The sequence below is a fragment of the Mesocricetus auratus genome, unplaced genomic scaffold, assembly GCF_017639785.1.
Source record: "Mesocricetus auratus isolate SY011 unplaced genomic scaffold, BCM_Maur_2.0 Super-Scaffold_100011, whole genome shotgun sequence".
In the NCBI taxonomy this organism is placed as follows: Eukaryota; Metazoa; Chordata; class Mammalia; order Rodentia; family Cricetidae; genus Mesocricetus; species Mesocricetus auratus.
The window spans coordinates 5,030,360-5,102,448 of NW_024429195.1; the positions used below are offsets into that span (position 1 = coordinate 5,030,360).

At 42.8% G+C, this 72,089-nt stretch overlaps 2 long non-coding RNA genes across 3 annotated transcripts; one reads left to right on the top strand and one right to left on the bottom strand.

Annotated features, from left to right (window-relative positions):
• Nucleotides 1–40,779: 40,779 nt before the first annotated feature.
• Nucleotides 40,780–44,650, top strand: LOC110342397. The gene is made up of 3 exons (XR_002384453.2): nucleotides 40,780–41,014; nucleotides 42,879–43,159; nucleotides 44,167–44,650. It is a non-coding gene; the product is annotated as an uncharacterized LOC110342397 (long non-coding RNA).
• On the bottom strand, nucleotides 43,063–56,425 carry LOC121143164. Of its 2 annotated transcripts, none has more exons than XR_005880301.1 (3): nucleotides 56,253–56,425; nucleotides 44,634–44,769; nucleotides 43,063–43,150 (listed from the first exon to the last, which is right to left on the bottom strand). It is a non-coding gene; the product is annotated as an uncharacterized LOC121143164 (long non-coding RNA). The 2 variants fall into 2 exon arrangements; XR_005880302.1 differs by having other exon boundaries at nucleotides 56,237–56,425.
• Nucleotides 56,426–72,089: the final 15,664 nt, after the last annotated feature.

A 72,089-nucleotide genomic window follows, 5' to 3' on the forward strand; every position in this document is an offset into this window, starting at 1 on the left:
ACACAAATTATCTCATTCTGAAGAGTCCCAATAGAGCACATCCAAAGAGCAGTCTGTGATAATTTTATTTTGAGCTGAATGTCAATTCCCATTCTTTGTTTGTATGGGGCTAAAAGAGTCCACAGATTTGATCTGCGTTATGACGTTGCTCTTGCCATTCTCCTCATCCTTAAAAGTCTCAAGGCCACATATTGTTTTCAAGATTAAATACCTTTTCATTGGCAACATCACAGACAAACTGAATTGGAGCACTCGGTCAGCATGAATGTGTCCTTAACTTCTAAACAACAACAACAAAAAAGAATCTGACACTGTTAAAAAGGAGTTCAATACAGTGTGTCTATACTACCTAGATGTTTCTCCTATGTTACATTTTCTAGCTTATTGCATTAGCTATCAAATTCAAGATTTACAAATGATGCTAGTAATTCTGAGATGAACATTTCTTTGCAAAGCAGGAGAATGAAATCCCTCCTAATAACAGACTTACTGCACTTTCTGCACTCCCCCTGTCTGGTATCTGCCCAACCCAGATAATAAAGCTTTATTTCCTGGCTGTACTAACGTAGATGATGGAATCTGGGTTGAGAGGACCCAGTGTTGAAAGGTTCTAGCCACTGGCTCAGATCGGTCCTCAGAACCCTTAAGACAGTTCTCACACCTGGGGCACTATTCCATATTGTTTTGAAATACAGTGTGATCTTGGTTGACCTCTGTTCCTGGGACTGTGATTAACTTGCATGTCAACTTAGCTTGTCATTAGGTGAGTGGACAGATATTATTCTTGATGTTATAGTGAGGACAGTTTTGATGAGATGAACCTTCTGACAGGTAAGCTTAACTACTAAGAGTAGGAAAATTTGCCTTTCCTTGTGTGACTGGGTCATACCAATCAGTCTGAAAATAACTCATTTCCTCAAAAGGAGGGAATTGGACCAACACACAGCCTTCAGGATGATTTAGCTGCAACCTGGGTGTTCCCTTGTCTTCAGCCTGCTGGCCCACCTGTCAGAGTGGCTGGACAGCCTCTGTCACCACGTGAGCCAACTCCTTCCAGGAAATCTCTTCATTTGTGTTTCTACCTATTTCTCTTCTGCATACCATCTGTGCTGGTCAGATGTCTAGTATGATGGCTAAATATATCAGATAAATTAACTTACGAAGAGAGAAAGTCAATTTTCTCTCACACTTTTGGAGGTGAAAGACTGGATTCATTGCTTTGGACCTCTGGTGGGCAGGAAATCGCAGTGATCGGGATCCTCATGATCTGGAGGCAAATAGTGAGAAGAAAACAGTCACGCTTCCATGATCCTGTCCTGCGACACGTCTCCAGTAACTGGCAGGTGGGGGGGGGGCAGTCTGCAACTGTCACAGAAGTATGGTAACTTCTCTACTCATTCTTAGTCTTTTTGTTTGTTTGTGCTTGTTTTTGTTTGTTTGTTTGTTTTTCCAGACAGATTTTCTATGTAGCTTTGGAGCCTGTCCTGGACCTCACTCTGTAGACCAGGCTGGCCTAGAACTCACAGAGATCCGCCTGTCTCTGCCTCCCGAGTGCCGGGATTAAAGGCGTGAGCCACCACCACCCAGCTTCACTCTTAGTCTTATACCATATAAATTAATCTGGTCAAATATTAAAAACCCAATCTGTCGGCCACAGTTAGGTGGCCAGCAGTGTTTCATGCAGTTTAACAAGTTTATATTGCATGATGGCATATATTTTAACGTACGACAAAAATCTCATATATAAGCAGGAGGTGTGTCACTGGAGGGGGTCTGCGGAACTCGCAGTGGGTAAGTGGAGGGACAGAAGTGGCCGGGTTGACTGGAGACCTCCAGCTGGAATACTAACGCGGGCTTCAGAGCAGAAGCTCCAATCCCAGCCATGTTCCCCAGCTCCCAGCTAGCTTTTTGTAAGTATATTGAACGATAGCACATGGGGAATTTAGTTTACTCCGAGGAAAGAATTTGGCAAAAGCGCATCCCTATTAAGCCATGAACTGCAGCCATGAACTCAGGGCTTGTTTATGTGATTCTATCCACTTATCACAGTGTCTGTCCTAAGTAGTTTCCTGATAAACACAAGTTGCTGCAGGAAGAGTTCAGCCATGAGAAACATAGTCAACCCGTGTCAGTGTGAAAGACTTTGCTGGTCTGGAAGAATAGAAAGGGGATCATAGGAAAGGTGCAGAAATAACTGAGGAGCCTTGGGTCCAACAGTGTGCCGGATCCTGGCTCCAAAGCGTCCCTGGCTAGGAACTCTATGTACACTGTCACTGTGTTGTCCAGACTGGTCTGGAATTCCGGAGGTCATGTGATCTTCTTGCCTAGGCTTCCCAGGTTGCCAGGCCTACAGGCCTGTACCAGCAGCGCTTGGCTTTACTTTCTTACAATATTCCAAATTTCCCTGGAGATTCCATTTAACTATGGCATGCCTTTCCAGACCAAAAAGCCCCAGGAGTACAGTGTCGGCCAAGCACACAGAAAGACTTGGGTTTGATCCCTAGAGGTTAAAATTAAATCATTACAGAATTGTTAGGGCTAGTATGACATTAGTCACATGAAGATGAAATAATAGATTACTTCTTTTTTCTCCTAAAGCTAGCTGAAAACAGCATTCGTGGGGGCTTTGTGATTAGTTTGAGCTTAGGAAACTTAAAGGGAAGGAGAGGTGACAGGTTGTTATAGAAAATGTAGGGAGTGGGGGTCTGCGGGGACTGAGATTGTGTGACTAGTTAATCTTCTCAGCAAATTGCAATCTGAGGACCAGTGCATGGCATTCCCAGGGAGCTTGCTAAAATGCTGTTGGAGGTAGAGTTCCATGCTAAATCCGTACTTTAACAAACCCTCAGATGACTTCTATACTCACTGAAATTTGAGAAGATTTGCTTTAAAAACCCACTTTTCATTTCCAAGCACCACTAAGTTCAGGCTCTGTAGGTGGGGTTAGGAAATACTGTAGCTTGCTCTTTCTGTACTGAATGACTTCTTGCATTTAGGACAGGGGTTTAGACCTGTGCCATTTCTAAAACCCTTTAATTTTCTGATAGGCTAAGCAGGCTGTGGAAGTGGCATAAGAGCCAAACAAATGTCAGCAGTAGCACCCACAGGGAAATCTGATCTGATTTAAACAGCTCTGAGAACACAGTTCCTATAAATTTGGATTTCCTGCAGTCATGCACAGAAAAGAACTATTCTTAGCCCAGAAAACAAAAGTGAATTTTGGTGCACCAATATATAAATAGCAGAGTTAATAATATTAGAGTTCCAATATTTAAATGTCTGTGTGGTGGTGAAGAAAGAAAAAAATCAAGCTCTAAGAAGAAAATAACCTTCAGGAATATAACAAAATCATGCTCTTAAAACCCCATGCAAAATTTCTGTTGAAGAGAGCACTCAAAAACTAGCCAATTGACAGAAGAAAATATGTTTAATATTTTTTGTGGCCTAAAGGCAGTCACACCTCATCCATCAATCTCTAACATCCAGAAATATGATTTTAATAAAGAGTCTAATGAGGCTATGGATGATTAATGAATGAGTAAATCAAAGGCTTGCATAAAGTCATGTACACAGTGGATTCCAAGAGAACATAAAGTATATAACAAACCAACAAGAAAATATAAAGGTTATCAAATCAAGAGGCTTGGGTAATACAAGAGGGAGATTAAGGGTGATGCCCATAGGAATGCTAAAGGAAGAGGGCATTCATTACATTGTTGGTGACAGAATTTTTGTATGACATTTGATAACTGCACAGTTTAGATATAGCAACCTAGTCTATGAGCAAAAGAGGGAAAGTTACCAAAATTTTCTTTGCAAACATGTAAATCTAGAAAATAACATATGTGCGGTATATTGTCATTTATACTTATTTCTATTTTAACCTCTAAGACTATAAGGGACAATTGATGGATTGATACGAATTTTGAATGTTTCCTATTAAGCCATACCCTCCTGGTGCAAGCATAGAATGAATTTAGGGCAATGTTAAACTCAAGACTTTTGTGTCACTTAAAGAGTGGGCTAATCTTCCGTGGCAAGTCAACTAAATCTGTGAAGTGTGAATAGTTCTTTTTTTTTCTAGTTAAAGCCAACTTAAAAAACTCTGAGGTAGGAAGATTTTATGAACAAAGTGAGGTTTACTACTCTGTGACTATCCCCAGTGCCCAGGAACTGGAGACTTCCCTTCCTAAGGCTGAGTTCTGGTCTCTGTCCCTGAGCATTCATTTGCATTAAAGAGTCTAGCATGTAAATAGCTCTGATGTTTACTTACAGTGGCAGAACTTGTTTACCGTGGAATATTAGTTTAAGGTGTGCTGCATTCGTTTATTCTGTGGAATATTTGTTTAATGATGCAAAAATGCGTTAGATTCTTTTATGTTGCATTTGCATAACTCTGTGATGCTGTGTTACTTTGCCTGCCTAAAAGACCTGAAGGGCCAATAGTGAGGCAGGAGCAAGGATAGGCGGGGCTGTCGGACAGAGAGAATAAATAGGAGGAGCGATCTAGGGAAGGAATCTAGGAGAGAGAAAAGGAGGAGGAGAGGAGGATGAGGTGGGCCAGCCATCCAGCCACACAGTGAGCCACAGAGTAAGAAGGAAAGTAAGATGCACAGAATAAAGAGAGGTTAAAAAAAAAACCCAGAGGCAAAATGTAGTTAAAGAGAAATGGGCTGGCTGAAGTTAGAAAAGCTGTCTAGAAACAAGCCAAGCTAAGGCTGGACATTCATAAAAGAATAGTCTCCATGTATTCATTTAAGAGCTGGGTGGCAGGCCCCCAAAAAATAAAAACAAAAGCAAACAAACAAAAATCCCTCCCCTTTTTCATTCCAAAGAGCATAAGCCCTCTGAACCTGGCTGTGCAGTTGCTTTCTGAGTAGAAAACAGTTGGTTCTTTTGATCAGATGTTATTTTTATTCTCTTAAGGCTGCCACTTTTAAAAAGTGCATCTCTTAACCTCATACACTAGCACTGTGTGACCAGCAACTTCACAGTGCGTATTCTCTGGAAGGACAGATAAAATATGAGCTGTTGAGGGACTAGGGTATAGCTAGCTGGTAGAATGCTTGCTTTGACTGTGTAAGGCCCTGGATTTGGTCCCTAGCTCTGCCAAAACAAAATGAATCAGAAACAGAAAAGAAAAAAAGAAAGAAATATTCTGACTTCTTTCAGTTCTAGTTTGTGGAGTTTTCTAGAAACAGCCTCTGCAGAGTCTTCAGCCTGCATTTCCTCAGCCCTCTGGGAAAGAGAAAACTCAGAAGTCGTCTCCACTCTGAGCAGCCCCCAGGTCCTATGTCAGGAAGGGCATGGTCTGTAATTCATCACTCATCCCCTTCAACCACACCTGAGTTTATGCCATTGGGTCCCAAAGGGTGGGCACAAGCATGAAATCAAAGGGATCAAACTCACCCCCTCCCCCTAAGTCAGGTGACAGCTGAGAAGGAGAGGTGAGGGTACGGTAGGCAATTAGTAAAGGCATTGCAATGGGACTGCTCTACAACCTTAAATAATGGCAGCTTAGAGAGCTTCCTGGTTGGTTAAAACGTGGAGTTACAACTAGGAGGGCCGTATGTATCGAGAAGGGACAGGTGTCCCATGCATGCCCTGTTGCCACACAAGGGACATGCCATTTCTCCATACATATGCACATCTTCCTTTTGTCATGTTCAACTTGTATCAACACAGTAAACTGATAACAGTAGGTAAACCCTCTCCTCTCACCCTGTGAGTAGTTACAGAAAGTTAGTAAGCCTGAGAGGCGGGTCCTAGGAGCCCTGGTTTATAGCCAAGTCTGCAGCCGTGTAAGGAACCCTGTAAGGAACCTGGGGAACTCACAACTTCCGTTTGTTGAAGTGGGAGGTAGATTTGTGGGGCCCAGTATCAAACTCTACAATGCCCGGTTTGCTTTCCCAGAGAGCTAATAGATGATTTGATGTAGAAAAGCCACATGTTTCAGCATCTGAAAATTTATAGATGTTGGGATGCAACGTATGTAGCTCACAGTAGAGCACCTACCGAATCTGTGAGAACCTTCGGGCAATATTAATATATTCAAAGGAAATAAAGTGAAATTATGAAAAAAATGTTTTTTTGGCTAATCATTAACACACACACACATACACACACAGAGAAAGAGAGAGAGAGAGAGAGAGAGAGAGAGAGATGGAGAGAGAGAGAGAGAGAGAGAGAGAGAGAGAGAGAGAGAGAGAGAGAGAGAGAGAGAGAATTTGGCATATTATCAGGCTCAACTGGGAATTCCTTAAGGATTGATTTCACAACAGCACACTACTGCCTTCCCTAATGAGATTATTTTGAATATATTTAGTATAATAGCGAATATAAGTTACCTGGCACAGTGCCTAACCCATAACGACTCAACAAATGTTAGTTGACTTCCCTGAACACTGCAAGCTTCAAAGACAATTAAGTTTCTGTAGCCCCTGGCTGCCTCTCCTGGGCTTTTCTGGAATGTCAGTAGGGAATACACTTATTTAGAAGATTGGCCATAATGGTTATTTCTCTTGACTCAGTGTCAAATCCTGTTCACTGTTTCAGGATCTGCCTCTGTGTGCTTATGAATTCATAAGAGCAAGATAATGAAAATGCTTTTTAAATTTAAAAATAGTTTTCACAATTCTAATGCTTAGCAACTAACATTAAAAGGGGAAAGAAAGCAGAGTGGCATTTTGTTCTTTTAAACCTCCTCTGTCCCTGTAACCGTTTCCATCTCGAGTCTTTCAAATCAACAGACCTCAAATGAATGTGAATTAACCAAGATTTCCACCGCAAACAGTGTTTACCTGCTTATCCTGATGAGGTCACATGAGCCGGATGTGGTGAAGGGAATACTGACCTCCGGAAAGATGCACACAAATACTACAAATGAAGTCAGGGAGGCCTTGCTTTTTGCTGTGGCACAGATTATTGCTATGAATGTTGTCTCAAAAATGCTTAATAGTAATAATAATAACTAAGCTTAGGTTGTGAAGTTGGGAAATGTTCCAGCAGAACAGCATCATCAGAGACTTGGATGCAAAGTTCAGTTTCGAGTCAACGCCAGGCAAGGCCCCTTTGTGGAAACTGAGGAGACGGGCCTCAAGCAGTCAGAAAAATGCCACTTTCTGGAAGGTAACTAATACAAGGGTTTCAGCTCTCAGCATCTCACACCTGAGGCTTGACTAATTAGCATACTAAATGTCAGAAGTGGTTTTTATGTGGGGAAATTCATGGTTTATTTATAGGCATGATGAATGTTCAAAATGGGCCATCATTGGTGACTGTAAATGTATTCACCATTTGCTGAGGCATTTTAGAGACTTCTATCTTTACAGAAATCCAGTGAGGGACTAAGTTGTGTAGCACAAGGGTACTCCAGTCTGGGCTTCTCAACAGCCTTGCATTTCTTTGCTGATTGTGTGTTTATTGGCTGTTCATGGGAAAGGATGGAACTGAGGACCCTGCCGGTGGATTATTGCTTTGTTCATCTTTGGTAGACATCTACGCAGAACACTTTATTTAACACAGCAAGTTGCAAGAGCAATTTGTGAACCTGGTTTTCAATACTTGTTTGCTAAGTATGTAAGGCAACAGAGAAAAGCCAACACTTTCCCACCCAAGGGCTTTCAGGGTTCCCTGGAGTTCAAGAGTTATGTCAAATCCCAGGAGCTTAGGTCAGTCATAGCAACATTCAGGGCATTCTTTCCTTTGATTTCCTCCACCATGTTCCATGGGAATGCTAAGATGAGTCACAGATCAAGAAAATATGTGAATCTTATTCATCAAATAGGGCTAAGCAAACACTTAACAACAACTGTGAAATTAATAATTGTGAATTTTTAAATTAATTTGCTTGCCTGATTTATTAGTTTTCTGCTAACATCCTATCCCGTAGTTTTATAGCACAGAAGAAAAACTACAAAAAGCATGTTTTAAAAAAATCTAAAATTATGAGAATATTTTCTCACAGAGAGAAAATCAGGGACCGGAGCTTCAGCTTTAGTTAAATTTCAAAATCCATTTTGCCTGGAACACTGGGTTTGGCAGAACAGAAAGTACTTTCGCCAAATCTCCCCAACCCTATTATTTAAAGCCACATATTCTACCAAGGGGATCTCATACATATGTTTCACATTTGTGTGCTTGCTTTCTAAAATGCATTTTTACTTGTAGATTTTTCTAGGCTGAAGGGGCCCAGACTGAATGTCCTCCCTTTGTAAGGCAGCTACAGGATCGTTTAAATTAATCAGTACCTTTCCCAAGTATGATAGAGTAGAATTTACCCAGAGGAAATGGATTTTGATTGAAACAGGAGGAATGGGATTGAATGTTTTTATCATCGGTGAGATTTATTAAGCATGGAATACAGGGAAGTCTAAAGGACGGAGCGCACGTTCACTGGGCAGATTTGGAGATGGGAAGATTGCGTTCTGCAAAGTGAGACCTCATTTCAGGCTCAGTTTCTGCTTCCATAGGGTTCTGTCGTCACGGGTTCTACGTTTCAAAGCGTTTTTCTAACCAAGCTGCATGGAATGACTCAGGTCTTCACAGACGCAGCAAAGCAGTTGCTGCCCCTTAGCGCTGTGAAATGCCTAGGTTTGCCACAGTGGATGTTGGCTAATGCTGTGGGAATCTTTCGCGTCAACCTAGGCAAGCTGATTGGTCCAGCTTAGTATCTCCATCAGGCACTAAAAAAATCTAGGCAGTGCCAGTTAGTTACAGGAGGGTTACCGTTTTTTTGTTTTTTGTTTTGTTTTGTTTTGTTTTTAAAGAAAGACCTTTTAAAGGAACCCCATGTGAAATACAGATTGCAGCCTCGAAAGCTGGCATCTAAAAATATGAAAATAAGTCCATTTTTTAAAAACTACACTCGAAGATATGGCAGTATGAACAGAAAGATGCCGCTGCGTGACAAAGAGTGACAGATTAGTTCAGCTTTTCTGGGGAAATATTTCTTCATGTAAATCCTTACCTTATTACATTCCATGTTTGTGGAAATTCTGAGGAAGGGCACTGTGAAGGTTGGGCAGGCCAGAAGGCTTCCTCAGCCCAGTGGCATTCAAGCCTTTTCCTCACGTGACCTCGTGATCCTGACCCATGATTCTCCAGACTTGTTGTTTCCTGCTATATATGTGTGTTGCTGAGAGCTCCGACCCCAAGCGCCATCAAAGAGGATGAAGACAGGGATGACAAAGTAACACGAAAATGGTAAGGCTGCTTTCCACATGGTCCAGGTTCATGACTGACACATTGTTTTTCTTTTATACTACAATGACTCTCTTCCCTCTGCAATGCTGTAACTTAATGCTTTTTTAAAGGGTCGCAGAAAGGACTCATAGTAAGCTGTGAGGCAGTTCCAGAAGGGGAATAAATTAGCTGGTTGTCTGTTATGAGTTGAAAAAAAAATCCATTTTCACAGAGACTCATTGGGAACCATCAATGTTTATTATAACCCTTCAGCATTTCGTAGTTTTTCATTTTGTTACCCATTCTTTTTTCTTTTGAATTTTAAAATTCCTGTCTGAAAATTGAGTACATGTTGAAAAGTCTTGAGTTCGGGGCTCGGGGGGGGGGGGTCATTGAGGGTGGCTGTCCTTTTAAGTAAGAGACTTATTAAGATTTATTAGTACCATGGGTGTACAGACAGACTGACAGCAGCCCAGAGATTCTCTGATGAGAGCCCAGGTCCACACGGCAGACTGGGGGTACCTTCCCACAGTTGTCAGGGCCTGGCAACCAGAGCCTGGAAGCTACTGTGGGGGGAATTAAGATGACATCTGCCTTTCTCCTGGATCCTGGCACCTGGAGAATCTCTTAGTGGGCTAGACATTCACAGTCAGGCTCTCCGTGCAGGGCTTGCCCTTTTCTTGTAGAAGTTACCTCTGTGAGAACTAGGATTCTTCAAGTGGGCGTGATATGACTAGCCTGGAGCTGAAATCATCCCGTTTGTCAGGTGCTGCTCTCTGATTTTCTGAAGCACCGTTGCCATTTGCTGCCAAAGTAGGTCCAGCATCTTTCGGGGGTTAAAGTGGGAGTGCTGGAGATCAAAGCCAAGGCTCCTTATACCCTCTGTGCTCCCTCTAGCAATGGGCTGCTTCTCCAGAATCAGGTTTGGAACTTTAGTTCTGGTCTTTTTTGGGAGACTGAGTCTTAAATAAAATTCTGTAGTTCCAGTTGTTTATTATTCTATTTACCCAGTTGGTGCCTTGTCTTTAATCTCTAAAGAGAAATACAAAATATTAAAATGGCTCTTTGGAAACCTTGTGTGTGTGTGCTTTTCAGAATAGGTGTGTGTGTGTGTGTGTGTGTGTGTGTGTGTGTATTTAAATCTCAAGGAAAATTGGATAGAAGCCAAAACTAAGCTGAAATGTCAGACATTATTACTTTAGAGTTGTACAATGTACTACAAAACAACCAAGGTAATGAATTTTTTAAAATTTGTAAGCAGCATAGCAGCCTGAAGGCTCTGAGCACTGAACGGTAGACAGAGGGCCAGCCGGTGGGGGAATGGATGTCGTTCGGGCTCTAGCACTGGAGCCTGCTAAGAGGAGCAGTTACAGAGCTAGACAGATATTAGTGGACTTGAAGACCATGGGGGAGTCCCTTCCTCATGGACTGAACCTCACCTCCCCTTTCTCTCACAATACTAGGAAGGGAATCTCTCCTCAGGATTTAAATTAGCACAGGTAACAGTGTAGGTATCTGGACCTTGACATGGCCCATGAAGGAAATGCTGGGTTTTTTTCCTGATCAAAATAATAAAACGAAAGTTCTGTTCCTAGCCTTGAGTGAAGGATATGGCAGTCTAATCTGCCCCAACAATTGACACATACCCCTGTCTCTTCATTTTAGTAATTAATCCACTGGTCCTGTCAATCACCTGTTCAGGAGTCCATCCCCTCGGGAAGACTTGTTCACGTGCAGACGTGCTGGAATGGGAGAGAAACAGTTATCCCCCTGGTGTGACCATGCGTCTCTCCCTCAGATGGCCCTCTGTTGGTGCAGACCTGTAGAGCTTCCCTGGGCAACACTTTGGAGCCTCTGCCTCCTCCCCTGTGTGATTCTTACTTTCCCCTTTCTGTCTGTTCTTTCAGCACTGGCCAAAGCCTGGCCCTGCTTTTCGGGGCATTCAGGACTTTCTGGCCACTTTTCTGAAGCCCCTTCAGTTCCCGTCATGATGCTTGTTGACATGGATGGCAGAAGAATGGCTTTCTTTCTTCCTTATCTCTCTTCTCTGGGCAGTTGTCAACGTTTACAACATGCCCTAACTCTATTTTTCCCCTCAGACGCTAATAAAATTGTTCCCATTGACCTCAAGCTTTCTTATGAATCATTTTTTATATTTTATTAATGAGACTGAGAACTCCAAAAGTGACCCCAGACTTCCAGGTAACATGTGGTCCCCAAATGTGGGGCTCCTTAGTCTCCTTGGAAAAGGAATGAGACCAGGTGATGATGTGGAGTATCTAGAGGCATCTTTGAGTTCAGCAGAGGTTTTTCCACTTACCTAGGGTGGGCTTAGCTCAGGGACTGCGGTATCCGAACAAAACCAAACAACAGCAACAACTCAATGCCTGTCCAACTTCCCTTAGCCAGTGACTCTCAGGTTCTTGTCTCATAATTGGTTGGTTTTTTGTTTTTTGTTTTATTTTTTAGGACAGGGTTTCTCTGTATTGTTTTTTGGAGCCTGTCCTGGGACTTTCTTGGTAAACCAGGCTGGTCTCGAACTCACAGATATCCTCCGCCTGCCTCTGCCTCTCGTGTGCTGGGATTAAAGGCATGAGCCACCACTGACCGGCTTCTCTCATAAATTTAAAGACTGAAATTCACAGGCCACAGAGGGTAAGTTTTAGAAAAGAAGAATTTTACTGTATGGGGTTTGAGAGAAAGAAACATTTTGAATTTGTAACTGGGAGGGAGATGCTCTGGTTAGTTCAATCGCTCCAACTGAGAAGTGCCTAGGTGTCTCTTGTCCGTTTTAGTCAAGTACTGACTGGTGTGTAAAGTTCAGGCAGGAGACAACAAGGAGCCAGAGGCCAGGACTCTCTTGCAGTGTTCTTGACCCTCTGAAGGGCGTTTTAGAGCTTTCCTGTTGGACCTAATTCCATCTTCTGTTCTCATACTTAGACCATATGTTAGTACTATTGACCCTCAAACATTCTAACTTACACGGTTGGGATTTAACTTAGATTAACGTGTGGAACATGCTATAAATTGATTCATTCCCTCTTATAATTATAGACACAGGAATCTCCAATAGTTCAAAACAAAGAGACAGTCAGACTATCTATAGATTAACATCAGCAGAATCAGGTAAAATGCACTCCAGATTTGCGTTATGAAAAAGGCATACCTATGTTTTGGTACATTCCTGGTACTATACCTCTAATCTCTTTGAATGCATGGAATGCGTGAGCACTGGGTGTTAAAAGGATTCTGGAGAGGTGGGTGAAGAAGTTCTGCATTGGTCAGTAATGAAGACTTGGGCATGTCACAACAGTCTGGGAAAATTCACAAATTGCACCCTTTTTTTTTACTACAAGAGCCTGAAATGCACGGAGATTCCCAAGGCCAAGAAGACAAGTGCCATTTTGAGCCACAGCAGCCATCTAGGAACAAGAGACTCAAGTTTCCAAGACCTGGAGGCTGGGCCTCTGACCAACAGATCAGCAGCACCTGAGAACGGGATAGAAATGAGGATGCTCAGACTCCAGTTCAGATCAGCTCATCACAAACTCTGTGACCAGGACTGCCACAGGAACCACAACTCTCCCATGCTAAAGTCTATGAACATTGCAATAGGAAGACTATGATGAGAATAGGCCAGTTCTTCAGGAGGTTAAAAGTCACACTTTATCAGAAAGGTTTTGTTATTACTGTTTTTGGACAAAAGGTCTTACTTGCCTTGACCGATCAAATGTAAAATTGAGATCATCTAGTCGTGCCTTAAAAAAACGTTTGAGAAAGCAAATGTTTGCTGAAGGCTTCTTCTGAGTCTTCTATGGTTCTGCTCTGTGAGCAGATGTGAAAGTGTGTTTCTCTTTCTTGTCTTTTCTCCAGCAAGTTCTGCAGGCATCTCTATGTCCTGGGCCTGCCTGCTTTTGATGCTGACCAAATGTAAACACCAGGAAGTGTTTCTAAAGTCAACTAGTTACTGAAACAAACGCTTGTTGTTCAGGAATGATTAGTCACTAAATAAATAAGAGATGCAAAATGAAAGTTGGGTCACATCTTAGAAGCCATTTTACAAAGCTGCAAAGAGAATTGTGAATGTAGCAGCCACCGCCTTTGAGGTAACCGATGAAAGCAAATGCGTGAATAAAGCCGAGTCTTCACATTTTTGTGTCTAAAGTGACAGCTGCAATTAACTACTTTCTAAATATACATCATAGTTAGGAGTAGAGTTTATTTTTATTTCCATGATGTGGCATAACATTGAAATATACGTTTTTTTCATCCTTCAATCTCCTGGCAAGAAAAACTGAAAATATTTCCCCTAACTAAAAGGGCATTTTATTGTTTTCACGGATAGATGTAAGCTATCATTTTAAGGGCTTGTAGGAAGAGAGTTTGAGGGAAAAGAGATAACTAAGACTCACTTGCTGCATGGGGGAAGCTAAGCCTGCAGCCTTCTGGGGAGTAAAGGCTGGCGTACGCCAGCACGGGTTCTCATGCATACACAGCTGATGGCCAGATGGTGACGGTTTGGGGAGAAGCAGAGCTGTCACCACCAGGAACATTCAGGTTACATCCAGATGTTCTGTGTGGGCTGTGACAGAGGCGAGCCTGCCTGTACTAAGATGGAAGAGATTGCTTGTGCCAAGACACAGGAGGGTCTGCTTCGATTAAGAGAAAACAGGGTTCAAAAGCAACTAGGAAGCAGTTCACCTGCATAATGAAGAGATTAAAAACTTATTTCACAAAAGTTAACATATTGGCTATCTGTTACAAAATACAGGCACCGCTCACTGCTGACATCATCGCCAGAGGTCCACAGGTAGCCTTACACCCAGGAACCCAGTGTAGCAAGAAACACAGAACACGGCTATTCTGTTTCACCTTGTTCATGATTCCTGAGTTGTACTTCTGCATTCCAGTAGCTGATTAAAGCAACACTGTCCTGGCTGCATTTGCTGTTTTCAAGAAGGATGAGAGCCAAAATCTCAGGCATGTTTTTTATATTTTATACCTGGGCTCTATGGCAGTAAACAATCTAAAGAACTCTACATACATCACACAGAGTCTCTAAATCCACATGCCTCTTTGTAGCTTTGCAGATATGCCAACCTTGAAGACCAACCCACAGCTCCTTCCAGTTGCAAAGACAGCATCAAGCATTGCATCCTTCCAAGAGTGGGTGTGTTGCATTCTCATGATGTGATGGGGGATGTCCTTCTGTGTATATGTTGTCTTATTGGTTGATAAATAAAACACTGTTGGTCTATAGGGAAGCAAGATAGGTGGGACTAGGAGTCAAGGAGGGTTCTGGGAAATGTAGTCAGGGTGGAGGGTTGCCATGTGATCTTGGAAGGAGAGGATGCAAGTCTGGAGTTCTTGGTAAGATAAGAACTTATAAGAATATATATTAGTAGTTATGGGTTAAAAATTAAGTCAGAGATAGCCACTAAGAAACCATAGCAAACGGCCAATAGCTTCATAGTTAATATAGTGTCTCGTGTGTTATTTGGGGGCTGAGAAAGAGGCGGTGGGACACAGGTGGGAATCCTGCAACAATGATGTGTATACAGATCACCAGATTTCTCCAAATTTCTAGTTTTAAGTTTAATTTTATTAGTTCCTCCCATAAACGGTGGTGACCAAATCTCTGCAACTATCATCTGTCTCAGGACACACACATGTTTTCTTCCCTTCTGTCTTCCCAACCTCAATAAATAGCTCAAGTATTTCTGTGCTTAATGCCAGAAAAACCAGACTTCAAGGTACAGTCAGAATCTTCGCTGTCACACGTATTTGTAGCTTAGTCCTTTTGGCAAATTTGCAAAATTTATGGAGATAAGTATGTGAGTGAGCATTTTAGTTCTAAGTTTAAGATATTGTGTCAAAATCTGGATCCTGTGTCTGACATATAACTCTGTGACATAATTCTTGTCTAGCATGCACAAGTCTCTGGGTATGATCCCCAACAACATCACCCTCCAAAATGAATCCATCAGCTTGGAGTGAGTGGCAGGCATTTAATATAGATATGGTTGTCACATAGAACTATCAGAGATATGAGGTTTTTCTTCATTTTAGCGTCAGAACTCAGTTTGATTTTTCCATTGCAAACCATCGTTCAGAAGTTTTCTGAAGTTGGTCTAGATAGTAAGATACAAGTTGCTTTTGTTGTTGACCCAAGCTTGGTCTAAGGTAGTGGGTTGCCTTTCTTCATAAAGGAAGGGACACTTTCAAAATGCAATGCTTTGGAGACGAGGTTCTTCCAGAGTACCATGTTTCCTGGAATTATGAAATTGAAGCTGCATTTATGTGCCAGAGCCTATATTTCTCAATTAGTGAGCTCCAGAAGTACTATGACTTAATATTCAAACACTACTGCACTGTTCTGTTAGATGAATGATTGCAGTTTGTATAAATGTTTGAGTTTGGTTCATGCATGCACTATGAGTGGTGCTGTCAAGGTTAAAGGACAATAGATTACTTAGGGAATACTTGAACAATTTTCCTGTTTCCAATGCCTTAAATTATGAAATTGGCAGAATCTCTGAGTTCATGTAGTCATCCAAAGATATGCTGGCTAATGATGGATAGCTCAAGAAAGAATGTTAGATAAAGGGAGGGTACCGATTACCCACTGGAGAGCATCGGTCGATCCCATCAGTATACTGTTCTCTACCCTTTAAATTTATTTTTCCTGAATTAAAATTTATTGGGTAATTTTGTTCATGTACTTTTCTAGATGCTGTCAGAGTAATCTTAAAGAGGGCTACTTTTTAAAACACTAGTATTACACTGAAGTATATATTAGTATGAAGACAAATGATTCTTTTGAGTAATGTTAAGTATCTCTATGCAGAAAGCTACACCATTTTCTATTTATTTAATTACTTATTAGAGTACAAATCTTATCTTCCATATTGTCATCTTTAAATTTTGTATAGTTTAGTTAAAAATTTAATAATTAAAAATTTAACAACATATGTTCTTATTATAATTAATATACAAAGTGTTAGAAAATTAAAACCTTCCAGTTTTTACTTATTTTTCCTCTTTTGGTCTCCTTTCCAGCTTTCTGATATATATATATATCTTTTCAGGAGGTATTAATCAATTCAATATATACACATCAGAAAACATAATACTTCATATAAATTTAGAGACAGAAATCACACAATCATCCTAATAGATGCAGAAAAGGCTTGACAAAATTTCAACACGCCTTCATAATAAAAGTTATGGAGACATAAGAACTAGATGGAGCATACCTCAAAATAATGGAGGCTGTATTCACCACCTTCAATGCCTAGCAGCTCTAGAACAGTGAGAGCCTATCCTCTGTCCCTCCTTCTTTTAGTATTTAGCCATCTATGTTCCCGAGAAGCTCTGACAGTTAATATGATTTTGTAAACAGAAGTCTTTTCTCCTCCTTAAGCGTTACAAAATGACAAAATGCTATTCTATTTTTCAGTTCTCCAATGTGACTCCAAGAAGGCAATGACAGGTTGCAATTTTAAATCCGTTTAACTTCCTTTCCCCTGAATAATTTCATTTGGCAGTTTTCCCTATGCCCACTTTTTTGTCATTTAAAAGAGCTCTGATTTGGCCTGGCCAAAAAAAAATAGATGAATTGTGCAATTCTAAAACACAAATACTGTGTTCTGGGAGGGAAAATTGTTTTAAAAATATATCAGTATTTAACAGGAATAGATTTAGGATCATCTATGAGCTTTTAGGTAGTATTCATCTGCCAGTATAGAATTATAACTTGTCTGTGATAGGGACTAAAGGGAGATATTTATTGGTCAAATCCTTTAGTCAAGATGTCAGTGGTCTTCCCAGAATTTTATTCTGCCTTATACTAGTGTAGTGATATTCATCATTTTGGAAGTTGCCATTTTTAATGATGAATTTAATTTGGAGCTGGTGAATATTTTAAAGCCAATGCAATTGCAGTATGTTATATAACATTTAAGATAGAATACTATTTCTCATAGTTTCAGGCAGAAGTTTAATTCTAAGTGGGACTGATCAATATGTCATTTAAAGACTGGACATAAAAAATAATGAATGGGTGGCAAAGTCGAGGCCCTGACAGAGGGCATGAAAATAAGGGCGATGGCCAACTGGTGGGTAAGACACAGAAATCATGGTGGTGTCTGACTCCAGAGTGGCCAGCTTAGGGCCTCAAACACAGACACAAGGCACAATGACTGATAATGGTCCATGCAAGCTAGGTCAGGTTGAAAAGCAAGTATCAGACTCCTTCTACACGGGAGCCTTGGGCAAAGTGCTATCAACCCTTTCCTCGACTTTAAGGTGTATTTAAACCCCCATGTGTAGACTTGCGCCATATAACGTACTGAAGTCTGGATAAATGGTCTTCTGACAACACACCGCTTCCTGGGAAGTACCCCATACTGACTAGTCTCATGTCAGCTTGACACGGGCTTAAGTCATCTGAGGGAACCTCAATTAAGAAAATACCTCCATAATAAGACTGGACTGAAGGCAAAGTGTCCAAGGTATCTTCTTAAGTAGTGGCTGATCAGGGAAGGGCCCAGCCGGGGGTCTTGGGTTCTGTAAAACATAGTGTGAGAAAGCCATGAGGAGCAAGCCCGTAAAGCAGCACCCCTCCATGGCCTCTGGGTCAGCTCCTGTCTCCAGGATTCCTGCCCAGTGTGAGTTCCTGCCCTCCCTGCTTTTGATGATGGACTGTTTCATGGAACTGTAGGCATAATAAACTCTTCCTCCCCGAGATGTTTTGGCTGTGGTGTTTAATTACAGCAATAGAAAACCTAACTAAGATACCTACAAGAGAGAGGATATAGAAGAGCAGAGAGGTAGAAACCCTGTGTCTGCTAAAACTGGGGCTGTTGATGCTCAGGTTGGTTTGCTTTTTTTTCTGAAGAGTATAGTCTTGGGTCCTCTCCCACTCCAATTAAACTCTTGACTGCTTGGTTTCCTACTGTGTCCCAAATGAATTCTTCTTTTAGGAGACCACAAAAGCAGAATACGACTTAGTGGAGATGAGAAACCACTGGAGAAGTCTCTATGGTAATTAGAGTCTCTTTTCTAGTTTATGGGAAAAAGAGAATTTTCAAGATAAATTTGTTGATTAAAATAGGTATGTAACCAGTGCCTTCAAAAAGCTCCTTTGAAGTCATTCAGCAACCCAGGCCCTTGGTACTAGGCATGTTTCACTCTCAGTGAAAAAAAAATTATAGCATCTCAAAGACAGTTTCCCAGACTCACTAAGACAGACACCAGTAAGAAATGAAACTATGTGCTTGCCGCCATCCATGTGGTTGAAGGATGGATAAAACCTAAGCACACATCAGATGTTTGCATAGAGGAGAATGGAGAAGATCCTCCAGAGTGAGGGCTCAAACTCTAACCACTGGGTAGCTAAGGCCTGAGGCTCTATGTCCAAGAACACACAGGCAACTTCCAGAATTAAAGCGTAAGACTCCCCGTGGGATAATTGCCTGTGATTTACTTCTTGAATGGTGTCACAAGAAGCAGTTTCTAATGTCCCTGCCCATGCTGGAAGCTTTGGAGATCAGACAGCCAGTGGGGAAAACTTCTGTTGTCTCCTGACTCTCATTTAACCCAGTGACACTTTGAGTTGCAGCAGAACTTGGCACACCGGTACAGAGTCTCCTTCTTATGTAGACAGAGGCATCCTGGCTGGGCAGGGGTTCATTCCATAGCACGCTAGTCCTTCCCATAAGACAGATGAAGGTAATCACAGCTCACTGAAGCCTGTAGTCATTGAATGAAAAAAACGAGGACATGACTGGTCCTAGATGCCGCTGAGGAGAAAGGTGTTATTGTAGACTTGAGTGAAAGCACAGCCAGAGGCACCCTCAAGAGTCCAGATGGAACCTGGCCAGCAGAATAGCCTGGGGCCATAGGGTGGAGGTGGGGGTGGGGTGAGGAAGAGGAGAGAGGGGAAGACAAAAGAAGACCAAGAGGACAGAGAGAACGCCATGGGATCAAGAGAGAAAAAAGAACTAAGAGCTAAGAGGGCAGGGGACCCAGAGAACACACTGGAAACAAGAGAGCACACAGACAACAGGGCTGAGTTCTACAGGGATCAGAAGGCAGGGAAAGAGAAGCCCAGCCCCTAGGCTGGAGAGGTTTAGCACAGGGGGCAGGGTGAGAAGTTCTGAGAGGAGCCACAGGCACTGAGTAACTAGGCCCAGGTGCTTTGGGATCTGACTGTCATCAGCCCTTTAAGGAAAACGGTTGGAGAAGAGAAAGAGAATTGAGGACGATAGAGAGGGACAGTATGAAAAAAGAAAAGAGAACTGAGTGGGTTATCCCATTTTCTACTCTGGAAATTGCGAATCTTAGCAGAAATGCACTAACAAGAATCCACTTGGCACGACTGTGGCTTCCTAAGATTGCAAACATTAATGAGATGTGGGACACCTGTGTTGGTTTGCAGGCAAACACAGTTCTGGTTTGGCAACTTTTATCCAGGACTGTGCTATTATCCACATTTTAAGACACTGTCTACAGGAAAGGGGACCTGAAGAGTTTTAAGGTTTTTGTGGAACTGGTGAAGTCCATGTATCTCTTTTGACACATTTCCCCCAACAGTCTGTGATGGCCCTTATTCACTGAAACTCACGCTCTACTCCAAATTCTTTGCAGTTTCCTAGTTACACCCTATTCTCTGTCTTCCTGGGTAACAGACCTGAAGACATTCACCAATCTGGCTCTCTAAATCCAGACCCGGCTTTCCCTTGTCAAATGGACCACGTAACTTCCACAATCCCCATATAGTCCCATTGATTTATGCCAATGTGTTTACAAGTCTGTTCATCTGCTCAGTGGAAAACTCCCTGGGGCAGGGCCCCTGGTTAGTCTTACCTTCCCTAAAAAGAACATGGTGGCCAGCCCTTACATATTGCTAGTGAGTATTGATCAATGATCTGCTTTGTCTCTGAACTTACAGAACAGCCTACCCACCTTTGCAGACTTTGTATGCAGTGGAAGACTGGAGAGAACAGGATTCTAGAAACTTCAAGTTCAATTCCATTTGATCATCACAAGGGTTTTTTTGCAAGGCAGCACATGTTAAATCAAGTCCGGGTAGTGTTAGTATGATCTATTTGCAGTCATATGCCCCTCTTTTTCAATCCTTACATAAGTACATCCCAGAGCCTTTAGAATTTTTTTAAAAATTATTTTCTCAGCTGCTGAAGCTCCCACGTACACTGGGTGAGCTTTCTACTGCTGAGTTACAGCCCGGCTCCTGAGAATACTTTTTTGAACAATGCCAATATCTCGGTGGACTCTGGGTTTGGGAGTTTTAAGCAATCTTGTGATTTTAACATGAAAAGGAAGACTAGGACCTCAGCTTTAAGTGAGCTTATGCAGGAACTAAGTTTCATGTCCTCAGACATTGGAAAGTACCAAGCTTCCAGGTGGAACTTTGACCTAATGCTCAACATCTGGAATCTAAACCTAAATGCCTAGCTAGCATCTCCAGATTAACCTTTCTCTCCAAACATAAACATGCCTCAGGTACTAAAGTAATTGACAGGTTCTTTGCAGTGGCTCCCAGTAAAATCCTGGTGGCTCACAGTAAAATCCTTGGGGTCATTTATGAGTGAGGGAATAGGAGACAATGGGTTGGTGGTAAAGAAAGAAGGAGATAAAGAGATAAGGAACAGAAAGACTTTGCTTATAAAAAGAGAAAGAACACTGGGATTCCTTAGCATGTAATTAACACTAGGAGGTTTGTTTACAGCTTGTTTTACAAATTGGAAGACTGACTTTGATTAAAGGTGATTCCAGAAAAACCCAGTGATGAATTACGTTGAATATTTTGCCACCTTTCATTGGATCACACATGTGAAACCCTATAGATGATGATCCAGAAAGCAGAAATGTACATAGCTAGAGCCAAGCGTGCTTACAGTTTGCATTTGGATGTGGAATCTGTAGAGGGAAGAGTAGCACTTGGTACCCAGGCTTGTTTGCTGGTGGCTTGCTGATGGTTCTTTTGATGGAGAGGGCGCTTTTGGGAATCGGAATCAGGGGCAGAGAGCCAGGCTTCAGATATCCTCTGTGCTGCTATGTATCGTTCAGCATCACAGATCTTTGCTTAAGCATTTAATCGTTGCTACAGGCTACATGGGTATGCTGCTAATTAATAAATCCCAGTTTTGGACTCTAAGGACACTGCGAAGTTTTAATGAGAAAGCAAAAATAACCACAATGGAAAAAATAAGGGGAGTGCCATAAGAGCAATGCAAACATCCACAGATGGGTGTTCAAACGAGGGCAACCCCTCCCCCACCCCTTTCTTCCCTGTTTGCAAGGCTGCTGCAGGTAAAATTCAGGGGCAGGTTTTCAGGACGAGATTGATCCTGACATAAGGACATTTCCTCAGGTGGCAGGTTTAAGGAGACTATCCCAGGTGTGTACCAATCAGTTCTCATCACTGCGACAGAAACCTGAGAGGAAGAGCTTACAAGGAAGAAGTAGAATTCTCTTGGCTCCCGGTTCACAGACTTTATTGCTGTGGGTTTAGGTTGAAACACAGCATCACAGGAGGCGACTGTGGCAAAGCCAAGCTGTTTATCTCAAGGCAGGCAGGAAGCCCAGAAGAGATGCAGAGAGAAGAGCAGGAGCTAAGAATCAACCTTGAATGACTGACATGCTTCTCAGCGACCCCTTCTGGGTCTCCCCATCCCCATCCCATGAATGCCATCACGTTATATCAATACATAAGTCCCCTGACAAAGCCAGAGCCTCCGTGGTCCAGTCACTTTCCAAAGGCCCATCCCTGAGCACTCCTGCATCCGGAACTAAGCCTTTAAGAACATGTGTTTGGGAGCAGATGTTGTTAATTAGGGAACCAGGACCAGCACAAGCCACGGAGAGGATATTAATGGTAGTTTATTATAGCGAGACCAAAAGGGGGAGACAGACATGAGAGAGAGGGGGGGGAGGGAGGGAGGGAGGGAGGGAGGGAGAGAGGGAGGAGGGAAGAGGAGAGAGAGGATGAGAGTAAGGGAAGAGGAGAGAGGATGAGATGAGAGAGGGGAAGTGGGCAGGGGTCTGTCCTTTAAAAGGGTCCTTTGCACCTGCGGGCAGGCTAAGCTCTCATGGAACCCTGGGCTGGCCAGAGCATTGCATGAGTGCATCCTGCCAGGTAACAGGGCAGGCCAGCGTAATGCCTGAACCTTTCATTCCCACCTTTATTTATGATTAAAAAGAGGTGGGGGTGTTAGACTTGGCAGTTTAGGGACTTAAGGATGTTGAGCTCTTAAGACTGCTTCCTGCTGACCTGGGGGGGTGTAGACTATCTCTGGGGGACCTGAGAAAGCTGGGCTGTGTTTGAGTCAGGTCTCAGGCCAGTCTTCGGGCTGACCCGACTCCATGGTCCAAGTCACTGATGTGACAGCCCTCTCGAGCAACTCAGAACGGAGAAGCCTTTTGCTCCCCTCTACTTCCATCCTGCTTTTTCTGCGGTCAGCTTTTCCTGTCACCGAGACCTGTGTCAAACGGCATTGCCATTAAAGAGAAGGCTGGTTATCGGAAATAACCGTGCACTGGGCTGAGGAAACTAACCCTTGTGAGTGAATTTACTGTTTTTTTCTGCGCTGTGTCTGTTTCAACGGTTTCTAACTTCCTTTTGTCTCAGTGATTCAGCTGACTCACTGTGGCATTCTGAGGGTTGCACATGCGCAGTTGCACGCTAATTATCTTAAAAGGCAGGAGGAGGAGGACGGGCCTCGTTATAGTTAGGGAGGAGCTACTGCACAGCTTACACCGGGGCCTTGGGCCTCACGCGACAGTTTTAATTTGGGAGAGGTGTGCTATTGACGGTCTTGTTCCTGGGGGGGGAGGTGGTTGGCTGTGAGGGTTAAATGAGTTGACAGATTAGAACTGCTTGTGTTTTACAAGCCATATGGGAAAGTAAAGCATCTGTATCAACTGTGTGGAAGCATTCCACACAGTTTCAGGGCCGGTTGGTGGTAGGGTTGCTTATCATGACAGCCTTGGGAGGCAGAGGCAGGAGGATTCCTGAAGCCTGATGGAGGACAGTTTAACCTGATGGGCGGGCTCTGGGCCAATGAGGGACTCACGGGAGGTGCTTGATGCTCCTGAGGGTGAGTGACATCTGAGGTTGTCCTCTGTCCCCCACGTGCAAGCAGATACACATATACTCACATTGGTACATGCACATCAGTACGCGCGCACTCGAGCGTGCACACACGCGCACGCACACACGCACACACGCACAGTGCATTGAAACCTTCCTACTGTCTCCCTGTCTTCTCTCCACCCTTTAAAGGGTCTCCCCAGTTAATCTTTTGGTTTTGCAGTCCGTAAGCATTTTGCTTCCTGTGTTGACCAAAGTGAACCTTCATTTCTGGTGAGGTTTCCAAAATGTGAATTTCCAACTGAGTAGCAATTTTGACATTTTGAGTTTCTGCTGCTTACTGTTCTCCATGTGTGGGAGGATTTGATCTCGGAGTTAAATTATTTCTCCGAGGACAAGTTAATAGCACGGTGGTTTTTGTACAGCCAGCTCTCTCTGTAGGAGCCGTGCTAGAGTGTAAGATGATTGATGACTGAGTCAGTATCTTAGTTCTTGCGAAACGTTACAAGATTCATTGGTTCCTCTGGGGAAAGGAAAGGGAAATTGAAAATAAAATCTTATTACCTTTTGGGGGGCTAATTTTCTGTTTTTTGCCAACAAAATGAAGCACTCGCTTCAAAAATAAAGACACACGGATAAGAAAATGTATGTAACTACTTAAAAGGGGGAAACTTGCAAAATTACTCAAACTCAGTGCATAAGCAAAAGGGGAACTATTCCAGCTAAGTTTCTGGCAGAAAATAATGAAGTGAAAGCAGTCAGATTCTGCAATCACACTTCTGCTGATGCATATGACATTCAAGGATCTTGAACTCCTGTCTCCTGGCAAGCAGATGGTGTTTTAGTCGTATTTAAACCCAAGATTGCATGATGGGCAGAAAGCAATGACCTTCCATCCTGGGTTTAGTTTGAACACTAATGATCTGTGTATTAGTTTTTCTCAAAAGTTAAAGTAAAAAGGAAACATTTATGTGAATATCAGTATTCTCTAAGACCTCAGACAGTGACTGGGCTTGGAAAATAAATCGCACCACCTGGCTATCAGAGTGAGGTGTGTGTGTGGGGGGGTATTTTTATGTGTTATTAGCTCGTTAATAATTTTGTCTATAATTTTGAGAGTTTTATACCCTCCCCCAGTGCTCCTCAGATCCCCACCCACCCACTAGGCCCTGTTCCCTGTCCACCCAACGTTGTGTCCTTAAAAAGAGACGATCAAGAGCAGCTTTGGCTGCTAAAAGATTCTTGGCTGTGTGACCTGCTACCGGAAAGCATGGTAAACTTCCCAGAGACTACACTCTTAGAGAAAACGGACTTCCCCTTCCCCAACAGGTAGCAAATTAAAAAGAAAATAAACCTTTATCCTTTTTTATTTTATGTGTATGTGTCTGTATGAACATTTGTGTACCACACCTGTGCCTGGTGCCCAAGGAGGCCAGAAGAAGTCATTGGATCCTCAGGAACCGGAGTTTCAGGCAGTGGACCGCGTATGAGTGCTGGGAAGTGAGCTCAGGTCTGCTGCCAGAGAAGGGAATACTCTGAGCTGCTGAGTCACACATCCTGCCCCAATTCCCAATTCCCAATTCTTTTTTTTTTTCTTTCTCCTAGGTGAAAAAGTAGCAGCCAGTTTAACAAAAGGTTTAGGACAATCACTTCTCTTATCTTGAAAAAGAAAGTAAACTCAGGAATGATGTCTTGTCAATCCCACTGGGAAGGAATAAGAACGCTATCACAATTTTGAGCCAAATTTGAAGTAAGCTTGATTTTATTGGGGTACACCCAAGAGCTGGCCAGAGATTGCCTCCTAGGTCATAAGGGAAACAGTTTCAATCACATGTAGCTGCAAAGCAGGTTTACAGAATAGAGACAATGGGGCAATAAGGAAATACAGAAAAATCTAAAACAAACAAACAAACAAACAAAAAAAACCCCGAATGTGGTTGCCATCTGATTAAGGGGAGTGACTAGGGAGGGTCAGGGTATTCTCAAAAACAAGTCACATTCTTGGTTTGGAGCAGGTCAGGCTCCAGGGAACAGACTTAAAACAGCAACTGACTCTTATAGTAAATGGAAACTTACTTTTGACAATAGAGCATAATGGCTCCTGCCTTCAAAATGGAGTCAGGGAGGTTCCTCATTTCCTCCTGGACTTAAGTTTCTCTGTCAGATCTTTGATAGAGGGATATCTTAATCATGTCCTAGTCGAGCAGTAATAATTCCAGAATTGCCTATCTGATGAGTGATTAGTTGATAACACATTGGAGGTCGCAGGGCTCAGTTATGATAACCAGTAGAAATATTAGAGGGCTAATGAAGAGAACCATCTTAGCTATACTGGTCAGTCAAATTTTGTTTAAGGTAGTTTGCTCATTTCTTTATGTAGACCATCAATTTGGTTGTCACAGTATGAGAGAAATCAGAGATATTAAAACAGCACATTCCAATACATTGTTGACGATTAAGATTATGTTTACGTAACAGGTAATCTATAGTAGCTCTGTTTTGTAGGACAGCTGTTTTCAGTTCTCCCATTTATTGACTATCTCCTGCTAATATTTTTGCTGCAATGTTAGTAGTTTTTGAAATCATACAGGCTATTTTAGAAATCACTCTTTGTAATCCAACAAACCCTGGGACGGGTGACAGAAAGGCTGAGGTAGCAGCAACTATGGTGGATCTAATAGACATAAGGCATCTTTGCAGTTCTTAGGGAGAGCTCTTGTAATTGTATTAACTGATTGTAAAGGTTTGCTGAGTAAAATATGTGTAACACATCCTATTCCACTTAAACCCTCCTATCCTGCGAGGAGTGCGGAATAAGTATTAATTTCACAGCAAAAAGTCCATACTAAGGACGATTGTTTACCAAAGGGGAGGGTGTGATAAGAAGTGGAATTATACGAGGAAGGGACATTAGTGAAATCAGAACATAGACAGTGGGAGAAAAAGCCATTGTCAACAGGAACACCAGACACAGCTTGTAAGACATCAGTGGGGCGTGTTCCCTCTTTGTGTCCCCCCCCCGTTATCCCTGTACAATTTTCATATGAAGCCCCTAATCTGTAAAAATTCCTTTTTAAAAGCCCAGGAGCAGAAGGTTCTTCTCTGACACAAAAGGAGTTTTCTCATTGACTTTCAGTGCTAGAGCGACCCACAGATTATATCCCACATTACTAGATTCATGTACAGTTACTCTGGTTATGTTAAGTTCAACTGAAGTGATTAGTGAATCTTCCCTTTCTCTTTTCATTTTACCACACCTGTAATTTCCATTATCGGGACCCATTAAAAGAGCATTTGATTATGCTAAAGTCTGTGTTATCATGTTGGGGCTGATCAGTTGGGTTTATCCATCCCAAATTTTGCTCATCCATCTGGCCAAAGACTATTTGCTCCCTTTCTATGGGCTCTAGTGAATAGAAGCAATCTTTTGCATGACAAGACAATACCAGGGTGTTTCCCAAGATGGGGGTGCCTTTTATTTCCCCTGTCAAGATGTATTTAGGTTCTGTTTGCATAGATTGAAAACAAAACAATGAAATGGTACAAATTTCAGCAGCAAGAGCACAACCAATGTTTAAAGTTACGTTAGATAATCAAACCTTAGCAAGTTTGATTTTTAATCATCTTTTCTCAGTCACTTTTCACCCCGGGAGTTGGGCTCCTCTTCTAAGGGTTCCTCACGTGCTTTCTTGGGGTGCGAGCAGTGTACCCAGGTAGGAATATGAGCAACCTTAATGGCAGTTAAGAGTTAGCCATCATTCATCCATAGCTGATGGAAGCAGAAGCAGAGATTCACAGCTAAGCACTGAGCTGAACTCCTGGAATCCAGTTGTAGAGAGGAAGAAGAGACACACAAAGGGGTCAGGACCAGGCTGGAGAAACCCACAGAAACAGCTGACCTGAGTAAGTGGGAGCTCATGGACCCCAGATTAACAGCTGGGGAACCAGCATAAGACCAAACTAGGACCCCTAAACGTGACTGTCAGTTCATGTCCTTGGGCAGTCCATGGGGCCTCTGGCAGTGGAACCAGTATTTATCCCTAGTGCATGAATGGGCTTTGGGAGCCCACTCCCTATGGAGGGATACTCTCTCAGCCTAGATACATGGGAGAGGGCCTAGGCCCTGCCCCAAATGATGTGACAGACTTTGATGATCCCACATCATCGCCCTGGGGAGTGGATGGGATGGGGGTCGGATGGGGGTTAATGGGGTGAATGAGAGGACAGGAGGGAGAGGGGACTGGGATTGGTATATAAAATAAGATTGTTTTTAATTTAAAGCAAGATAGGTGGGACTAGGAGAGGTGGAAGATTCTGGGAAACAGAGGCATAGTCAGTCACCATGTAGGATGCCAGAGGAGTAAGAGGTCTGGACCCTTTCTCCAGTAAGAGAAGACCACATGGAAATACACAGATTAGTAGTTATGAGTTAATAATTAAGTCAGAGCTAGCCAACAAGAAACCGTAGCAAATGGACAATAGTTTCTTAATTAATGTGGTGTCCTGTGTGGTCATTTGGGACTGACACAGCTCTGGGACCAGACTGGTGGGAAGAATGCTCGGTACAGTCGGGGCGGGTCCCCAAGAGCAGCCTCTTTGGTGATTTGATCTGCACGTTTGCTAGCTTGAATTTTTGGTTTTTGTCTTTTTGGTGTCCTGACCAGTGAGTTATGGCCAGTTCTGTTGACAGCCAGATGGCCTTTAATAACTGGACAATTTCATGTTTACATTTAATAGTCTTCCTCTGTAAGGTGAGTAATCCCCTCTGCTTACATATCTGTCCATGAACATGAGCTGTGGCAAAGGCACATCAGTTGTCTGTATAGATATTCACCTTTTTGTTGTCCTTCAGCACATCAGTTGTCTGTATAGATATTCACCTTTTTGTTGTCCTTCAGCACATCAGTTGTCTGTATAGATATTCACCTTTTTGTTGTCCTTCAGCACATCAGTTGTCTGTATAGATATTCACCTTTTTGTTGTCCTTCAGCACATCAGTTGTCTGTATAGATATTCACCTTTTTGTTGTCCTTCAGCACATCTGAAAGCTTGCAGCAGAGCAATTACTTCTGCTCTTTGGGCAGATGTGCTCCTGGACAAGACTTGCCCCCAAATGGCCTGCTTCCTGCCTGTGACTACCATCACCTCCACATACCTGGTTCCTTCTTGAATGAAGCTGCTGTCATCCCTATAGAGATTCACTTCTCTGGTGGTGAAAAGAACATCTGTCAAGTCAGGTCTCATACCTTGGATGACGTCCAGCATCTCCAGGCAGTCATGGATAGGCTCTTCAGGGTTGCCATCTGGTGGCAAGGTAGCAGGATTAATGGCCAAGGAGTTATCAAAGGTCAGTGTGTCCTTATCTAAAAGAAGGGCTTAGTACTGAGTTTGCCATCCATGGGTTGGTGGCATCCCTCAGCAGGGTTTCCACAGCAGTGGAGCTGTTACAGTTACAGTCTGTTAGAGCACAGTGCAGGAAGAGGTAGACTGAGCTCCAGAGAATGACATCAACACATTCTCACCTGGGCTCCTGGATTCCTGGCCATCACACACACACACACACACACACACACACACACACACACACACACACACACACACAAACACAAATGCACAAACACAAACACAAACACATGCATGGGGAGATAATTCTGTAAGAAGAAACAGTTCTCAAATTTATATTCTTGTGTTTGCAAAATCACCATGGAGAGAATATATGAAGGTGTTCATATAAACATACTGACTGATTAATGTTGTTTATCTTAAGAGGCATCTCCATGTAAAGACATGGTAAGACAGAAAATAGAACAGATTACAAAACAGTAATTAATGAAAGGCAGAATTCATATGTGAATGTGTGTGTGTGTGTGTGTGTGTGAAAAAGACTGTAATGACCTCCTATCATGACAAAACAAAGACTCTCAGTGATTGTAGGTGAAGGAAACACAGAAGGCTTTCTTTATCCTCCTATACACTTGAATTTTTTTTTAAAAATCAAATGTTACTTTTAGAACAAAAACAGTTTTGTTTTTTCAAAATTGAGTAGTCTGGACATGGCCATACATGGCTGTAAGCATTTGGGGGCTTCAGGCAGGGAGACAAGGAGTTCAAGACCGGTCTTATATACATAGTGAGTTCTAGGCCAGCCTGGGTTACAATGAGAAATTGTTACAACCAACCAAAAACGAAGTCGTGTAGGAAAAAAAAAACCAACAACATTATTTTTAATTTAGAAATTTTTTATTTGGTATGCATGACGTGTGACCTGCACATGTATGCGTGCACAGTCTGTGTGCCTGACCCCTGGGGAGGTGAGAAAAGAACACTGGATTCCTGGGAAATGGGGTTATGGATACTTGTCAACCAATATGTAGATGCTTGGAACCAAACCTGGGTCCTCTGCAAGAGCCACAAGGGGCTCTTAACCACTGAGCACGTCTTCCAGGCCCCAAACCATTAATTTTAAAACATGGTTAACTGGAAAACCTCCTGGTCATACTTGAGCCAAGACACAACACCTTTGATGGTTACATGATGGCATGTGTCTGTAATCTTAGCACTTTGGAGGCTGAGGCAGAAGGATTATGAGTTTGAGGCCAACTTGGGCTGCCCAGTAATTTTAAATGATGGTTGGACCACGAGATCCTGTCTCAAATGCAATCAATGCTAACCGAGACATTCTTTAGACATACACCAGGAGACATTATCAATTGTAAAGTGAAGCCGTAGTATGCTACGGACAAACCTTTCTTGTACAACTGGTGCAGTAACATATCGTACCCAGTAATGCCAAAAGCCATGACCCTGTGGTGTCTCCACAAGCAGTGTTCACATTTCTAGGATCTCATATATTCAATAACAGCAGTCTGAAAGCAAATAGAGTTGGGGGCTGGGAACACAGCTCAGTGATGGAGGCTTGCACACCAGGAATGAGGTCCTGGGCTGGATTTTCATCACCCAAAAGGAAAAACAGAAAAGAGAAAAATAAGAAAAGAACATTATAAAGATGTCCCGAGCAATGTTGCTAATGAGCAGTGAGTTTAGGTGTCTGCAGATGAGGAGTTTTTGCCTTCAACCTTGTTGAAATCATAGTAGTTCACATGATAGTATACTATGCAGTCTTTAATAACTTATGCATGACAGGACGTTAGGAATGAACTATTGAGTGAAAGAAACCAGACACACGGGGTTATCCTGTCTGCCATCTCCGTATAATTCATAGTAAGGTATATGACTACCAGAGAAGATGCTCAGCATATATTATGAAGGTGGAAGCCTATTCAGCGTTTTAAGGAATTTTGTAGAAAAGTTAAGTGAAGGGATGTTATCCTCACCAAGTATTGAATGTGGACACTGTTATGGGTAGAGCAATAAACAATAACAGTTTTAGTATTTAGTTATTTCTAACTATTTACGTTTAAAATTATGTGCTCACAGTGTAATTGCAAAAACACAGAACAGTATTGATAAGAACATCCTAATAATCAAGGACCTAGGGAAAACTGGCAGATCAGACAAGACCAGAGACTTAGGCAACTTACAAAGCCTTACTTCAGAAATAGAACACATTCTGTTCTAGAACACATGGCTTCAAAATGAAGATAGAATAGGAACTCTCTGAGGAAGTATGTTATGACAGACTCTCCTTCAGAACTTAGTAGATTTGCAGAGGGGGGACTCACTTCTTCTGTATGTAGATTAGCTATAATAATATATTTCTTGCATTCTCCCAGAGGCAATTTGAGGATAAAAAGATAGTGATACAGAGATAGCTTTGAAGTTTTCAGAGATGCTGGTCCCAGGTGTTATTACAAGGGATGTTCACGAAAAACCATGGGTTAAGATGCTGCTTGAAGACATCAGAAAACTCATTTACTTGTAGAAAGCCCCTATATAGTAATGAAACTTAGGGGTAAAACTTTTTTTTTCTGATTGTCCTATAAGAGCTTAACATTTAGTGAACATTCAATAAAATGTTAGTTACATGGTTTGTAATTGTAAATGCTATTCTGTTTTCAGTGGAAATTAATTAAAGAAAGTTGAAGTTAATGCAGACTAATTGTGTTGATTTTATTACGGGCTAGCCCCTATCTCCTGGGAAGCAACGATCCCCCTGCCACATCTTCTGCAATAGCTGGTCTTCCGGGTGCAGGATTTATTCACCAGACAGAGGTGGGACATTGTTTCGTTAATGAACACAGATGCCTGGGAATCACATAGTGCGGCGTATTGTATATCACCATAATTCATTGAAAATACCCATCTGTGATGGCTTGATTGAGAATGACCCTCATAGGCTGACCTATTCGAATGGTTGCTTCCCAGTTGGTAAAATAAGTTTCGGAAGAATTGGAAGGTGTGGCCTTTGTTGGAGGAGGGTGTGTCACTGGTGGTGGGTGGGCTTTAGTGTTTAAAAGTCCTGTGCCAGGTCCAGCCTCCTCCTCTCTGCCTGGTGTCTGTGACTAAGAGGTGAGCCCTCAGCTACCGTCTCAGTGACAAGCTTTTCTGCTGCTGTGCTCCCCTCCGTGACCGTGACTCACTCTCTGAAGCTATAAGCAAACCTCTAACTAAGCTCTTTATCAGTTGGCTAGGTCATGGTGTCTCTTCACAGCAATAAAAAAGCAACTAAGACACCAACCTAGTTAGGTTCATGATACATGTTTTGAGGGTTAGTTTTACCTACCATGAAAACAAATAAAAATACGCTATTGTCTTAGATTCGTATTCATAATGCAAGTATATTTTAAAATACACAGACCCATACAGGTCACATTTAAAAAGAAGAGCTGCGGAAGGGTTATCCCACAGAGAATGAAAGTATGAATCTACCTGGTTCCTACCCCAGGGAACTAGTCCTTGACGTAGTTAGTAAGTAGCAACAGAGAATGGTGTCAGGACAAACTAGCATCAAATAGCTTTTTCTTAGCTCACTATGATCCCTCAACATATCTCAGTTACTGACAAAACACACAGACACATTTCAGTTTGGTTATGTATGCATCATTGGTGTTCAAACGTTACTGCTTACACAGAAGTGATTTTTGTGCATTCATATCGCTCACGTATGACATCACACACAGCAAAGTCAGGAGCTAAGAACCAGGCAAGTTGAGAAAACCGTGGTGGGAGCTCACCATACTGAGAGAGTTTTGAAAGCTTGAGATCATGCTTTTTACATTGGGAGATGCGTAAAGCTCGGGTCAGCTGACCTGCAATGAAGAACACCTGCCTTCGCTTTTTATTCGGGTGATAAGTAAAACTCGAAAACCCAGTCAGACTTCCCTGTCAGAAGTCAGAAACTGGTCTCTCCACTTCACTGATTTCCCAGTGCTGGGAAGACCTTACAGCCCCGTGCATTCCAGAGCTTCTGACTGAGGATTAAGGATTTGGCATGAGTGTCCCTAATTTGACGTTGCAGTTAAGTTTTCCAGGTCTGAGTCTTGGTCTTTCCTTTTCCTTAATGAGTACTGAAGTAGTTGTGGCTCTCCCAAAGCATTAACGTGAGCACCAAGTGTATTAGTCAGTTGTCTATTGCTGTGATAAAACACCATGACCAAAGGAAGAAGGTTGCTTTGGGCTTCTGGTTCCAGAGGGGCAGGAGTCCAGGATGGTTAAGTTGAAGCACAGCAGCTGAAAGCAAAGAGTGAATTTAGAATTGCCCGTGGCTTTGAAATCTCAAATCCGTGCCCTCTGGTGATAGACTTACACCCCAAGGCCACATCCCCTAAACCTACCAAATAAGGCCACATCCTCTGAACCTACCAAGCAGAGGTGTCAGTTGGGAATCAAGTACTCAAATGTTCAGACTATGGGGGACATTTCTTATCCAAACCATCACACCAAGTAATTAGATGGATAGGAAAGCATGCTCAGCTAGAAAAAATAAACTGAATTAAAGTTAGTTTTTGTTTATGTTTACAACCTGAAAGTCCAAAGAACCTTGGGAAGGTTCTCCTACCAGACCTTTGGTATGTCAGAAATGATGCAGGCCCAGTCATCCATGTCCTACATTCAAAAAAACACATCACAGATCTTAAAGCCTTAAGTGTAAACTCACCAGGCAGGGCATGAATGGAGTCTCAGCATTAGTTAGAAACTAAACTGTTGTAGGGAACCATCAATGATGACAGATGGATGGCAATTTCCATACAGTCTCAATTTGCAATTTTGCTTTTGGCAGAACTCAATTGATTTTATGACCAACAGTATATTGCAGTCCCAGCCTTACTTGTCACGGTGTATTTGCAAGAACTGCTTCAGGAAACACACGGTGTGCCAGAACACACCGGGCTGGGAAACACCATGCTTCCCCCGGAGACTGCAACGTGGAGGGGACTCTGCTTGCTCTTGTCCAGCAGGTGGGGGAGATGGAGAACTCTTCTTCTTTCAAAAGAGACAAGCACGAAGACTGTGTGTGAGTTCCTGTGCAGCAGCGGATTGCCTGAAGAAGAGCCATGGGAAATCCAGAAGAGATTCCCTGTGTGGAGCAGCACGCATTGTGTTTAATTGAGCGGCTGCTTGGATTTATAAACACAGCTGGGGACACGCTAATATCTAGTTACTGAAGACAGAAAAAAAAAAACCCAAGAGGTCTTATTTTTATGTTCTTTCAAGTTTAAATGAAATAAATGGCTTAAAGTCGTTTGCTAAACTCTGGATGTGTGAAAATTCGCTTTCCGTGTCTTAATTACATAAGCTGTGGTATTGTGAGTTGCGATTCGTGTTTGAATTGAAGCACCGCTGTTTCCCTTTCTCCCTTTCTCCCTTTCTCCCTTTCTCCCTTTCTCCCTTTCTCCCTTTCTCCCTTTCTCCCTCCCTCCCTCCCTCCCTCCCTCCCTCCCTCCCTCCCTCCCTCCCTCCCTCCCTCCCTCCCTCCCTTCCTTCCTTCCTTCCTTCCTTCCTTCCTTCCTTCCTTCCGTCTGTCTGTATTTTTTTGCTGTTTACCTGCAGGTTTCCAGTGAGAGGGGAGGATTGCTTCCGGTGTGTACACGAGAGAATTTACATAGCGATAGCCATTCTCTTGCTTTGCACTCACTTAACTCTTTTTAGGCCTCTGGTTAGCTTGATAAAATTGGGAATAATCAAACGCGAAAGTATTTCCACGAAAATTCGTATAGGAAACATTTTAGAAATAGACCCCATTTCATTTGGAGGTTCAAAAGGGGGCTCTGACTGATATTCTTATTTGAAAATACAGATCATGAAAGTCAAGGTGAGAATTGAAAATTTCCATTAAAAAGTGTCATACTAAAATATAGGTAATCTATGGGGCTAGAGAGAGGCCTTAGCCTTTAGGAACACATGTGGTGGATCCACATCAGGCATTTCAGGTCCAGAGGGTTGGAAGCCCTCTTCTTGTCTCCACAAGCAAACCACACACACACACACACACACACACACACACACACACACACACACACACACAGTAAGTCTTTAAAAACATCAGGCAATAGGTAATATAGAGAATGAGATATTGAGGTATGCTTCTTTTTATTATCCCAATCTGTACACTAGGCTGGTCTTGGACTCACAGAGATTCACTTACCTCTGCCTCCCAAGTGCTGGGATTGAAGGCTTACACTCACCCGTCCCCCCTCCTGCGGCTCCAAATCTTTAAAATATCTCAACCCTGAGTGATTTAAGATCTATCTATCTATCTATCTATCTATCTATCTATCTATCTATGTATCTATCTGTTCAGTTTTTGGTATTAAGAAATCTAATATAGCTTTTTCATGTGGTAAATTACTATGTACCAGGATATCTAGATTTATTTTCTTCATAACTTATATGGCGTTTGGAACCATGCAAGAGACAGGGTCCTGAGTATGTCTGCGGGGGTATTTTCAGTGTGGTCTAGGGGAGGAGGGAAGACCTACGTTGGATGTGGGCAGCACCATCCCATGAGCTGGTGCCCCAGACTGAATGAAAAGGGAAAAAAGGACGTAGGCAGCTGAGCAATGGTATCAGCTGCTTCAAGCTCCTACAATCACAGCCAATGCCACTATAGCGACCCTAGTAGAAGCCCTTCCTTCCGCCAGCTGTTTTTATAAGATACTCTGGCACACTGGAGGAAATCCACTAATACAACAGGATATGCCACTGTTGGAGGAGCTCTGTGAGCACCTCCCTTGATGAGTAGCAACCTTCCCTTGCTATCTATACTCACAAGAGGTTTTCCAGCCTTTAAGTGGGATTTTCGTGACTGGGAATATTACAAAATTAAAGTTATGATGAAAGGAAACATTAATAAAAATCATGTTTCGAATCAGATTCTCCCGAATGAATTTCAACAACCTTGGATACCTTTAAACTGTGAACCCTCTCCAGATAAATTTGTAGTCTTACAAAAATCAGATCAGTAAAAGATACGGCATCCCCGTAACCAGCAATACCGTGTACACTAGCAGCAGATGAGGCGCAGGTAGATGAGGGAGGTTTACCAAAGAATTCGGTTGTTTCAGCTGTGGTTGTGTAAGAATGCAGGGCCGTCTTAAATTCTGTCCCACAGCTTGGGTTTTCCCATTGTTTCTCATCCTGACAAAGGATGAGAGTCTCTGGAAGTGACTGAAGAGGACTCGGTTCTAAAGGTCACTTGAGACTGATTACATTAAGGACTTAGAAGGGACCACAATCATTTTAACTGCGGGGACGTGGGAGGGAGCTCCTCCATTATTCAGGCACACCCACAGGAAGAGTGCTTAGAGTTTGCCAGAGCTTGCTTGGGTTACTAAATCCTCATTGCTTCTACCAGAAAACAGGCTTCCCCTGAAAAGAATGCAGCATCATTAATTCGGTAGCTCTGCAAGTGCGTGAATCTGCTTAGCCTCTCCCCTGTACTTCAGGAGAGGCTGGGGTGTCTTTCCACTCTGCTTCTCTGGTCACCCAATGGTCTTCTAATGGTGGTGTGTCCTCTTAGATTTCTAGGCCAAGGTGCAAAATGTTACACACGGCCTTATCTCTGAATGTGGATATTCTCACTTTTTAGGTTTTGAAGAGGCTTCCCGGTTTGGGGAAGCTCTTTTCTTTTTTTTCATTTTCAAATGAGCCTGGTGGTCCTAAAGACAGCTGGATTCTCCTCTTAGGCTGTCTTTTCTACATCTGGTGTCCCACATGAGGCAGAAAGAGAGAGCTTGCTATCAGCCAGGCGAGAAGAAAACATGGGCAGTTAGCAACTGGATCTCGTTTGCTGTGTGATGGGACACATGTGTTGGAGTGTCCAAAGGTCTTCGCACATTTAAGGATGAACTTTAAGAATGCGTTGTCCAAGACACCAATGAAAGAAGAAAAGAATCCTTGTGGCTATTGCTGGGTGAGTCTATCTCCAAGGACAGCGTGGATTAGCCCAAGGGACAGTGAGACGTTCAGAAGGGGCCTTCACAGAGTACTGCTACAACATTTGGTGCCATCTCTTCTTCTGTGGGATTTAATAGTGCAAGGTCGATGGAGCTTAGTATTCTGAATGACAAATACGAAATTACTATTTTTATGAATGTATCCTAAAAGGATCACTTTGAATGTGCTATACAGAACTCGCCACCTTGGATTTAGACTGTAATGCTCTGTCAAGTTTTACTTTCTGCTTCTCATTCATGTGTTTCCCCTGCCTACTCTCTCACCGTTCTGTATTCCGACATCCCCTGGCTGTCCTCCCCTATTGGCAGTCCCGGGTTCTGCTTCTAGGTGTGTGGACACAGAACCATGGACCAGGGACTCTCAGTGGGGCTGTTGTGAGCTTCATCAGCAGGTCCCGAGGCAAGCATCGGCCAGGACTTTGAAGAATAAACTAATCCAAGGTGCAGCGTAACCTCTTAGTTCCCACACATTCTAATTGCCATTCTTTCTCAGATTTGGGGGTTGCCCCCCAGTTTAAAATACTTTAAAAGTTTTATTGCCTACATCCTCATTGTCTGGCAGCTTACAATGGGTCAGATTCCTTGAGATATAATCTTTGCTATGAAGATAAAATACTACCAAGTAAAGAGGTCTGTCTGCTTCTGTAAACATGCCTAGGTGACTAAACAAAGTTAAACAGTGAAAATGGAGTCTTAAAAAGGTTTACTTTTATTATTTTAAATTGTGCGTGCATTTGTGCGTGTGTGTGTGTGCATGCTTATGTGTGTGCATGTGTGTGTGCACGTGCATGAGTGCGTGAACACATATGTGTTTGTGTGTGTGTGTGCATCCGTGTGTGTACATATATATGTAGGTAAAGGCATATGAGTGCAGGTGTCCGAGGGTCCAGAGTTCTCCTCCTGGAATTACAGGAGGTGGTGAGTTGCCCTGTGCGGATGCTTGGAACCTAACGTGGGTCCCTCCAGGAACACTCTGTGCTTTTAAGTGCTGAATCATCTCTATGGTACCAGAACATAAGATTCTTACGCAAAGACAACAGCACACTTACTGACAGAGAAAGAAAACACAGGAGTCCAACAAAGGTGTGGTCCAAAAGTCTAACCACTTTTTCTTTCTCCCTTTCTTTTTGTGATGCTAGGGATTGAGCCCAAGGTCTTGTGTGTGCAGTGTGAAAAGTTATCGTTTGATTGACATCGTCATTCCCTACAAGCCTAAATAATTTTCCCCAAACAGGCTTTTCAAATCCTAAGCACAGTTCGCATCTTAGGTTTCTCATCTTTATCTCTGGCATTTAGGTCTGTAGGATTCCACACATTTAGGGGGAAGACTGTCCTAAGAACTTTCCTACTGCAAGAGGACTTTTCTCCAAAGCACTGGTTCTCAACGTGTTGGCTTTGATCCTTCCCCTCATGAACATATGAAAATAACCTGGAGACACCTGTGGTGGTCCAGAGTGGTTTGTGGCTATTGATGTCTAGTGGACACACTTTCCTCTTTCCACTCTTCTGTTTTCAAAAGAATGGCTACGTCACCGCAGTATCAAGAAGGCCGAGGTTGTAAAACCACCCACCAGATGTTTTCTGGGCCCTGCTGTACAACTTGCTGGTTCTGCAGGGGGGAATGTGTTCCTGAGACTTGACTGCAAACAGCAGGTGTGATACCCTGGATGAAACCAGCTAGGCTGGTTAGACCTGCTGGGTGTCTGGGTGTCTGCTAGACACTGGGTTTCCAATGGGAGGTGGAGACTGTTAGTCAAAGAGTGAGACTGGGTCAAATCTATTAAAAGAGACCCGGGCTGTGAGTCAGCCTTAGAGTCATTTCAATAGGAAAGCCTCAGTCATTGTTTCTTCATAGATTAATTAATGTATCAAGAAAGGGCCAGAATAAGCAAGCAAGCAAACAAACAAATAAATAAATGCTGCGTATCAATGGTGGTGTTGGAGGAATCATTGCACTCTTAAATGAAACTATTCCCCACATTATCAGCTAGAGGGCTTCACGGACTGTAGATCCTAGAACGTCTCTTACCATGAAGAAGAATCGTGTTGAAATGCTTGTATTCAGCCAGTGTCCTGTGTAAACTCCGTAGCTTAGGAACAGACACCCACTGATATTTAAAGGCTTTCCCCTTACAACATGTCTCCCAGAAAAATCTACCTTGTTTAATCATTTGTTTTTCTACTTAACTTGAGATCAGTCACGTTTCTTCACCATAATCCATGGATGTGGCTGATGTTCAACAGTAGGGCAGAGAGAGAGAGAGAGAGAGAGAGAGAGAGAGAGAGAGAGAGAGAGAGAGAGAGAGGGAAGGAGGGAAGGAGGGAGGGAGGGAGGGAGGGATGGGGGGAGGGATGGAGACTGAGTATCTCACTTTAAATCATGACATTAGTCTGTATTCTATATCACCTCCTTCCCTGAGAACTTGCTGCCGAGATGGAGCACTGTACACAATTTACTTAGACGTTTGCAAGAGGACGCAGGGAAAGCAGGCCAGCACGGTCGCACAGCTGCTGAACACTTAGCATTCAGGGTTTGCTCTTCATGTTACCACCACAGCCGCCCGTGGACCACAATAAGATCGTCTACAGAGGAGAAGCTGTGCTCATGAAAGTTATCGATGAGGCAGTAGAAAAATCAGAGTCAGGGGATGTTCGGTAACAGAATTGATTGTCAGGCCACAGAACCAGGAGGGACAGGAGTGGGAGCAGCTGAGCCCAGTGCAAGGCCTCTGTTGTTGCATTCTTTCTTCTGTGTGTTTGCAAGTACGGTCTCTAAAGCCTGTAAGTATCACAGTATTTCCTTAAAATAAAAGTCAGAGTTTCCATTGCAAAAAGAATTTTTTATGTAAATAAAAGGCAAGCAAGGCAGTCGTGGTGCACGCCTTTAATCCCGACACTCTGGAGGCGGTGACAGGCGGATCTCTGTGAGTTCGAGGCCAGCCTGGTCACAAAAACAGCCAGGGCTGTCACACAGAAAAACCCTGTCTCCACCCCTCCACCCCCCAAAAGAAAGTAAATAAAAGACAAATTGGAGTTTATATATCAAAAAAGTAGAAAGATTTTGTGAGAATCTGAACTATCAGTTTTTAATTCTTAACCCAGTTAAAGAAACCTGGGGGATTGTCATGAGTGACTTAGTTTATTGCTTAGTGGCATTTTGGAATATGCCTGAATAAGGCTTGCAGAGTGCCAACAAATCCAATAGGGTTGCTGTTTGCACGGCTCATATTTCTGGACACATTCTTTTCTCACTGATTGACGGAGGGCCCATTGAAAAAGTGTCGAGGGGAAACAATTAAGGAAGACAGTGGGATCAATCTTTGGTCTTTACCCATAAGAGCACACAGAAGAAAATTCATACATGCACACACACACACACACACACACACACACACACACACACACCATTAAAAAACCATCTGAAACAAGTTGTGTTGATTTAATGAAGAACCCTCTTTGTGGACCTATTAGAAACGCCCCTAGACTGTGGGCAGATGTCAGACTCAGCCACCTGCCAGATCATCTTTTCTCGGGATAGCTCAGGAGAATACAGCGACCAAGGTGTCTATGGCACAGTCAGAGATGAGTGACTTCTGTAATGGAAGGTCTCAAAATGAAGCCGTGCAATGGAAAGACCCCAGCCATCTGGGACACAAACCTTGCCTGAATTTATCGAAGGGACATAGATGTTTAATTTAGAAGTGATAAACTTTACGCCCGTCCTTCTTTGCCCTCTGCTGCTAGGAGAAACAGCATAACCAAAGGCAGCGCTCGGGAGGAAAGGGTTTATTTGGTTTTATTTCCACATCACGCTCCATCATCGAGAGAAGTTAAGGCAGGAATTCAAGCAGAAAGCTGAAGGCAGGAACTGAGGGCAAGACGGTGGAGGAGTACAGCTGCTTGCTTTCTTACGTAACCCAGGGCCATCTGCCTAGTGGGGGCATTGCCTACAGTGGGCTGGCCTCTCCCACGTCAATTAGCAACAAAGGAAAATGAGCTGCAGGAGTTCTCGCAGGCGAATCTGATGGAGGTGATTCCCTCTTCCCAGGCATGCCCAGGTTTGTGTCATGTTCATAAAAACTAACCAGCGTAAGGCAGCTTTCCACCCCAAGCTTGCCAGAGGTTGAGGCTGACACAGATGGAGAAATGACATGCCTCTGTACCCTGAGGATGGAGGCTGTAGGGACAGGGCTATGAGGCTTTGGGCTGTTGGAAAGAATGCCCAAGTGCTCAGAGCAGTTCCTGTGGCAGAGGCAACAAATTACAGAGTCAGAAAAGCATGGGTTTAAATACCTGTTTCACATGCTGATTCTAAGGGCTTAACTACGTGTTTAACCTCTCTGAGATACTTCCCTGTCTGGTAAGTAGGGAAAATAATATCTACTTGCGGGGTATTATAATGATCAAGGGGATAAACATCTATAAAGCGATAAGGGTGTGGACTGCCATCAACAATGCCTCAAAGAATAGGGGTTTGATTCTTTCTTATACCGCCACCCCCCCCCAAATCCTCATCACACTGCTATTTAAATTGTCAGAAGTATCCACGATAGAATTCCTGGCTTTGGAAGTAAGAATTTTAGCCTTCACACGAGGTATTTAAAGAGCCGTGCAAGGTTTAAGGACAGTGGGCTCAAAGTCCTCTAGGCCCTGCTTGAATTTAATCTCTACCAGCTTTGCTATTCTCCGTAAGACATTTGAATGAACTTCAGTTTTGTTATCTTGGCTTACAGTAATAGAAAGTTTTCCAGGCAATAAAAGAAGTTTGTTTTCTATAGACCAGTAAGTGAAACAGCCATCAAAGCAAGACTGTAATTCCCAGCTCTAGCTCCATTCTAAAAGTTTTACAGCTATTAACTTTCTTTAGTCTTTATGATAACACTGAAAGGCGAGTATCACTGGTAACGTTATTTTGCAGATAAAGGAATTGAGGCCATGTTAAATCTTGTGTGCAAGGTCACACGGTATTATAAAGGGCCAGGCAGCAAGTAGGGGCACACAAAGCGTGATGCCTGGGACTCAGCCAAGAGCTTTTCCAGAACCATGCCTGGCGTTACTGGCTCACTACTTCCCCATTCGCCAAAGACCTCTTAGTGAACATCAAATCAGTGGGGACAGCTAGAGTCTGGAGTTTAAATGCAGATCCACCAGGACTGAGTGTCAAATCATCTGTGTTCTGAAAGAGGCACACAGTTGTGCACTCGTCTTTAAAAATGACCCCTTCTCCATCTGAGACGGCTCTTGCACCACAGCAGGGTAGAGTAGCTAGCAACATCGTGACGTGGTGTCTTACAGCTAGAAGGTTCCACAGTTCTGCGGCACTGTACAAACAAAACCAGCTCCTTGCTGAACTTTAAGTGGTCAGGTTTGCAATTTGTAGAGTGCTCCTCCTTTGAACTGACTAAGAGATGAAAGGTCAGTAGACTTACCCCATGTGTCCTACAGGAAAGCCTCCTGCCTGTAAATATCTAGGTTTAAGCCAGGCGGTGGTGGCACACACTTTTAATCCCAGCACTCGGGAGGCAGAGGCAGGCGGATCTCTGTGAGTTCGAGGCCGGGCTGGACCGACAGCCTCAAAAACAATACAGAGAAACCCTGTCTCGAAAAACCAAAAAAAAAAGTATATATATATATGTACCTATATATATATAGGTTTACCCAGTAAGGAGACGCAAACCGCGACTCAACGATCCCATGTGGAGTTTTATTGGCGGACAGGGAGGGAAAGGGGGGTGAGGGGTAACCAACCCGTGAAGAGCTGAGAAAAAGAGAGAGATAAGATATGAGAGAGAGAGAGAGAGAGAGAGAGAGAGAGAGAGAGAGAGAGAGACAGGGAGAGAGGATGAGATGATGAGAGTAAGAGAGAAGATGAGATGGAGAGGAAGACGAGAGTAAAAGATAGTGTCAGCGGGCAGGGGTCAGTTTAAAGGGGTCCTTTGCACCTGCATGGTTCTCACAGAACTCTGGGCTGGTCAGAGTGCTGCCAGCCAGGTAACAGGACAGGCCAGCGCAATGCCTGAACCTTTCACTGCCCCTTTCCAAAGGTTGTGACTGAAACCCCCCACTGGAACAGTTTCTCTGGGTATTGAATGTGCTTTCTGATAAACAGTTGAGGAAGGTGAGGAGACCAAGGGTGAGAGGGAGGCAATCTCTAAGTTTTGGGAGGTATTAATAGGTAATAAAACAAAGGGAGCAAAAATGTCAGTTGTATTTATTTTGTCAAGCAAATGGAGTTTGGAAGGTCCCCTCCTACCTCAGGCCTGCCGAGGTGTGCCTGGAGGTGAGAGACTCCTGAATCCTGAAGAAGAAAACTCTGCCTTTGAGAAGCATCCTTAACTCAAGTTAGCCAGCAAGAGGAAAAGGTGAGCAGAGCAGGACCGTGCTCTGTGTCAAGCACCGTGCGCCAAGTGGAATCCTCTGGAAAACGAAATGACCGGTCAAGAAAACGCTCCAAAGACACCGAGTCACGTGCTACAAAGCTGGGTGCCACAAGGACCTGATAAAAGTGAGTCAGAATGGGTCAAGATGAGTCTGGGTCAAGATGACGGAGAGGAGGCTACACGCATGCCTGTATGCTATAGCGATGTCTTAAGGACACATGCATGCCCACACGCAGATACATACACATGCCAGGGGTTTGTTGGCAAAAGATAAACATCCGTAGAACATCTGTCAAACGCCTTTTCCCGTTTTCCTTTGGCACTGCAGACTGAGCTCGGTGCGTCTTGCATCGTAAGCTGGCACCGGGGTTACCACGGAGCAGCACCCACAGCGTCCTTCCTGACCCATTACACAGAAGAGGGCTTCCCTAAAGTTCAGTATGGAGTTGATTCTGTAGCCAGAGGCTGATTCAGAGCCAAAACAGTTTCTAGTGATCCCCCACCCCCACCCCAAACTGACTTGGAAGTGATGGATCCGTGTGAGAGCGATCACAGCTTTGGGGTCTCTGGATTCTTGTCCCAGAGGAGACAAAAAAACAAAAACAAAAACAAAAACAAAAACAAAAACAAAAAAACGCTGTGAAACTCCCCAGTCCTGGCATGCAGTGCGGGCGCTCTTCGGGACGCACTTTGACTGCAAGTTGGGGCAGGATGCTAAGCAGGGAGGACAAGAGAGCGACATTTGCCAAGTTCCTCTCCAGAGGGTGGAGTGACTCAAGCGCTTTTAGGGAGGCAGAGCCAGGAAGGGTATGTCTGACTCAGAGAAGGCCGGGATAAGTGACTTTTGTTACATAACACTAAGCGGTTGGAGACTTGCTGCACAGGAATGTCCTTTGTACACACTTATGATGGGTTGGAAAAGATTATTTTTTTAGAGTGTACTTTAGGAGGCCAGCTACAAAGAAGGCGTCCTTTTTTCCTCTTCTTTTCTTTTTCGTTTTGGTTTTGTCCAAATGACAAATCAAATCTACCATGGAACGGTTTTAGTAGATTCTTTGGGTGCCACCTAGTGGTAACATGGAGGAAAGCAACGGGGAGTTACTGAAAATTGACAACAAATTATATTTCCTAGGTAAGAAAAATTGTATCGTGGAAAGCTGACTGTGAAGGAAAAATCACTAATGTCCATTGGTACAAACCAGGTATTCTGGAGAAGCGTGGGAACCCTGGTCTCTAACAACTGCTTAATCTCCGCTGGTATACTGTGTAAACTGCATGTGAACCTATTTAAAATAGCAAGAAAAAAATGTAAGCAGCAGCAGGTAATTGCAGAGGCTGTCTGCGTTTCACGCTGCAGGTAATCTTGCCTACTTACACTTAAAGTATGTGGTAGCGCAGTCTCGAGAGAATGTTAAGCAGTATCAGAGTGCCTTTCCACACAGCCCTGTCTTACTGCGTCATCTTCAAAACTATTTTGAACATACACTGCAGAGTTTGAAATGGGCATCAAAAACCGACAACCACAACGCAAAGAAAAGCAAAACCTACAGATATTCAGGCTCCAAGACTGGTATATTTCACTTTGCCACATCTACTTACTTTGCACGCTCGCGATGAAAGAGGAGATACTGCCATCACCCCTTTCCGAAGAGCTGTGTGATGCCTAGCCTGTTGACAGCGTTGTTAGGGTCACATTAGCTGGCTTATGTTGGATGTGCACTTACTACCCGCAAGACTGAGAAGAGAGGGGAAAAAAGATTGAGAAGAGATCTTCTAAAGCTGATGCTTTCCGCCCCCCAGTACCAAGGAGCCTTGGGAGAAATGCTCCTTTCTCTGTTCATTCAAGTTGGTTTCAGGATCTGGGATGCTTGGAACTTTTGCAGTCATCTGCAGCTGTGAAGTACAGGAGCAGAGGCTGTGAGTGGCGGGGTGATTTTCAACACGGATCCCATCAACCAATCAGAAGCTGTCCCGCCTTCAATTTGTTACCCCACACATCACAAAATCTCTCCTTTTAAAATACTTCCTTTCTGCTGGTGTCGACTAATTTTAGGATGAGTCACCACAACGCCATTATTTCCTTTGCTATCGTTTCTTTTCTTTTTCTTTTTTTTTTATGAGACAGGGTTTCTTTGTATTGTTTTCGAGGCTGTTGGTCCAGCCCAGCCCCGAACTCACAGAGATCCGCCTGCCTCTGCCTTCCGAGTGCTGGGATTAAAGGCATGCACCACCACCGCCCGGCTGCTATCGTTTCTTAATGGAAAATTTGAAAAGTAACCATTCTCTTTATCTTTCATAAGAAGTCCTTAACAGTTATTAGCTGTTTTTCTTGTTGTTGTGACAAATGAAACTTAGGGGAGGGACTTGCTTGGTTTATGGCTTGAAGGGCATAGTCCCTCATGGCAGGGAAGGTACAGGGTGAGCATTTGAGGCAGCTGGTCACATTGCACCAAATTTCAGGAAGCAGAGGGAGAATTCTGATGTCCAGGTTGCCTTCTGTTGCTTCTCTCTGTGTTCACTATAGGACTCCAGTCATGGGATAATGGTACCACACAATTTCAGGATGTGTGTCCCCACTCAGTTAAACCTCTCTGGATGCCCCCTTCATCCTCCCGTCTCTCTCTCTCTGTCTCTCTCTCTCCTTCTGTGTGTGTGTGTGTGTGTGAGAGAGACACAGAGAGAGAGAGGCAGAGACAGAGAGAGAGAGACAGAGAGAGACAGAGAGAGAGAGAGAGAGAGAGAGAGAGAGAGAGAGAGAGAGAGAGAGAGAGAGAGAGAGAGAGAGAGAGAGATGTTTCCCTGGTATTTCCAAATAGAGAAAAGCGGACAATCAAATTTAATCACCAAAAGTTAAGTCCTTGTCAAGTTGACACACAAATACACAACTTAGCAATTTCATTCTTGCCCTGTTTTAAAAATGCCCATGGCCCATCTCATATTTCTGGATACATTTAGTTTGTCTTTGAGAACACCCCAAATCTTAATATTTCTAACATGGTCCAGGAACTCAACGTGAAAAGTCTCCCGTGAAACTGGAGAATCACCCATGGGCGCCACAAAGAAAATAAAGAGCAGACACACACGTCCAGTTTACAGTTTATATTCTTATTCCAAAAGGAAGGAATTCAGGTACAGTAAGACGCTAGACTGTATCAAAGCAAGGTTGAACATAACCAGGTGAACATCAATCACCACAGGGCAATGACTGCCATCTGGAGCTCCTGAGGGTAATCACCTGGGCTCAACAGACTTGAGTATCCTTGCCATAATGGCTCTCCTAGCTGTATCTCCCAGCATTCCTCTTTGGGGCTATATCCATTCCATGGCATCATGTCTGCCATGGTTCTGGCATCTCCAACACCCTGGGATCTCCATTGCAACTTGGCTTCACTTTTATAACCTCCCACTCTGGCCTCTCTGCACTGATGTGGTCTGCATCCTTAGACTTACTCATGCACCTTTTCTCAAAGGAAGAAAGAAAGAAAGAAAGGGAGGAAGGAAGGAAGGAAGAAAGAAAGAAAAAAAAAGAAAAAAAGAAAGGAAGAAAGAAAGAAAGGCACACTGTAATTTTTGCTCTCTCTCACTGTAGACCTGACCAAAAGCAACTAGTTGTGACATACAGTAGCCAGGATGCTTTGTTATCTTGAGATTGCCAAAGAACGTATCCATCACACCTGAATTCAGATGCTTCAGCCCTCAGGACACAGGCAGAAGCAACCTTTAATCTCTGAGAAGGTAACACAGTATCTGCTATGATTCTCAGTGCAGTCCTCATTCTCCTATGAAACCCCGTGATTCCAGTCTCCACTCTCTTCTGTTGGCATTCATTCTAGAATTCCCCACTCCCACCAGAGTGGCCCTGAAGCTGCGACAGTCCTTTCCTGGTGCACTGTCTGCATCTGGTAACAAATACGGAGAGGTTTTCACAGGCTTCACCTCCTAACACCGTGTCAGACAAATGCGTCAAGCTATAATTCCTAGGCTTTTGCAACGAGCTCTTGACAGAGGTACATTGATATTCCTATTCCATAGATAAGAATCTGAAGCTGATGGGAAAGTCAAATGATACAGGTGGTTGATAAACAGCTTAGCACAACAGACACATGGTAATGCATTCTGGGTATTGACCACGGATGAAGCTTGCCTTCATGTAAAACACGTGTATGCAAATATTCATAGTGGTTTTATTTATAGCACCGTAGAAGCATCCCAGCTGTTCCTTTACAGGTGAATGGTTAAACAAATTGTGATGTAGTCATAACTCAAAAAAGTTAAGTTGAGTGAAACCCCCCCTCAAGTTATGTGCCGATTTGGTAGACACACCAGCATATGAATGCAATAAATTGTGTAGAACTAAGCACACACAACTAATTCCAAATAAGTCTAGGGAAACATATATAAAACACATGGATGGCATAAGCATTAGTAGCCTGGCTGCAATATTGTAGTATGTTCTTGAAAGGTGTAATTCTTGGAAAAATAACTGAATGGTACATGAAATTCTTATAATTGAATGTGAATCTAGGAATATATCAAGATAAAATGTTTAATTAAAAGTAGGTGTCCCTGGGAAGTACATGGAAAGAAAAGAGAATCCACTCTCAAAAATTGTCCTCTGACTTCTCTGCCTGAGTGTGCTGCGGATGTGTACCTCTCCTCACACAAACTAAGAAACTGTATGCAATAAAAAATCCAGCTAATGACTAACATAAATATATCATGCTAGTAAAAATTAAAAATCTATCTACAAATAAATCTAGCCAAGGAAATGAAAGAATTTTTCAGTGAAAACTACTGAGGAGGACACAGAACACAGAAAGACATCCCATGCTTACAGGTTGGGGGAATTAATACAATTAAAGGGTCTACTTTACCCAAAGCAATCTAAAGTTCAATGTAATTTCCTCACAGAGAAGAAAAAACAACCCTGAAATCCATATGGAAACAAAACAAACTTAAGCAAAAAGAACAAAATTGGAACTAACAGCACACATAATTTCCTATCCACAAAACATGGTACTGCACATAGCAAGCGTGTGCATTAGCAGAGAAGAACTCAGAAGTAGCTCCAAGTGTTTGTAGTCAACTGGCTTTCAGACAACAGTCTCAGGAACTGACATCAGAGGAAAGAATTTCCCCAGCAGAGGTCCGGTCAGACTGGATATCTACACAGAGGTGAGTCAAAGCAGGTCGCTTCCTCAAAGTCTACAAAAGTCAGTTTGAAGCAGACCGAAGGTTACACGTGAGCCGGAAACCCAGAGTTGCTAGAAGATGGTTGTGCTTACGGTACACGTCTGGGAGAAGTTTTAGATATGACTGTGAAAACCCAGGCAGCAAGAGGCTTGGCAACTGAGATTATATAGAACCAAGACATTTCCTCCCAGCAAGCAAAATTATCCACAGAGTGGAAGCAGCAGCCAGCGAAAACGGGAGAGATTATCAGTACTCTGTTTACTGGTAAAAGGTTTACATCCAGCACTTAAAAACCTCCAACTGTCATAGTTACCACCATCACCTGTGTCGCCGATGTCATCATCATCCCTACCACTGCTTCTGTGTAGCTTTCATCTGTTGTAGCCAGTTAGCCTCTGCACAGCTCATCCTCTTTGTGCACATTTTGTCAAAGACATCGCGTGGCAAAACATATTTTGATCCCATCGCCTGCCGGTTTTTAGAAATATACCTAAGTCACACTAATTATTTCCTACTTAAAATACTGCCACCATGGGTTTATTCCACCTTCGGTTTGCGCAGTGCAGAGGGCATGTGCCTTGGGAAACAAATCGGTTTGCAACCCCGATTTCTTCTAGTACGGCCCTAAGAAGTCCAAGCCCAAGCCACACAGCTTCCTCTTCTTTGTCTCTTTCCCAAACGAGCTCTCCAGACTCCGTATGCTCCACAGTCAATTTTGTTCAACCTGCCTCAGCTGTTTCTGTTGATAGAATACACCCAAAGCAAGATCTGCCTCTACCGTTGCCATGGAGATGCCGTCTTATTTTTGTAATCTTTCTTCATCATGCTAGGCATCCATTCAGGTCTGTAAATGCTCTGTGTCCTGATTTCACGTATCTAACAAAGAAGACTCTCTGCAAAGTTAGCCTTTGTCCCTTTCTGTCTACTGCAGTAACCTTGCACTCTTGGCTGATGTACACATGACTTCTTCCAAAGCTTTCTCCATCCTTCGATCTGGAAGACACTACATAGAATAAATGGAATAGTTAGCAAATGGTCCCCTCCTCTACAGTCCAATTTCTCCAGCGGTGAGTTGTGACCGTAGGTGGCCTTGTATAACAGGCTGGGAAGAGTCATGAAAAATTTGTCAACAGAAAAAGTTTCTGAACATGCAATGGCCAAAAATTAATTCAAATATCAAATGTGTCATGAACGCAACGGGATTGTGCCAACTCTCACCCATGTTGTGTTGTGCAGCTTCACAGAGCTTTCTTCTGATCATGTGACACATACATGTTGTACTGCACACTCAGACACATCATGTAGTATCAACAGACACTGTCTGACATACCTCAGCTCAGCTCAGGTTCCAGACTACTGTGAGTACATTGCAGTAATTTTGCAGTATCAAGTTTTTCCACTCTTTGGAAATATAACAGTTTAATTAAGAAAAACAAAGACTTCTAATATTTTCCTAATACCATCCCTCTCTATCTTTGGGCTGTGTTTCTTGAGGATGTTTGATTTTTGAAGATTGTTGTTTGAGGTGCTGACTTGAGTTTCATAAACGATTGTTAAATAAGATGTTGGCTTGTGGTTAGGACAGAGTATCTACCAATTTCTGAAATATTTCTAAGCACATGCCTGCTATTTTGTAGGGTGTTCTGTTGTGTAATGGCATTCTCAGCATTATGATGATCAGAAACCTGAAATATCAGTCAACTCAGAAAAAATATTGAAAATGGCCTATATGTCCTGCAGTATTGGATGTTCAGCCAAGATTTACTTCTTTCTGTAAAAATGAAGAAGTACATTGTCCCATTAGTGTGCAAATCTCCTTTTGCCTTTATCAAATGGTACAATTATATATACACCAAAGAAGTATTTAGAAAGTAAACTCCTTCAGGATTTATCAGCAGTAAATATTTGGAATCTTTGTCAGAAATAAATGGGCAGTGAGTGAAAGTAGTTAATAAGCTCTGGTCTCCATCATCGCTTACCAGTTTGAGTGGCTGCATCTTCATTTCATTCAGGCTCAGCGATGGGTAGCCTTCATGAGTCATCTGAGTGCCAGTGGGGTGCCTGGTACACATGGTCTCTGCTCCAGGCAAAGTTGGCATTGATAACCCTTTATGCTCCCCCCCTCCTGTGTACTGAGCCCTATGTACCAGCGCTGTTTGCCTACCAGATGTGAAAAGCAACATATCAGCCTCTTATGGCTTCTATGTTTCACAGTCTCACAGTTTAAACTTTTGTCCCTTCTTTACTCCACTCACTCAGGTTTAAATAGCAAAACCCTTGGTTTACCACTTAATGTTAGCTAGTTAAGTGCCTATTGTTTGCATAATATACCTTAAGAACTGGAGACAGGAAAATAAGTCTCCGGATTTTAATTTTATTTTGGGAAAAGGAGTCAGAGTGAGGATGCTGGAAGACAACTGGCAGGTCCTGCGAAGAGGCTCTGACTCATTCGCAAGGCTGACATAGGAGAAAATGTGTATACCTTCCTGACCTGTTCCTTTGGAGTACTGACAGATGTCTGCTGGAAACAGCCAGGTAGACCTCGGCTTTCCTGGTCTGTGTTGCTGACAATGGAGGATTCTTTTTGTTTGACCCCCTTTTCCCCCTGTTTTAGTTGATAACTGAATCATGAACATCTCAGCTTTCTCCTTATAGTCAAAATTGCCCATCCAGCTTTAGAATCGCACCTTGTTTGTCTCAACAAACACTAACCATGGAATAAGACACAAACACCAACCATACAACACATACATACACACACACACACACACACGCACACTCGAGCTCTTGCACAAACACACTCTTGTTATCTGCATGGAACAACTGGAAGCAGCTGCTGCTGTGGGTGAAATAAGACAGGTGAAGTCTGTCTGTCTGTTTCATAGAACAGCTGGGGTGGAGGCAGACATTTTGGCCACCATTCGAGTGTGGAATGCAATGTCTCTTGCCAGCCTTTCTTCCACCCCAGACAACAATGGCGACAGCATCAAGTGTGTCCCTCCTGAACTCTATGAAAATAGCCAACGATGGGAGAGAATTCGTGAAACTTGGACTAGGACTTAATAAGAAGCAGGCCAACCACCCATTAACCCACGATTTAAGGTGGTCCTTACTACCCAGTGCCCAGCGTTGGCTTTGTATAATGCTAAGAGGTAGAATGCTACCTTAAATGGTGTGCCTTGCTTTGCTCTCTTTAATCCCTGTTATCTTTGCCTGTTTTGGTCTATACTATAAACTCCCTATGACTAGATATGAATCAGGAGACACAGGAAGACCATAGAAGGTGTAGATTTCTTCCATATAATATACCCGAGACACATTTGATAAGCACAGAACATGTAAGAGTCCCCAACATCTTGGTACTACTACATTCATAGAAGACGTTTTAAATGAATTTCCTCCGGATGCAAACTCAACTGCAATGAGCAAAAGGCAAACATCTAACACAATCAAGCTGTATCTTCTACTTTCTTCTTCATTCTTTGCCCTGGCTCTGGAACTTCCTTGTATCCTGGGTTTCCTTTGTCCTTGCCATTGGGTTAGGGTTAGGGTAATTCCCTAGGATCACGCTCCCATCTGCCAGCGGAAGTCCATTCTCAGTAAGATGTCTCTGTCTGCTGCTCTTTGTGCCTAGAGAAACACAAAGCTTGAAAGACTTCCTTCTGTTCCCAGTGTCCTTAGCAACATTATTTGCTCTAGTCACCTAGTGTCCTGCAGGGGCGTCTCCACGTGCCGCCGTTTGCATATGAGGTGTCCCCAACAGGCTCACGTGTTGGACAAGCCGGTGCTGCTGATCTGGAAGGCAACGCCCATGTGGGAAGGCGAAGCCTTGTTGCGGAAGTGGGACAGAGGGATGGGCTCTGAGGTTTTACAGCTTGGCCCTGCTGCTGAGGGCCCAACCTCGTCTTCCCTGCCAAGCCTTCTGCACCACGCTGGGCTGCACCCCACTGAAGCGGAAGCCGAAGGACACACTTCTTCCCCGAGGCTACAATACTGCAGGACCCACTTGCCCCAGGAACGCGAGAAGTAGTGATACAGAAAGGCGGGGGGCTGAGAACTGGACCATTGCCGCATCAACCCAACTGCGTAGCTCCCGGGACTTTCAAACTGGTTTGAAGGAGAAATACGGAAGCATCTGGAACTCGGGGCTTGAAAACCCCAGGGATGTTGTGAGAGGCCAAGGAGCCTTCCTAGCACGAGTGTGGGAGGCCACGGAGGAAGTGTGCCCAGGGGTGTCCTGGGCTGTCCTGGGAACTGGGCTACAAGCCATTCGTGTCACCACCTAGCGAGTACACTCACTGGCATTCTGCCCACATCCTGAAAGCATGAATGAGCCTGATAAAAGACTGATTTGGCTGGTGGAGGACACCTCCAGACAGAACAGCATCCGGTCTGCGTGAGGTTCCTGCACACCGTTCTTCAATGTCTACAGCGAGAGGAAAAGCAACAGACCAGCAGAGAGATGGGGAGACTCGATGCTGTCCTGCGGGGCTGAAGTATAAGCTCAAAACGCAGCTCTTCCCTTCCGATGCTGCCTCCGTAGTAAAGTCACAGCCGGGACAGGAGTGACCGGTGCATCGCATTTGTGCCTCGCTATTCTGCAAGGTCTCGTCACGTCCTGGATTCTGACAGATCAGCTCTCTCAAGGATCTAGTCTCAGCACGGGATGCATTCCTCCCTCCGTTTTATACTACAGAGCCCCCCCCTACTGTCTTACACGTACCTGTATCCGTCAGAAGCTCGAGAACAATTTCAAGTAAAGCACACGGTTAAAAAACAATCTCATCAATTTCATGAGTCTTGAAAAGCAAAACTGAGAATAGAAGCCACAGGAAAAGTCAGCCCACTCTGCTGTTTCCTGACTATTAGATTTTTTGGCATTCTTGGTAAGACAGTTCTGGAAACAATCGTAAATGAATGAGGACAGCTTCGGACAGAATATTCAATACAGCAATATAGAAGGGCTGAGCGAATATCGGTTAAAATGCGATTTGTTCTAGTGTTGCATCTTATGGGTGCTCAGCATTAAAATTACACCTGCTGCTAGCGGGGTGGAGACGGAGAGTCAATATGGGGAAGACGCGTTTGTTTCCCCACACCGCATCCTTTAACAGAAACACAGGTGCCTTCCTCCTGTTGCCTGAACTCCATCCATCCTTCTGGGAAGGCATTTACTGATGGGGATGGAATAGAAATAGTCTGGCGCCATCTTGTGGCCGTCACGTGCAATTGGCTGTGTCTTTGAAACCGCAGTCGGCTTGTTATTTTAGAACATTTTTTCTTTTTTTCTTTCTTTTTTTTTTTTAACTACGAAACCAGTTTATTCTTCCAAACAGCTAGCTTGCGAGCATGAACAAAATATTCATATGCAGAGGTATTTGCTATATAAAGCATAACAAAAATTGCAGTAATGATGATTTATTCTGTATCTTTGTGTCCAAGATATTTTGAGTTTTGTGTCACTCCCTTGTTGGATGACAAGGCGGCCAACTCCCAGTGAAAGCAGGATAGACCCACTCAGTTCAAAGTTCGAGGCCATTCAGGTGTAGGATGTAGTGGACTTTGGACTTCAAAACGAGATCTAAATCTAGACTTGTAGTAATTATTGAAAAAAAAAAACAAAAACGGCAGTTTAAAACAGCCACGGTTTTACAGATAAGACACATGGCCAGAAAAACATAAAGCTTTACAGTAAAGTCAGACTTGGATGAACAAAACCTCTAAAGGTTTACAGTGTGTTTAAAAATATACGTGACATTGAGAGAGAAAATGAAACGACAAAGTAGTAAATAAATAGAAAAGCCAGCGTTGTGGTGGCACACGCTGGTAGGATTTACTCCAGAGGCAGAGAAAAAGAAATAAAAGTAAAAAAAAAAGAGTAATAATAGATAAATAAATAAGCCACGTAAAGATGGAAAATACACAGAGAGTCTGGATACTGTACGCTATTGTGTTTTTCAGTTTTTTTATTGCTAAGGAACAGCTGCTATAGTACACTTGATTATAAATGCTGTTAAATTAATTCAACTTCTATCTTTTAAAAATGCCTTGACTTCAAAATTTAAGTATAAGAATATGTTACTTGGGAAAGGAGATTTTGCTTATGTTTCTACAGAAAATGAAAAGCTGAGGATTCCTTCCAGGCTTCTGTGGTTTGACGAACCAAGACCCCCGGAAGCAGTGGATCAGATGTTCCAACAATTAAAACAGCTAAGATGATGCAGCTTTACAGACCCGAAAATAAGGACTTATACAGGTTTCTGAGTTTTGTCATGATCCCCATGGTATGAACAGCGCCCCCTTTCAGCATGAAGCAGTTTGGAATGAGCGACGTCCTAATTCCCATCTTGATTATAAATCTTTGTTTTCATTTAAATGGAATTGTTTCTAATTGGCTAGTGATCACAGCCAATCTTTTTTAATGGTAAAAAGGGGAATTATGGTATGGGTATGGTTTTTCATTTATTGATACAAATTCAAGGTCAATTTTGTGATGTGTATATTTCTCCTCTTGATTAAGTATTGTGCTTATACTGATCTTTTAAAATGTCATGCATAATTGGATACAGACTATAGATAGTTACTTATAATTTATAGTTAGGTAAGTTAGGGTTTCTAGATATACAGAAATATATTTGAGATAGATAAACAGTCTTCAAACCTCTCAAAGACCTTCAGAAAATGGCATTTAAAATGGTTTAGGGTTTTTCTTGACAATGAGAAATGTCTGCTCCTGGCAGCACCAATTAAGTCTGAGAGGAAGATGGGCATCGAAGAAACTCGTTATGGAGTTTGATTTCAACATGGCAAGATTAGCCATTTGGGCAAGAAACTACTCTTGCCTGTACTGTTTGACTGTTGTTGTATAAACTGGACATGCAGGACCCACAGAAAAATGACTGCTGAACTCAGTCTTACAGGGTTCCTGCTTCATGGAAGAGTCTATCAGACTTTCTGCAGGACACAGAAAAATGACTGACAGACTGCCAATGCAGATGGACAGTTTGAAATTTCCTGCTTTGCTGAGAAATCTTCTGGACACATTGTGGCCTATGGGCTGAAGGATGGATGCCCCAACGTTACAGAGGAACTTCGGGTGACTGTCCAGACAGTAAGATGTCTCTGTCAATCCTAGTGTTTATATATTATCCTTCTGCGGTCTTTGATGGAGTTGAAGACAGATAGTTATAATAGTTTTCCTTAGTTATAATAAAAGATAAGCTACATATAGAACTTTGGACTCACAAGGATGGGATGGATGATGTTTTCTTTAAATCTTACTAAATGTTGATAGAAAAAATGTTGTAACTGTGTTCTTACTTGATAACTGTTCTGTTATATATAATTTGACTATGCTAAAGTTAAGACCTTTCTTTTGTTTAAACAGAAAAGAGGAGATGTTGAGGGAAGTCCTGTGCATTTGTCAATAAAGCACTGTGTGGCCAATAAGGAATCTAGATAGGAGGGACTAGGAGTCCAGAAGGACTCTGGGAAGGAGAAACACAAGAAAGTTGACATGTAACCGCCGTGGGGTAGGAAGCCCGGAACTATTCTCCGGTAAGAGAAATACTTAGATTAACAATTATGGGGGTAATTGCTTAAGTCAGAGCTAGCCAGTAAGAAACAAGCAAGGCCAACAGCTTCATAATTAATACAGCGTCTTGTGTGTTTATTTGGGGACTACAAGGCAGCAGAGCCTAGGCAACTGGCGGGGGATAAACCAAAGCGGCTAACAAGGAAAAGCTTCTCTCTACATACCCTTTTAAACCACCTACTATATTTCAAGCATTATGCTAAATGGATCATGTTTGTTATCTAATCATGCATTCAGTATTCATGGGAAATAAAGTGACTGATACTGAATCCGTTGTATAAATTCAGACATACACAGGGATTGTATAACCTGCCCCAAATAACTTACATGGAAAAAATCTTGAATTTTGAAACTGGGAATGATTAACCCTAATGCCCATGCTGTCACTTATATAATGCTAATGCCACTTACTCACCCACTCCCCTCCTGACCTTCTCTCTCCAACCAGGTCCCGTCTTCCCGTGAGTCTACAGTATTATAAATCCATCAAGAGATCAGTGCATCGGTTGGTTAGATGGCAAATCCACATCAAGCCCCCAAAGATCATTATTTGGCGGCTCAGCCAAGAACACATGAGGCAATGGGGAATTCTTTTTTATATTCAAACAACGGAAGGAAGTGACGTCACTAGAAGAAAGCACGGGAGGTGAAATGTAAGCGGATATGCCGCCGTCTCAACGGAGACGCTCAAACCCCTCCTCCTTCCCGGACAACACTGGGCTTTCACGCCCTTGATAATTTGAGGTGACTTCGATCCTCCCACAAGTCGTCTCGCCGATGGCTGCACAGTCAGTGCAGCCACGAGAGCGAGCATGGCCAGTGTTTGCACTTGGGCTTCCTTTCCCCGTCGCCCCGGTGAGCTAGCATGACAGCCCATGTACTCCAGTTCCAGACTTTGTGAACTCAGTTCACGGCTGTCACTAGCTATGCGACCTAAAGTCGTAGTTACCTCAGCCCTCTTCTGTGAACCATAGTAATGCATTCAGAGTAATGAGAATCAATCCTGTTCGCACTGAAAATAAACGTCGAGGGTTAAACTCGTGCGTGGCTTGGAGGATGTACCACAGGAGCTTTAATTATTGTTCAGTGTTGCATTATGATGAACCACCTCTTCCTAAGATGTGTGTGGGGTGGTGACTTACTGACACGCTTGCGATGACAATATACACGTGTCTGACAGATACTAACCACTCCTGAAATGCAAGAGTCGTGTTGGGGACAGCCTGGAAACTTTCCTATAATGACAGCTAGCCTCTAAAAGCTTGCTGAAACCAGTGAACCTCAGAATCAGAATAGAAGAAGACACCCATTGTCATTACCCTGCCTGGGATGAGGGCTTGCTTGCTTCACGTCCTGCTTCAAGCTCTATCCCGATAAGGCAGAAAGCCCAAGCCCTACTGTAGCTGCGAACCTTGAATATTTATCATCATATCTTTAGTTGCTTCCTGTCCTGTGTCTGGGAATGATGAAATTCTGTAGAAACAGGGCATTTTTAAATCAGTGAGTTGTTGAGATTAAACCTGGTAGAATTATGTCTTCACTATTTATATATCTTTGCTATTATGTGATTATGTAACCAAGCACTATGGGCTTGAGGCTGTCATTAAAACATTCCTTCTCATCTCTGCTTGGCTTATCCCAGAACCTTAGTGGTTGTAGACTCACAGAAAAGTCGACAGAAGTTGGGGTATATGTAATTTTTGTACTAATTTCAAGTCAGATATGCACGTACAACCCTGGAGAATGTTCTTCTGGTTGTCACTTCATGAGCAAGAGATTTGTGATTGAGGAATTTCAGGGGGAAAGTTCCAGAGTGATATTTTTATTGCATCCAACTTGCCCATGTCTAAAGCTTTATTCCTAGATTGTGGGTCCCTGCTCCATCATGGACTAGCCTGTCTTTACATCTCTCCTGAATCTTTGGCACCTCCCCCACCAAAGAACTACCCTGAGAGCTTTGGGGGGGGTAGGTAAAAACTGCTAACTACTCAGCAGAGACTGACCAAGTCTCATCTTTCCAGTTCGTCGCTTGGTATCTGAACTACACCATACCCCCCACTCCAGAAACTGATGATTTGGGCCCATGCATGGTACCTGAAGGATGTCAATTACCATTCAAGCAAACGATCTGAATTCAGGCCTCATTAAAGTACTTGATCAGATACCTGCGCTTCGGGCCTCATTAAAGTACCCTATCAGAGACCTTCGCAGACGCGGAAAGCTGTTTTCCCTCTTCCTGGCATGCTTATTCCATCTGCCCATGCTCTAATCTAATCCTGCGGAACTAACATGTTTACAGAAGACAGCATAGCGCCCAGGAGTGGCCAGTGTTGGAGAGGAGTTTGGAGGGGTCACGTAGGGTTGAGCCAGGAGCAGCCAAGCTTATGCTGGTTGGGTCTAGAGATAGAGGTTTTTTATTTCCGCGCTTGCTTACCCCGTAATTCTGCACTACACCAATGCTTACCATACTTACCCTGCATCCCAGGCTCGGTTCTCAGTCCTGTTACTCACCAAACTAGAGCAAGACCCACGAGAGCGAGAAGGCTCAGCTGCATACTATTGAGAACGAATGCCTTAATAAGCAAGCGCGGACTTTTAGAATTACAAATCAAACACCGGCTGACATGCCACTCTTCGCTGTTTTCCTTGGCGCTTCTATGGGACACCTCAACCCAAAAGTGACCCCGCACTCAGCCAGTCATGATGCTGGTTAAATGCAGCCACAGCCACAACTCCAGATGACCCAGATGCCCCTGTTTCTCAGCGAGTTTCACAGCTTAAATTTCCTTCCGTGCCCACGTATCCCACGGCATTGCAGCCACGTTCGGTCAACAAACCGGAACACCCGTTACACGAGAACCCGAGGAGGGGGAGACAGATCTCTGGGACTTCCTAGGCAGCCAGCCTACCTGGCGAGTCCTAGTTCCCTAGGACAACAAGTTAGATAGCTCCTCTGTCCTCTGCATCCGTGCCTGTGCGTGCACCCTCCTCCACGTAAACGCGCATGCCCCTGAAAAAATCCCTTCTTCATTTAGTTCAAATAAAGCCGTGCCAACCTCCCGAAGAAGAAAGTTATTGCTCCCACATGGCTGGCCGTCCAGATGTCATGCTGAACTCAGCTGGTATTCCCCAACTACAGAATTTTCAGTAGTTGGGTGAATGAAAAGAGTGATGAGTTCTGGGGAGGAAGCACCTGCTGTCTTCCTCGGACTAAGAAGCCTATCACTTACTTATCATTGCTCACGCAGTTTTACATTCTTCTTACCAACAGGTTTTCTTTTTGGGTGCGCAGTCTTCTTGCAGCCCGACTCAGATCCACAAACTCTACAAGTAGAGATACATCCTTCCTGGCAAATGATACCCAATGTACCCTGCTTCCTTTGCAGAACAAATACCAATGGATCTACATGTCAGGATGCTTTTGGTACCATGTAATATAAAACTTAGGCTCAAACCACGTTAAAGACTGGAAACGATTCATTGGTTTATATTTAACTAGACGAAGAATTCGTTTTTCTGTAATTTGAGTCAAACCAGTGATTTACTGACCTTTTCATCCTAAGGCATTATTAATAGCTGCTGAACACTTTCAGTAACCATGTTCACACCCAGGACTACACAGAACCCCCTCTGTGGCCTTCTAATAAAAGGAAGTACATACATTTCCCTAAAGGTCTCAGGACATAATTTCATGTCCTACTGTCAATTCTTTGCCATTCTTGCCTCTAGACAACCAATTTAGAGCAATAGGCACTAAAAATTAATTAGCTTTGAAAAAAACCCAAAATAACAACATATTTAGTTAAAAATTCTAATTAGTCTTTATTTGGGATTTGGGGTATGGGCAGCAGTCACTGAACTAAGGAGATTAGGTCACTAAGTTGAAAAGGACAGAAGGCATAGAATGAGAAACAGTCAATCATTTCCAATGTACTTTCCTTATAGAGTTAAAACCATGTTCCAAGCTTACCCAGATAAATTGGGCATACTCTGATTGGCCCTGAATCTAATTTTTAAAAATTGGCACATATTTTTGTTGTTGCTTATTCTAATTATATAGCACTTAGCACAAATGAGCACACTCTTGTTAGTCTGCATTGGTTTGTTGGGCCCAGAGCGGGAGCTCAGTCCCTAGACAATGGTCTCCTTCCAGTTGTAGGATCTTAAAGGGTCCAGTTTTTTTTTCCTGGAGGTGGGGTTGAAATTATCTCTGGCCAGTCACAAAGGATATATTGAAGAATGGACTTTGACTAGGAGGAAGAAGGGTGTATACTTACCCAATCCCCCTACAATTATCACATTTCTAAGAACTAAGAATGTTTAAGAACACCTAAAAGATTTTTCACCAACCTTTGGTATCCCCATGTTCTTTGTTCCAGGATGGGACTAGCTGAATCCTTAATGACTCTCACTGGACACCCACCCAGCCATTTGATTATGGAATATTTGGAACCCAAACCAAGTACTTTCCGTATCTACACCCTAGAATTTCACAGATATCCAACATCAAACATCTTCACAAGGTCACACAGGTCACACAGTTAATAAGTTGATGTCCTCAGGGTTTCAGCTGAAATCACTTTCTCTTAAACTTTTGAGTATTAAGGAAAGATTTATTGGTGTCTGTGTATGTGTAAGAGAGAGAGACCCACAGTTTTAGGGATCAGACCATGCTAACTGCCACCACCCTAAAGAACTGATGTTTATCCAAAGTGTCAAGAGACTAAGAACCTTATCACCTGCGTCTTGGGACTAATGATTCAGCGCTGTGAGGAGCAGACAGCAGAACTCTTATTTCTAGATCATTTTTCATCTGTTCCATCAGGTAGAGTAATCTTTGGCTTGAGAGAGTGTTCAAACTCTGGCAGTAGGGAATGCATTTTGAAGTTGAATAAAGATGAAGTAGGTGAACACCCAGCTACTCCTGTGAGTTTATGTCTTCTCACCCAGACAAATTAAATGCCAGGAGCTGAGAGAAGCTATGATTGAATGCGTCCACAGAAGCGGTGACATGGTCTATGACAATGGGAATTAATCCTCGAGACGCACACATGCACTCTTATTTATATTTTAAATGAATGCACTTTAAAAAAGCATCAGCTTTATAAACACACAAACCAAAGATTAAGGAGGCTTTTGTATATTGAGAGTAAGCTCCAGACCACAATACCTCAAACACAATTTATTTGTATTTAGAAAAGAAAATAGGTATTTCCATTAAAAATAGAAGACTGAAGACTTTTTTTCCTGCTTTCTTAACATCCCTCCCCCCCACAAATCACAATAAAGTACTTCAAAGTGCAGAAACCTGATCGTGTTTGCTAACAGATAGGAGAGTTAACTTTTTAAGGTAAAAATAAGATGCAAGTGTTGCTACTAAGGTGGAATTCTGTAGAAGCTGAAGTCCCTGCTTGTGATAAAGCAGAAAGTCGGTGAGGAGAAGCTGCTGTTTATAAAGGTGAAAAGTCTTGGAGAAAGTTTTTCTGAGATAGGGTTTCTCTGTGTAGATTTGGAGCCTGTCCTGGAACTCACTCTCTAGACCAGGCTGGCCTCAAACTCACAGAGATCCGCCTGCCTCTGCCTCCCGAGTGCTGGGACTGAAGGTGTGCACCACTATTGTCTGGCAGTCTGCAGTATTCCTAAAGAGCTACAGTATGAGGCTGGATTGCTACTGTTGCCTGGAGGCAGGTGTAACACTCTTCATGCTGGTCATGAACCCCGTTAGGGTGGAATCCTCACTCTAAGTTTGTAATCCACTTTGAGCCTAGTATGTGAGATGAGAACCAAACATCTCATAAAATATTTTTTAATGCCAACAGGCGGGCTTTGTTAGGGTTTCTTATGCTGTGAAGATACACCATGACCACAGCAACTCTTATAAAGCAAAAAATATATACTTGGGTTGGCTTACATTATCATCATGCCATGACGTTGTGGCATGCAGACAGACATGGTGCTGTGCAGACAGACATAGTGCCGTGCAGACAGACACGGTGCTGGAGAAGGAGATGGGAGTCCTACATTGTTGGGGAAGTCCTGCATCAATAAAGCACTGTTGAGCCAATAGGAATCTAGATAGGTGGGACTAGGAGTCCAGGAGGATTCTGGGAAGGAGAAACACAGGAGAGTCGACATGTGACGCCATGGGCTAGGAAGCCCGGAACTATTCTCCGGTAAGAGACATACTTAGATTAACAATTATGGGGTAATTACTTAAGTCAGAGCTAGCCAGTAAGAAACAAGCAAGGCCAACAGCTTCATAATGAATATAGCCTCCTGTGTGTTTATTTGGGGATTACAATGTGGCAGAGCCCAGGCGGCTGGCGGGGGATAAACCAAAGTGGCTAGCAAAGAAAAAGCTTCTCTTTACACTACATCTTGTTCTGCAGGCAACAGGAAGTTGTCTGAGACACTGGGCATGGCTTGAGCATATATGAGACCCCAAAGCCCGCCCTAACAGTGACACAATTCCTCCAACAATGCCACACCTATTCCACAAAGCTACAACTCTTAACAGTGCCACTCTCTATGAGGTTATAGGAGCCAATTACATTCAAATTGCTACATTCTACTCCTTGGGCCCCATAAGCTTGTTACAATATCATAATGAAAAACATATTTAGTTCAACTTCAAAAGTCCCCACAGTCTGTCACAGTCTCAACAATGTTATGAAGTCCAAAGGTCAAAGTCTCTTCTGAGATTCATGTAATCTCTTAACTATAATCACCTGTAAAAAACAACAACAACAACAACAAAAACAAATCACGTACTTCCAACATATAATGGCACAGGACAGTAAGGAAACACTGAACCAAAGCAAGACTGAAAACCAGCTGGGTAAACTCCAAACTCAGCATCTCCACATCGGATGTCAAAACACTCTTCAGATCTCTAACTCCATTCATCTTTTTTTGACTACAACAGATTTCTTTCTCTTGGGCTGGTTCCACTCCCTGTTAACAGTTCTTAGCAGGTAAGCCATGACCCTGGCATCTCTAACATCTTGGGGTCTCCAAGTCAATCCAGGCTTCACCTTCACAGCTTCACACAATGGCCTCTCTGGGCCTCCATTTGGGAACACCCCTGACACCTGGCCTCCGCGGGCGTCCCCTACCACACTGGAGACGTGGGAATCCACACCATTTCCCTTGAAAGTGTTGTCTTTGACACCCAGGATGCCGAGACTCCAAAAATTTATTTTTCTAATAACGTACACAGAGAGTGGATGTTCATTCTGAATAGCTCTGCTGTGAAACGCAGTAGAGAAAACACATTTAGGAAGCCGCAGTCATTTCCTTGGAATATTTGCAGTACTAATTAATCCCCCCTTTCTTTGTCTTCACTCTGCTTACATCTTCTCTGTCCCCTGAGACTCCGATTCCATTCTCTACATCTGTGACTCAGTCCTTTACAACCCAAACTGCCAGGTTTCCACTGTTCACTCTCCGCGAGGGAAGAGGACACGGAGAGGACACGTCTGAGCTGGTGGCCCCCGAAGAGAGAAGTGATGGTGTTCAGGAGAGCCTTTGGAGCCAGGAGCTCCGTTTCCACAGTGCTCTTTGTACAGACAGAGGGCTTGTGGGGTTCGGGTTAGAGCTGAGGCTACACTTCTATATTTCCAAACATTTAAACCTGTATAATCTCATTGACTTCATTGGTTATTTTATTTACTCGAGACACAATAAAATATCATACAATTATATGGACAATTTAAGAAAAAACAAAGGTCTATAAGCGTAATGAATGCCACCAAGCTTCCGGCCTTACACCGGGCAGGAGTCAGTTCCGTCTGTGGTGTCGCCTACTGAATCTGAGCATCTGACTCATTACAAAGTGCTCACAGAAGAGGGGAAGGTGAGTGACTGGCCACTGAATGTTTGCAAAATGAATGGAACACATCTCATTTTTTACACGAGTTTCTATGATTGTATTATACATTTTTGAACCAATTCAAATGTTTTTGCACTGTATGAAGACAAAAAAGAATAACCTCTTCAAGTACAGACTCAATATGAACAATATTTAGTACAACTTAATATATCAAAAGCATAAAATATGGACAAATGCAGATAGTTTTATATATAATGTTTATAAGTCATTGACTTGAAGGGCAACTCTTGGGCTCTAACTATTAATCTGAAAGCTGCTTTTACGTTTGAGCAGTAGTTTAGGTGGAGGTTTAGTAAAGATGTTGATGTAATTAAAGTAATAAAAATCAATATCAAAATAATATTTAAACCTTAATTTCATTTCACTACAAATATTTCCACTGAAGCTACGCACACTCCATTGCAATGAGCTTACTGTAACAACATAAAGTTATGCTTCACTGGGATTGCTAATAACTTTGGAAAATGTGTGAGTCAAGCAGAGGTGCCATATCCCAGCCAAAGCAAATCTAAATAAAGCTTGAATCACCGAGTTTATTATTTCAATAAACTTGTCCAAATAATTGACTTTCTTTTATTTTTTTTTAACAATTGAGGGAGGTATTACATGACTGTGAGAAAGGGACTTGGAAAGAGTAGGGGTTTAACAAAGGTGGAAGAGGACAAGTCAAGGTAAGAATGACAGTAAAGAATGCATTGACTAGGGAGATTTTCAGGGATCTACAAGGATAACTTCAAGGATGGTAAACTAACCAATAGTGCAGAGGCTACCTTAAATGCCCTCACCCGATAATGAGATTGATGACTACCTTACATGCCATCCTAGAGCCTTTGTCTAGTGGCTGATGGAAGCAGAGGCAGACACCCACAACTAAACACTGAACTGAACTCCTGGAATCCAGTTGCAGAGAGGGAGGAGTGATGAGCAAAGTTGTCAAGACCTGGCTGGTGAAACCCACAAAGGCACCTGACCTGAACAAGGAGGAGCCCTTGGACTCCAGACTGGTGTCTGAGAGGCCAACACGGGATTGACCAAGACCTGCTGAATGTGGGTGTCAGTGAGGAGGCCTCTGCCATCTATGGAGCCTTGAATAGTAGACCAATATTAGCCCTGGCCTACAAATGGACTTTGGGAGCCCATTCCACATAGAGGGATGCTGTCTCAGCCTGGACACAGGGGATAATAGACTTTGAAGATTCCCCATGGAGGGCCTCACCCTCCCTGGGGAGCAGAGGGGATATGGGGTGAGGGGCTGGGGGGTGGATGAAGGCAGAGGAGGGGAGCAGAGAGAGGATGGTCAGAGAGCTGGAATTGACATGTCAAGCAAGCTTGTTTCTAATTTAAATAAAATAAAAATGGAAAAAAGAATGCACTGATTACATGTATGAAATTGTTAGAGAAAAGAAAAGTTATATAAAGCATTACTGCACTGAGTTTCAAATAGATTATGTTTTCTCTCTCATAATAAGAATTATAATATATACAAAAGAAATCTCCTTCCTTTCTGTTATCACTCCCAAATATTTTGGGTATCCTGGAGAGTTTTCTGAAGTGAAGCACCAGTTTATGTCATTTTTTTTACACATATGAGACTCTGTACCTGTACAAACATTTGCTGCTCTAGTTGGTGTGTTCACCACTGTGGAGAGATATCCTGGGGATCCCCTTCTTCTGCCTAGAATTCCGCTGTCCATGTAAATATAACACACTGAATCTCCTTCCTATGGTACTAATAAAGTACACCTTCCCAGAAGTGATATGTTTGATTGAAAAATTAAGGACAAATAAACTTCCTTAGCTTCCAGTCCCACTACTGATGTCTGAAGAGGGTCACATCTCTGCTGATCAGAGCCATACATACCAAACCTCTGCCAACTGCTAGATGAAATGGAACCTCGGTGAGTTGAACTTAACACATAGTTTATTTCTGCTGACTGTAAGATCCAGGCAAGTTTTTTCCCCCAGGAGCTATCTGCTCACATCTTTGAATTATCTACTTTTCCAAAGAGATGTTGATCTGTGCAGGACAATTTTGCATACGACAGAAATAACTAACTTTTAAAATTATATGGACAGTAAATTTTGTCATCTCTACATTTTGCATTTAGTTTTATTCTGATTACGACATCCATCAGTATACACAAGGCTTAAATGGGATTCAATATATCAAAAATGTTTTGGGGGCATTCTGAATATTTGAGTAATATTTAAAAAGGCTCTGTCAACTTGTAGTTATGAAAGAAACACAATTTTGTTGCTACTAATTATGTTGTTTAATGTTTATGTTAAATTCTGATTTATGGATGTATAGGCTGACAATCTTCCTTGTTTCCCCATGTCTGTTATTCATTTGTTTTAATATTATTTACTAAATTTCTCTCATTTTCCAATCATTTGAGAAACCACTTTTTCTTTATTTAGGCTCATTCTTGAAATTTAGGCATTCAATTTTTTTTTTGGTTTTTTCGAGACAGGGTTTCTCTGTGGCTTTGGAGGCTGTCCTGGAACTCACTTTGTAGACCAGGCTGGCCTCAAACTCACAGAGATCCACCTGCCTCTGCCTCCCGAGTGCTGGGATTAAAGGCGTGCGCCACCAATGCCCGGCTTAGGCATTCAATTTTTTTTCTGATTTTTCTTCTTCCTCAGGAATGATTTCCATACTGTCTCATTTTTTAAGGTAATTTAACATACTTTAATGTATGGCAAAGCTGTTTTTCACTCAACACTTAACTTTTCCTGCATGATTCATTCTAGCTGCCAACATTTTCATTGGGCAAACTTATTTATTTAGCCAACTCCTTACTACATGGTTAGTCAGGTATAACTTTCAGTGTCCTGCCCCAACACACACACACATACACACACACACACACACACACACACACACACACACACACACACACACAGAGAGAGAGAGAGAGAGAGAGAGAGAGAGAGAGAGAGGGAGAGAGGGAGAGAGAGAGAGGGAGAGAGAGGGAGAGAGAGAGAGAGAGCTTGATCCTGCCACTGCTGTGTTTGGCAGAATTGAAAAATCTGCTGTCACCTGTGGCCTGTGGCTTCCCTGGTCTTCAGCGGCTCCCGGCTGGGCTTTGTTTCCTGGCAATAATGAAAATCTTCTGCCACTGGCCCAGCTACACCTGCTTTGGAAACCACTACAGCCACCTTGGTTTTGTGGTTTGGTAAAGCACTGATCTCCACCATGTAAGCCAGGGCCTCTGCTTTTAAATATTCCTCCCTTCTTATACCTATTTGTATGTTTTTCTCTTTATGGTCAATAATATGAAGAACTCTATTAGTACATATTATCAAAATACTTTATACATTATACAATAAGCTGCTTGTAGATGCAATTTTCTTCTCTGAGATTATGGATTTGGTTTTGAAATATATCTATGGATTTACATGTGTATAAAATACATATAAATAAATATATTATAATTTTTGTGTAATTATTCATTACTAGTGTGAATTTCTTACTCCTTTCCTCCTAACTTTCCTCTTCTCTCTTCTTTCCCTCCTTTTCTACCTTACTTTCCTTGATTTTCCAATCACTTGTCTTCCTTTTTAGTTTCAATTTTAATTCTACTTTCTTAAACTTAATTTGAGGGGCTTTTGTCTACAGAAGATTCATCTGCTTTTTGAAATGTCAGTGAAACCAAGTCTTGGTGATTTTGAGTTACAGGACTATGAAACTCTCAGTTTTTCTTCTAGGGAATTTTTGTCTCTTTAGACTTTTTAAATCTTATATAATTAGTTATAGTAAATTGTCTTTTATGGGATTACTTACTGCATTCAGATTTATCTATTCTGCTTTCATGGATCTGACCTAAGAACTTTCTCATGATGTTTAAGTTTCTTTTCTTCATTGATTATTTAAAAAAATGGTTTAGCAACTTTGTCATGTAACAGTAATTTGTCATGTAACAGTAATTCATATATACAAAATATAGCAAAGTCTAGCACATTTATATAATGTGTGGTGATTAGATTGGGGTAAATGACATATCCATCACAGCTAATGCATCATTTCTTTGAAACACTCAAAACCTATTCTAGAAGCTGTTTTGACATATACAGTCAACAGTAACCTCATTTTGTTTATACAACATTAGAAGTTGCTCTTAACATAAAAGTATGACATGGTGCACACTAAGTATCCTCTCTGTCAACTAAGTATCCCCCCCCCCATGTATCCTCTGTAAACACTCTTCTATTCGGCACTTAAACAAAACAAACTGTTTCAGTTTCCATTCATGTCACCCTTCCATTATGACATTTCACTGGATGTAACCTCCTCTAGGCTAATCCATGCTATCATAAATGGCAGGGTGTCAACTCCCACTGTCTATGTACTGTACCTTCCCTGCCGGCTCATCAGTTGGTTGGCAGCTGGCTTCCTTCCATGCCTTGGATAACTATGTATAGTGTCAAAATAAACAGGGGATCACAGGCCTGCCTCTCACTCCTTCCTTAGGGCTACATATCCTGTTACGGAGTCATATGGTGGCTCCATTTCCAGTTTCCAAGGACCTCTCACCCCATGGTCTGCACATGGGCTATACTAATTTACATTCCTATTAATGGGAAATAGTAAAATTAACTAAATCAGGGCCCAATTTCCTCCCCACCCTCCCCCCCAAAATCCTTCATTGTATTTTTTTTTCTTGGTGATAGACATTCCTAGGTGACATGTCCTTGTGGCAAAACCTTTCTCAGAACCTTAATAAATACTGAACATTTCCCGTCTCTCTGCTGGTCGTTATGCGCCCTCCTTTGAGAAATGCTCCTCCAGGTCGTTTGGCCAGGTTCTGTTTGTGTGCTTGAAAATTCTGTGAGCTGTGCATTGACTGTTTTCATTTCCTCTGTATTCCTATCCCTTATCAGACAGTTTCAAATGGTCTCCTGTTTGTAGGTTTTTCTTATCGCCTCTTATTATTTCCCTTGCCATTTAGTGATTATTTTCAGACATCCTGTTTTTCATCCGTCTTCCCCCACTGGGTGGTTAACTCACTAATTCACCTTCTTGCTGTTGCTGTGGTTTTTACATACCCCCCCATGAACAGTTTTATCAATTTATATATAACAGTATTCAACTTTGCTATTTGAATACGTACTTCTTCCTTTTATTGCATTTATTCTCTCTATGAATCTGTGACTTGGTAGGGCAAATTCGCTTTCATTATTTCCCTTTAATCATATGTAATATTTATATTACATATAATATTTCACTGTTTTTAAATTTTTACCTGTTTTTATTTTTATGTAACAGGTGCTTTGCCCACATTTATGCCTACGTACCGTATATATGCTTGGTGCCAGTGGAAGCCAGAAAAGGGAATTGGATCTCCTGGGATTGGATTCACTTTAGTGACAGTCATTTCAGATTGGCGCTGCCACGGGGGTGTTTGGTAGTAAACCTGAGTCCTCTGGAAGAGTAGCCAGTACTCTTAACTGGTGACCCACCTCTCCAGTCCATAGTATTTTATTACTTTGTCTGTAACACACTGCAACATTTTTCTTCTGCTATGGTATCTCTCCCTATAGATAAGACTCATTTTCATTTAAATGCTTTCTGTGGCACCTTTACTTTTGGTTTCTATGTTTTTAACCTGAAGCCACGAGAAAGATGCATGCCAGTGTTGTTTCTTTTTCTAATTTTATTGCAGTGGAAGCAGAAGGTGTGAAGGTGTTCCTGATTTTATCCTTAGTATTTGGAATTTATTAATGTTTAAGCCAGTCTCCAGTACAAAGGGAGTTGCATTCCTTGCTGCAGCGGGGTTGGTGGGTAATGTTTCTCACATCATTTTCTTTCTGATTCCTTTTTTAGCTCTGGGATTCCATTTTGTTAAGCTTGTCTTGCTTTACTGTCTTGTTCGGCACTCGCTGTATTTTCATAGGTGTGTTATTTCTGTGCACACCCCTGTGAGTGTATGTGTGTGTGTACATGTGTCTGCATGTGCATGTGTGTACATGTGTCTGCATGTGCATGTGTGTACATGTGTCTTTTCATGTGAGCGGAAGTGCTAGCATGGGAACTTGGGTCATGCCTCTATAATCTGGGTCATAACAGTCTTAAAGCCAAAGACTGGTGCTGAATCTTGAGGTACTTGAGTTAGCACACAGCAAGTGAAAAGGTGTTGGAACTGGCCTACAGGCTTGAACTAACCGAGAGTGTGGTAGCCAGTAGAGAGAAAAGAGAAGACCTTATTGACTTCTGCCGCTAAGCAATGGTAGAATGACTGCATTTCCTTTTTAGATTCCACCAAAATATCAGAGACAACATTTAATTAAGGTGTCATATACCTAAGATGTACGCTATAACCACAGCACTAATAGCATTAACTCACTTTTTTCTCTCATAAACTTTTACAAGAAGACAAAGCAAAACTTCTGGCTTAAAACAATATTCATTCAAAATCAATCACCAATTTTTGACTAAACATATAAATCAAATTGTGGTTGGTTAGTACTACCTAACATCATATTAATTAAAAACACTATACTCAAAGCCTAGTTATATGTGCATAGCTTTTTATCTTGACTTCATATTTCTTTGGAATATTAAACAATTTGTAAAACAGCTTTAAAAAGGTGACCGTATAGGGAGTGAGAAAACAATCCTGTCAAGTTGGGTATCAAAGAAGATCCCGTGGTATGGTGTGTGTGTGTGTGTGTGTGTGTGTGTGTGTGTGTGTGTTTACAGGCAAGCTGCTCAGGTGTGAAGCAGACTTAGTGGGACATTCTCCTGAATGACTCAGTCTGGGGGACTTGCTGGGACTTTGCTCGGGTAGAGTGTGTGGCTTGGCCCAGGGAAGGGATGGAGATGGCTGTTTTCAAAGACCAGACTCAGACCATCAAAACCTGTGTATTTTTATTATGCGAGCTTGCACACATGCAGGAGCCAGAAGAGGGCACCGAGGCCTCAGGAACTGGAGTCTCGAAGGTTGGGAGCTGCAGCCTGACTGCTGGAAACCAACCTGGGCAGTGCTTGCTCTTGGAGATTGATCCATCTCTCTCGCCTCAGAAATGAGGAACTTTAAAAGAACTCACAGTCTTTGTTACCTTTCTTGCCACCACAGCCAGAACTCTGACGGAAATAACTTGAGGAAGAGAGGACTTGTGGGTTATGGTTCCGAGGGTGTCATTACGCGATGACGGGGCTCTTCTGGTGTTGCGGGGACTGGAAGCTTTTTCACCTCATGACCTGCTAGGGAGAGCAGCTAATCTTTCCTTCAGGGCCTGCCCTTAGCCACCCACGGCTGTTGACTAGGCTCCACCACACTGTGGGGCTATTTACGTTTAAGCCACAAGAGCCACGTGCTCATGGAGATAACGCTGCCAAAGGAAACACAGAGCACAGGATATTTAGTGGACTCACAACGGTTTGAGCACATGCTGACACTCAAGCCATGGATTCTTGTGTCTTCAATCAGCAGCAAGATGTCCACCCTCCACAGAATAGTGCTCAAAACCCAGGAGAGAACATGGAAAAGATCAGAGCCTTGGGCACCTCGGAGGAGAAAGCAAAGGAAGAGGCTAGATCTACCTTGTCATACGAAAGCATACACACCCCAGTTTGTTTTTGACATCTTAAATGTTCAGGGTGGCTAGAATGTTTGTTAGACCATATACCTCCTCCCTCCCAGACTGAAGATGTATAGACAGACATAAAGGAAAACAGTAGGAGGATTTTGTGCCTTTTTAAAACACTGTGGAGACCGTGGCATGGATAACAGAAAGAGATCCGTGTATCTAATGAACAGGGAAGTTCTGCCACTTTAGGCAACCCTGGGCAATCAGACATGTATCGGTTTTATTCTTTGGGTACTAGTTGGAGAGGTCACCCCTCCCAAGGTCAACCTCAAACTGCAAAATAGCAATCTAAATAAATGAATGGCTAATGCGGGCATAAATCAACACACATAATTTCATAATTGGATTGAAGCTCATTGCTCAGTGCTTCATTAAATGTCTACACAGAGGTGTAACATTTCCTGTTTGAACATGATTTTTTTTCCTCAGCCCCTAAGAGGTAAATGTTATTCATCTTTTATCTAAGCAATCAATTCTCAGGAAAACTGCCTGTGAAGCCTAAAGCTTGAAGAATGTCAATAAGAATGTCAATAAGCTTCCTGCTTCCTTGTCCTTCACAGATGCTCAGGTCTCTGCCTCCTGTGCCTGTTACCTACTTTCAGAAGCCATGCAGTGCCTCCTGGGGCCCCATCCCCACCCCCAGGGAGATCATGTGTGGCAATTCCCTCAGGATTAGGCAATTAGCTCTGGGGTTTTTCTCATTTGAACGAGGTAAATTAGCACAGAGAAGAGTAATTATATCCAATGTCATTTCACGTCCGCTCTCATTATTGCTTACACCTTG